General features: G+C 37.9%; 1 protein-coding gene across 1 annotated transcript; it reads left to right on the top strand.

Moving 5' to 3' along the window:
- The first annotated feature begins 12,310 nt into the window (after positions 1 to 12,310).
- On the top strand, positions 12,311 to 65,815 carry LOC5576991 (serine/threonine-protein kinase SIK3 homolog). Its single transcript, XM_001663043.2, has 6 exons — positions 12,311 to 13,564; positions 46,952 to 48,332; positions 48,391 to 48,604; positions 62,674 to 62,858; positions 63,055 to 63,444; positions 63,688 to 65,815. The coding sequence occupies exons 1-6, from the start codon at positions 13,415 to 13,417 to the stop codon at positions 65,541 to 65,543; spliced, it is 4,176 nt and encodes a 1,391-aa protein (XP_001663093.2). The 5' UTR covers positions 12,311 to 13,414; the 3' UTR covers positions 65,544 to 65,815.
- The last annotated feature ends 6,274 nt before the right edge of the window (positions 65,816 to 72,089 follow it).

Here is a 72,089-nt window from a genome sequence, read left to right as displayed (position 1 = left end):
AGGACAGCCTTCCATTCCGATGTATCTGGAGATCATCACAGCAGACAGAACTACAAATCAATCACGTTCTGATTGATGGACAGTACTTCTCCGACATTACCGACGTCTATCGTGGCGCTAACATCGACTCTGATCATTATCTGGTGATGGTTAAACTGTGCCCAAAACTCTCCGTCGTTAACAACGTATGACCAACAGCGGCTTAAGCAATCGGATGTCGCAGCTGCATTACCGGAAGAGGGTGAGCTGGATGAAGCCCATCTTGAGGATTACTGGAGAACAGTAAAAGCAGCCATCATCGATGCAACAGATTGTAACTTCGGGTACGTCGCTTACCTAATGGTGACTTTACTGCTTCCGATGAAGAAGTTTTAGAATGTTTATTCAATACACACTTCTCCGGATGTGTGGACATAGCATCTACGGATGAACCAAATGTCTTTTCATGTAGTTACGAGTCTCTGGCCTCGGCTCGCAGTATCGTAACTACTGAATCGATTCAATGGGCACTTAATAGTAATGCTGTTGGTAAGGATGGTATCGGAGCTGAACTCATCAAGAACGACCCGGAGAGGCTAGCCATATATCTGCATAGGCTGGTACGCACAATCTGGGAAACAAAATAGCTACCGGAGGAGTGGAAGAAAAGGGTAATATGCACCATCTACATGAAGGTCGATAAGTTATATTGTGAAAACTACCGAGCGATCATCATTCTAAATGCGGCCTACAAAATGTTCTCCCCAATCATCTTCCGTCATCTGTCAGCTGTAGTAAACGAGTTTGTGGGAAGTTATCAAGCCTTCGTTGACGGCTGATCGACAACGGACCAGATCTTTACTGTACGGCAAATCTTCCATAAAATGTCGTGAATACTCATCATTCATCATTCATCGATTTTAAGGTGAAGGTAAGTCGAAGCCAAAGTTCAAATTTTCAAGAGCACGGATCTGGAGAACCAAACATCTGTTTGAGCTGAAAACCTAATCGATTGGTCACCATCAGCTAGTGACCAATCGATTAAGTGGCGACGAGGATCATGGAAACGTGTGTTGGCGATTATCGTTTTTCAAAGAAGTGGCGAGTTTGCCAATTTTATTTTTTTGAGTATGGTGAAATTGCCATTTTTATTTATTTGAGTTTGGTGAAATTGCCGTTTTTATTAATTTGAGTATGGTGAATTTGCCAATTTGAGTAGAACTAAATTGTTCTTTAGAGCTGACGAAATTGTCGTACATTGTGAACATAGTTGTTCTGTTGTGAAGCGAGATATTATATTGAGGTGAACGAAATTGTTCTTTAGTGTTGACGAAGTTGTCATATGTAATGTTGAGCAACATGAATCCAATGATTTGAATGTTTTGTTGTAGTATTAGTACAATTGTGGATTTTTTTAGGTATATTTTCGATTGTTCGTTGTATCAGTTGTTATAACGTGAAAATGGCCTTTCTAAAGGGGAAAGGACTGTCATGTCTACCTATCTCAAGTGATATTAATTATTCTGCCTTTTGGCTTGGTACCTTTTATCTGTTCGTACCTACGGTATTTCTGAGCTATAAGTACTGGCTGCAGTTGGCGATTATCGTTTTTCAAAGAAGTGGCGAGTTTGCCAATTTTATTTTTTTGAGTATGGTGAAATTGCCATTTTTATTTATTTGAGTTTGGTGAAATTGCCGTTTTTATTAATTTGAGTATGGTGAATTTGCCAATTTGAGTAGAACTAAATTGTTCTTTAGAGCTGAAAATCGTCTCTAAAATAAAAAATCAAGGAATTCCATTTCGGGGTGAAATTGATCACCTGTCAAAACAATTATTGTTAGTTTTGAAAACAACTTTACTTATTTAATTTGGGCCTCCTTAATCCAAATATGCTTGCCAAATTCTTAACAATGCAAAATTTATGGAAATAATAAACTATTAATTTTCAACAATACCTCAGAAAACGCCTAAATGTAGGAATTTTCCGAAGGAATCTTCTGATAATCTATAAAAAAAAATCAATTATTACAACAAAATGAACAAACTGGTACGAATTTTGATGATAAAATACGTTTTGGGAATATATTTCAAGCATCCTTACATATTTTATTACATACCGGCTGATTATGTTGCGCTATTAGGTAGGGAACCCGTGTGACAGGTCGAGCAGTGAAACGCTTGGAGAATACTGCTGGTTCCTATGTTGATCACCAGTGGCGCGGCCGTCTCTAGTAATGCGGTAGTAGACGATGTTCCAAACGCTTCCACTCAGAATTTCCCCGGATGGGAGTGGGGTGGCTTGTCAGGAGGGAAAGCGATTAGGGTGGTCCTTCTGGATTGCTTATCGGATGTTTAACGTGTATCCGAACAACTTTCCGGTCCCAGACTGGCACCCACGTTGAGCAGTGGGGATTATACCTGTTCAACGTGTCAATTTATGAATTTAATTCCTACCAACGCCATAGCACTAAACTGCCCATAACTGCATAATTGTAACATTCGACAAAAGTAGGCATTGAGTAAATGGGATACCAAGTTTGCATTTAATGGCAGTATGGGAGGAAACTGAAATTTCAAAAAATCATTAATAATTTAAAAGTGCTTATTTGAGGCTGAAATGTTGTACAGCTCATATCGCATATTGGGTGAATAGTAAGAAAATAATTCTTATAGAAATTTCGTTGCTACTACATTATGAGGCTCATGTATAATCTCAATGTGATTGTTATGCGGTTACAAATGCCAATGTGACAAAACAACTTGGTATTTTTTTCGAATTTTCTAGAACAATCTCACAGATTTTAGTAAGTTGATCGAAAGTATTTTTCATTTGATGACTCTCCATGGTATTAATTCCAATTTATCAAAAATGTCGAATGTGACTGTTATGCAGTTATGGGCAAAAATCTTACCAGCGAATATGGTTTTAGCGAGCTCGTCCTGTCTTTCCAGAACAGCTAAATCCCGATAGAGATCTTTTGGGCCTACATTTGAAATTCAATCTGGTCACCAATTTTGAATTCAAGAAACCAAACTTATTCTTACCGGTGAGCTGGGGTTTTTCCAGCATGTGTTATTCTAATAGCAACACTATTTAAAAGAATCTGCCAACTACTTGGTTCTGTCGTACCTAGATTGATTTAATTATTAATACTCAAAAACTGTTTAACTAACACTACTTGCTACCTTGTTCCGATACTACACTTGGTTTTTATTTTAACTTTCGAGACTAATTTGCTAACTGATGTGCACTTGTTCACGTTCTCCACTCGATTCAATTAAAAAAACCCATGCTAATAAAATTCTGCCATCAAACAGTGACCTTGAACACTGGACGCTATTGAAATTCCCGTCTTTTCATAAAAATTCTACCTAAATTGAGGCTGTCTCATTCGGTTTCGTATGCATGATGGACTTATACATTTTTTTAGTCCGTTTTCCACTGGTTTGTTTTTGAGTTCCAGCTTATCTTTTCTAAAAATTTTGGATGGTTTGTTGCAACGTTGTGAGATCGCAACGGTACTCACGCCGCAGCCAAAAAGCTTTTGAATTGTTTGTCTCTTTCACAGAGAGGTGGCGCTACGCTTCCGCGCCAAATGTACCATGTTTATAACGCTCATAAGGCTAGTAGTTCTCTACGAGCATGAAACGTGAACGATGCTCGAGGAGGACCTGCAAGCATTTGGAGTCTTCGAACCTCAGTTAGAAAATTAAGAACTAAAACACTGGTGTGTTACTAGGGTGGTGCTAACTCCTCGGGTGCTTAGAACGATCTTTGGAGGTGTGCAGGAAAACGGTGTGTGGCGGTGAAGTATGAACCACGAGCTCTACGGCGAGCCCAGTGTTCAGAAGGTGGCCAAAGCTGGAACGATATGATGGACAGGGCATGTTGCAAGAATGCCGGATAGCAACCCTGAAAAGATGGTGTTCGCTTCGGATCCGGTTGGTACAAGAAGGTGTGGTGCACAGTGAGCTAGGTGGGCGGATCAAGTGGGCAGCGATTTGGCGAGCGTGGGGCAGAACCGAGGATGGAGAGATGCGGTCACGATCCGTGTATTTATTGTGGCGTGAAATTGTTGATTCAGTGTTATCTGTTTAGATGTTAACAAAATAAATGAGAAAAATTAATAACAGGGTGTCCTAGAAAGTACTGCCATTTCATGACTAGTGCAAATAAATATTTGATTTTCACACATTTTATTCTTGCAGTTATTAAGAGTAGGTTTTGAATTTCGATTTTTTTTCGCTACCTGTTGGGCAATGATGTTACATTTCTGGAAGCCCCTCTTATCAGTTTTGCACAAATCGCGTTATGTGCTACATCATAAAGAACGTACAATAAAAATCTGAAAATAAATTTAGCATTGCCGATACGATAAATGATCAAACTATCACTTATTTTATTGAAAACTATAAACTGAAGTACCGTAATCCGGGGTTACTACAAAACGTCACATCGATAATCGATTCTGCACCATTTCTGCGGATGGTACTCACTGTACCCACATCTACACTTAATGCGGTCAGGAATTGCAACAATAGTTGTAAGGGGACGGACCTGGTGTAGTGGTTAGAACACACGCCTCTCACGCCGAGGACCTGGGATCGAATCCCATCCCCGACATAGTCACTGAAAATTTCAGTGACGACTTTCTTCGGAAGGGAAGTAAAGCCGTTGGTCCCGAGATGAACTAGCCCAGGGCTAAAAATCTTGTTAATAAAGATAGAAAAAAAAACAATAGTTGTCCTCTTTGGTTGGTGCAGCGGCTACCCCACTGTACTGCCCATGCATTAAAGTCACCAGTTCTTACTACTGGCTGCGATTAGCTAGTTCGACTATCGTTCTATTGACAATGTTTGAAAATTCCTCAATCGACCACCTTGAGGGCGCGTAATAACTGCAATTGAATACATACCGCGTTGATTTATACTATCGCAAAACCGTCAGTTGAGATAGAGACTACTTCTTGGATCGGGTATCGTCCTGTCGTCCCTATAGCTGCTAGCTGTTGAGTCCAACGCCACCCAGTTCCCATTGTTGGCTGGTATGCGGTATGACTGACTGCCAAAGCAGTTGCTGGGCTGCATTACAGTTGTTTAATTTAACTGTGTTACTTCCGTTTTGGCTGCTTTGATACTCCGCTTGTGCCCGGACAATTGGGTCCTAAAGCCCTGTCCCAATTTTAGTGCCAAACGCTTAAGTTTAGGCCAAAAACACATGTTTACTCCATTTTCTAATGTTTTCCGTTGGTTTAAGCCCAAAAAATTTTTTATTAGATTTTGTCACATCCTTTGGCTTAAACTCAAATTTTGGGTGTATTTTGTTTTCCGTGTCCCTTACGAAATGTCAGATAGGAACAACCCCAGTGGTCGAACTAAAACCCCTGTGGTGTTTTTGTCGACTAAGCGAACGTCAAACATGATCAAAAGTGTCAAGGTTCATTTATGGACCAAATTTTTAAATTAAAGTTTAAACATGATATAGCCATTATTTGAGCGGGAAAAATTGCTCAAGTAATTACAGTAACATGCTTTTTCGTGTTATTAAATAAAAACAAGATTTCATTACAAATTTTAGGACCCAATTGGGTCCGCTCGTTAAGTGTCCCTTGTCTGCTCTTTCGACACATATTAGGCACTTAGCGATTTTCTTACAATCGCTTGTCCTAAGACCTTCAATACCGCATTTTCTGCACATCTTACTTCTGTCGGGACTATTGCAATTATATGACTTATGGCCTTTCCCGAAACACTTGAAGAATCTTCAGGAGGCTGTTGTATGCTCAGCCGGCAAACCGACTAGCCTACCTTGAGTATGCCCAAGTTCCTCGCTTTGTTGGCCTCTGCATCCGGCAGCCTGATCACCGCCACCTGGGTGCCCTTTCTAAGGTGGATGGCCTTACTGGCTACGTCGATGTTACACTGCTCTTTGATGGCAGCCGAGACCTCCGTTGCATCGGTGACCTCATCCAGATTTTTACACTGGAGAGTCGCTTCTGTAGTATGGGTTCTAACATCAACCTCGTCGCCAAGTACTTCTTGTGACAGTTTCTTATAGACTGTGCCCTTTTGCTTGGCGTCCTTCTTTAATACTAGGATTATTTCACCAATCCTAGTCCGCTTTATGCTTACTTAAGTGTATGCTCACATCTGCGCCAAATGGCGATAACTTCTCCGTACTTCGCATCAGTAATGGAAAAGTTCGCATCACGAAGTACCTCACGAGTGTATACCACCGCATAACAAACATCACAGACTCACAAACTGGCTAGGCGTGAGAAAGTCTGCACCCGTCTGCTCGGGGGAACCTGTCAAAAGAAGTATGAACAAGCTCGGGAACGTTTACACGCGAGTCACCGAGCAATGTGTGATTTATTATTGTTTTGTCAGATTTTTTTTTGTCAAAAATAATTGTATAACCATTAAATCGACAGTAAACTACTAGGGTTTCAATGCTAGTAATGGACCCCTTAGTAGCTGAAATTCATTTTCGACGCTTTTCTACAATGCTATCTAAGATGGATATATGTTTTTTTGCAGTCTAACACCAAGTTGCATGTCTTTACTGCATAGTACGCCTTTAAAACATACAATATCATTCGTACAAAGTAAACCAGCGCTCTGACGCTCGGGAGCGTTTGGCTTTGTTTGTGTTCCAGTTTAGCAGAAATGTTCGCCACTTTCCATCATTGCTTCGCATCGCCTTCAGAACCTCGGCGTATTTCGCTTCCACCGTTTTGATAACGAGGGCCTCGTATCCACGGGTTTCTGTTGCCTTGCGCCCGCTGTTCCTGTGGGTGCACTGCCTGGTTCCTATCCCGTGGTTCTTTTTTCTTGGCTTTCTTAGCCTTAGGCTTAGTGTTGGTCACTCCACTCCATGTCCTCTTCATCCTGGAGCTTGGCTCTGGAGGACGGCTGCGTAGGTCGCTTTTCTCTTAGCAACCATACGTCGGAAGGCCCCTCCCCCTTTCGCATCGCGTATCGATAATATCAACCAATTCATTTCGCGTGTGAGGAGCTCGGACTTAATATAGGATTTAGTTTCAATTCATGTAGACAAAAGTCAGATGGATTATATACAAATATACAAATATATACAAATATAGTATCACATATATTCGCGTTGCCTGTGAAGAAAAACACTTTATTCTGACACTACTTAGTGTCTCTTTCGCCTTCTACCTTGCCAAGTTGTGACTTGGCTTTCTCGTAGTCCTGCTTTGCAGCTAGGACTGATTGTCGCAATTTCAGACTTTTTTTTCAAGTCTTTGCTCAACTCAATGATGACATCGAGTTGCTCAGCAACTGTCTGCATTTTCGGGAGATACTCCCTATTACGATCCATGGCCTCGATTAGTCCCGGGCCATCAATCACCTCACATGCTACACTGGAGTGGCCAGTGCCTGCCGTCTAGGCTCTTGCCCACACTGTTCTCACTTAAGTTGATGTTGGTCGCCTCCTTTCTTTAAAAAAGCCTCTCCTTCACATTCCGCTAGTTGATGGCGCTATGGTATCAAGTAGTGTTTTTGACATTCTGGGTTCAATTGAACGCGATCAATAATTCTCCTAAACCAAACAGTAGATAATGTGCTGTTTCTCACGCATATTTGAGCTGGAAATCCCATATTAACTTCAATTCAAATGCGCCAGCTCATGTAACGACCAAATGAGCTGAAATTTTTAGATGGTCTTCTAACCCTAAGAAATAAATCTGGGGGGTCTAATATAACATCCTGAGCTGAGCCAGTCTAATATAGCATCTCGTGTAATATATGAGCTATACTAAAATTTTAAAATAACATGTTATGCAAGAACATTAAATAGAAAAAAAAAATCTAACTGTCTAGATATTATTATAGCTTCATGAATGTTCGTATAACTTTATTAGGATTAAAACCACATATGTTCACGTTTTTATGATGTAAGCTGTGTATTTTTAAGTGTATTTTAAAATGTATGAAATCTATTTCTTATATTAATAAGCTGGTAAAAAAAAAGATTTTTGTAAAAGTTGAAGTTTGTTCATGCGTAAATTTATTAACTTTTTGAAACAAAGATTTCCTTGATTATGAATGGTACAACCACAGATTTATGTCTCACATGAGTTCTACAAACGATCTAAGCAAGGGAATTGCGGTTTTTACTTAACATGGCCTCACCGAAAACAGACCTATTGTAACAATTTTTGTAAGTATTTTCAAATTATTAAAATGGACGGATTATTAAGGTGAAAATGCATCGAATCCAAACTTCGAATGTTCAAGAGCACAAATCTAGAGAACCAGACAATCGATTGATCACCCCCAGATTTAGACCTGTGCGCCGAAATATTTTTGATCGGTGGCGGGGTGAGGGCATTTTCGTACCAGCGGCAGTGGCGTCACGCCGTTAACAATGTATTTGAAAATTGTCTTTTTTTTCCCGGCGTTACGCTCCTACTGGGACAGAGCCTATTTCTCAGCTAAGTTTTCTATAAGCACTTCCACAGTTATTAACTGAGAGCTTTCTTTGCCAAAGTTACTATTTTCGAATTCATGTCACGTATGGCTGGTATGATAATATTTTATGGCAAAGGAAGGCATGGAAATTTCCTATTATACGAAAATATCATGAACAGGCCAGAAATAAGACACCTTCAACATGGCCTTTTTTTAGCTGCGGACATTACCATTAGGCTAAGGAAGCCTTCCAAGATATTCTATGTCCTGAAAAGTCGAGATAATTACGAATAAAAACCGTCGAGTCGTAGGATTCGAACTCACAAGCCAACACCCAAGATCATGCTGAATATTTTCGCGTTGAGCGCTAGGGAAATTTGGGCTCAAAATAAAAACTTCAATTAAAACGATGAAACAGTTAATGCACCATCACAATAATTCAAATAATGAAGCGAATGAAATTGTTGTCCCATATTCGCTTATCTGGAATAATCTTTGAAGGATCTTCAAAAGCTTGAAAAATCTCTAAAGAAATATTTGCAGCCATTTCTGAAACAAAAACTTGGAGAAACTATGGTGAAATCCTTGCAAAAAAAAGTTATGGAAATATTCTTGATAGTAAATTTCGGAAGCATCCCTTGATACCTTGGAAAATTTAATCATTATTTTTAAAACTCTTGATAAAATCTACAAGAATCACCAATGTTTTTGAAGTATCCCTAACGATGTTTTGAGCAGTTGTTAAAATGGCTCTTAAGCGAATATCTGGTTAAGTTATAAAAAACACAAGATTTTAAAATAAATTTCCCGTTGAAAACAAATTGAAGGAAACGTGGAAAAAATTTAAAAAAAATACATAAGGGAACTATAATGAACATAAATATCCATACGAACAAGAACGCATATGAATATTAATTACAGTATACATACTATGGAAGACATCTAAAACTCGAACTGTATGAATGACTGAAACAGTTATTGACTTAGTTATCATATTATTTAATATATTTCAAATGATTGTTATTACTTTCTGTTAACACAATTCCTAATTCAATGACAGAAATTAAGTCAATAACAAGTTTAGAAATCTATCATCCGCTCGGAAAGACCGATAAAAATATGCATAAAGTCATTTTTAGGTATAAAATGTGATATTTGTTACTAGTGAAACCACTAAAAATTGTTACAGTTTTATGATGGAAAAACCCAGACAACCACAATGTGCGTGAAACGAAATCACCTTTTGCGTTATGCGATGCTTATATGTGCAACGTTTTCGTATAAGATGTCGTCAATAGGCCTTATGCGTACAAAAGTGGAGGCAATATATGTGCATATCAGAATTGTTAACGTTAATCAACGATTAACGCCGTTATTAACAATGAACGCTAACTTTTCTCAACATCAACGTTAACGGCGTTTCGTTGATTTTCATGTTTGTTAACGTTAGCGTCAACGGGTTGCGTTGAATCAACGTCAACGAATATCGTTAATCTTGTCGTTGATTACTGGGTGACCTGTATAGATGCAATGAAAATTTTCACTACGGTTATAAACAAGTTGTCGCCATGCAAATACCATATCCAAGGAAATTGAAGAAAAAATAAAAATAATAAGGCTGCAAGCAGCAAGGGCCAAGATCAATTTTTAACGAGTGGAAGAGAAATCCGGACGTGTTGCAAAATCTGCCAATGACGATGAAAGGAGGAAATGAAGATCTACCGATTCATGTCGACAAGTGGCCCTTCCGTCGAGGAAGGTCCAGTGGAGGATCTTTTCGTTTTGAAAATTTTCTCGATTTCTTGGACATAGAGTATTTTTACCTTGCCAAACGATATACACAAGCAAAAATGATAATTTAGTAAAGAAAACTCTCAATTAAAAACTATGGAAATGCTCATAAGAACACTAATCTGAGAAGCAGATGTTTTCCCAGTAGAGACGTAACGTTACAAAAAAGAAAAAGAATTCTTGCAGGTTTTCTTTGAAGAAATCCCTGGATTATAATTTATAACACGATTGTTTTCAAATGAAGCTGCAGAGAGAATCTCTAAAGTAATTTTTGAGAGAATATAATAAAGAATTTTTATGGATTCTCGGAAAAATTTAAAAATGTCAAAGAAGGTATGGAAAAATGAAATCTCAAATGTGTTCCTCTATAAACGCCAGAGGAATCTTAGAAATATTTATGAAATCATTCATGAAGAAATCACTGAAGGATACATTAATAGAAACATATAAGAGAAATACATGTTTTAATTAATTATGATTCGTGGTTTACGGCTAACTACCGAAAAACTAAACATTACATATACTTTGCAATTGGATTAAATGAGCAAATTGATGTAAAGTTTGCGAAAAAGTTACACGTCTTCTCGGTGAGAATCGAACTCACGACTCCCTGTTCTCTAGATTGGGCGCGTTATCTCTACGCCACGAGAGGACTCATGGACGCAGAAGTTTACCTGAATTCGGTTTCAGCTCAATAATCACGTATATATAGGAGAAAACTTTGAAAAACTTCTTTGGCAATAATGCCTGGGCATACACTTACCACAATTATTTGAGGATATGATGGAACTCCTATAAAGATTGCTTGATAGCGTCTTGGAGGAACTTCTGGAGAAATTTAAATTGATTTTTATCGAGTAATCATTTGAGATGTGTAGAGTGGTTACTGATGGAACCTCTTTAAATATTCTTAGAGTAATTGTTGGTATTATAAACATTTTGAAGTAATATATGAAGGAATTCGTACAGGAAACATTGAAGGTATTCAAGGAGAAATCCGTGTAGGTATTCCGGGATAAATCCCTAAAGAATCTCTGGAAGGTTTTTGGGCTTCGTGGCCGTGTGGTTAGTGTTACCAAGCATTTATCCGCATCGTGTCAAGGAGTGTGGGTTCGATTCCCACTTAAGTCCGGAAAACTTTTCGTCAGGAACGTATTTCGACTGTACCACTGAGCGTTGCATGCTAGTCCGTTGTCTAGTGTGGTGCTTACTTCAAAGGGAAAATCGTCCACTGGAACCATTAACGTGTCGGTGTCTATTAAACAAAAAGGTTTCAAGATGCAGTTGGTAGAGGAATTCTTGAAGTTGCTAAAGAAATATATAAAGGAATTCTTAGATAAATTACTTAATGAATTTGTGTAAGAATCCCTATTGGGATTAAGTAACATTGAATTATATTGTATATTGCTTTCTTTAATAAAAGTATAAAGTTTTACGAGCGAAATTATTCATCGGCATGAAAATACAAAATCGGCGGTGTACTGCTGATCGGCGTATGGCGCGCCGCCAATACCACATTCGGCGTCGGCGTGACGTAAAATGGATCGGCGGCGGCGGCGTGGCGCGGCGGCGTACAGGTCTACAGTGTAGACTCTAAATCAGATCAAATTTTCAGCGCAAATGTTTGTCCGGCTCTCTTCAAAATTCGAGGTTTGGCTTCGATGCATCTCCATCTTAAGAAGAATGGATAATTAGGAAATGGCATACCTTTAGGCGTATTTCGCAGTTTATTGTGTTATGCATTTTAAAATAACTTAAAAATGGACTGCCTTGTAAGAGTTCAGCCTTCATACTTGGCTTTAGGGGCCATGATTTTAGTATTATTCAATATGAAAATTCAATAAAGCTTGCAAACATTTGCATTATCAAATAAAATTTTTAATTAATACCGAATGAACTGATGTTACCCCGGATTATGGTATCACGAATAAAATCACGATAAAATCAAGCGTGAATTCGGCGAGTAGTGACTTAAATGAGTGATGATAAAACCGAAAAGCCTCTGTAATGCACGGTAAACTCTCAGCGTTTGGGAACGTCTAACCTGCATGAGTTGATTCGCGAGAGCGACTACAGTGGTTGTGATAGGCACCTCGTCATATTACCAATCATTGCAATGAGAGACCGCGACCAGTGAACTGCCCATAGACATTGTTGCTCGTTCAACGTTATCTAAGTTATCAGTCAGTTCGGGTGCGGACCGCGGAATAGGTTTATCGCTTTCTCCAGAATTTTGGCGTGCGTAGGTACAAAATATGTGTCTAAAAGAAGTGTACATAGAAGAAATCAACCATTCTTAGAAATCTTATCAGGCATCGACATTTCTGCGGAAAGGCAGCAATGGTTTTCGTTTTGTCAAATTTCGATCTTTGTTTGGTAATCTTCCGCGGCGACATCAAATGGTGATGGATATCTGATCGTGAAAAGTGATAAAGGAAGCAGTTTTTTTTGGCAGTAAAGGTCACAGAGAAAAGGAAAATCATTATGTTACTACAAGACATTCGTATTTTTTTTTCTTACTTGAGTCAATTGCAGTATGAATGATCACCTCCGTGTGCGTGCCATGAAAGTACGTCATTGAAGAGTATGCGTATAAATGTGTAGAAACGCAGATTGAAATATATGAATTAAAAATTCTTGAATCAATGACATTGTTATATCACGATAGTGTGTACAAGTGAGGTGAAGCAAGAGAAGAGATGCAGTCAAAACGATGTATTTAATCTACGAAGACTGCAGTATTGAAATGGCAAAATGGGAAAAGCATATTTGTTTGTAGACGAGTGTACCTGCTGAAGAAATGAATGTTTGTGCCAAAAGTGCGTCATAAGAATGTGCAAATTACGGTCAATTGTATGCTACCAGGGTGCAGCCAAAACACATGATTTCAATTCTGAATGGGTCTGTTTGAGTAGTTAAGTGTCGCCATCTTGCATGTATTCGCGCAAATCTCTACTCTTCCAATAGGAATCAATCGTCAGTCTGCTCTTCTTGCATATTGATGTCGTCACAAATATTTTCTCGTACTTGTGAATTCTGTGTAGTGTGAGAAGAGGAGTGAGGAGTTGGAAAAATTTAGCTCCGTGTTTTTGCGTTCGAAAGTTAATGTTCTGCAAGTGCAAATTGGTGGAAACGATGGCGTAACGGAAAGCCTAATCGATATACTAATCGAGGAATAGCAGGAAATGTAAAAAAGTTCACAAAATGAATGAAAACTTCGCGGCTGCAGCTGCCGCAAAACAAATGCCAATCGAAAAGCTAGTGCGTGTTGGATATTACGATCTTGACAAAACCATCGGAAAAGGAAACTTTGCTGTCGTAAAACTGGCATCACATGTGATAACAAACTCAAAGGTAATGAAATAATCAAAAATATGTTGTGCCTGAGGGCATAAACGGTGTTTTTTTTATCATTTTCTATTTGCATCGAGTTGGATTTTGACAAGCAGCCATTATTGTGCGAAACATTAATTTCGAATCTCGATAGTGAGTATCGTGCTCACAAACACAATTACAACGCATTCTCGGTTTCGAACATTTAATGTCAAACTTGTGTTTTGATACTTCGTGTTAGGAATTAACACCTCTATCCATAAGCACAGGTGGACTGACTATGAAATATGTAAACATTTACATATTTCCTACGTCTGCATTTTACTTCGAAAACGTTTCATCTTCAACAGAGAAGCGATTCAAGATTTTCTACGCGCTGAAAATTTAATTTAAAGAATTTCGTTTGAATGAGATTTTTTTGTATATCAACAGTAGGTATATTATAGCGTAGTACTGTGTTAGTTGCACTTAAAAAATAAAAAATAATGCTATCACTAGTCGGTTTGGTCAATTTCCAAACGTATTATTTTTGTCAAATATTGACCGATTTTAGTTCTTAACGGTTCTTTTTAGAATCGTGCATTGGCAGAATCAAAAAGACAATTTTCTTCCGAATGGACTACAAATCCAGAATAAAATAACAACGTACCCACGTTTCTCCCTTTTGCCTTCTACGATAAATGGACTTTCTTGTGTTTCGTGATTTGTTAATCTGTCGAAAGAAAATTGTTTTAGAAATTTTGACGAATGCTCCATTCTTACTAGAGCCTTAAGAATTACTGGAGAATTACTTAAGAAAATGAACTATGACCACCGGATACCGATGATAATTCGGATTTTCGGAAGCACATCTTATGCAGCAAAGGTATGACGAGAACAGTCAAAATTTCAAAATATTAATGCATATTAAGAAAAAAGAGGGATTTCTGAAGCGAATGGTGTGCCAAGTGTCAAGCTCAGTCCATGGACAACCAATCCCAAGTAACATGATCTTATCCACTGGTGTACTAAACTAACTCGGTTGAAGAATTTTGTCACTAGAGCGGGTCCAGATCACGTGGGGATCATACGGGAGCGTGCCCCGCTCAAGTATCACAAATCTCAGACCGAGTGAATTTAGTACACCAGTGGATCAGACCATAGGTAGCTGAATGGTAGAAATGTTTCCAACGATTTTTTTATTTTTTTATTAGCATCATTCCGAACATTACATTCATTTCTTATATCTGGGTGTTCTATGTTATTAGAAAACATTATCATCCTAATTTGGTAAAACAAATTCGAGATTTTATTAACATTTTACATTTCATTTGCCGTAGTTGAGTTGAGAGTTGATTTAACCTGCTTATATATAAGAGAAAAAAACACGTTTTCAATTTACTTAACCTAATTTAAACTAAATATATAACGCATGATTGGTGGCAATAGAAGATTGTAACGATTTTGCCTGAAATTAATAATTATTTTATTTCACATTTGTTCCAATGTTTCAACATTGGATATTCTATGTAACTCATTGGTACTATACCAGGGAGGAAGCTTCAGAATGATTTTCAAAATATTATTTTAAATTCTCTGCAGAGTTTTCTTCCTGGTATTACAACAGCTAGTCCATATTGGTACAGCATACAATATGGCTGGCCTGCAAATTTGTTTGAATATCAAAAGCTTGTTCTTAAGACAAAGTTTTGATTTTCTATTAATAAGAGGATAGAGACGTTTTACATATTTGTTACATTTGGCTTGAATGCCCTCAAAGTGATTTTTGAAAGTTGAATTCTTATGTAGCATGAGCCCTAGATACTTAACTTCATCTGATCAATTGATTGGAACCTCTCTCATCGTGACAACATGTCTACTTGAAGGTTTCAAATAAAGAGTTTTTGGTTTATGTGGGAATATTATTAGTTGAGTTTTGGAAGCATTAGGAGAAATCTTCCATTTCTGCTAGTATGAAGAAAAAATATCCAATCTTTTTTGCAATCGACTAAATCATCCGCAAACAAAGATTTTGGACATCCTTCAGGTAACTCAGGTAAGTCAGATGTGAAAATTTTGTATAATATTGGTCCCAAATGCTTCCTTGAGGAACACCAGCTCTTACAGGAGGTCTTTCAGACCTGGAGTTCTGATAATTAACCTGAAGTGTACGATTTGACAGATAACTTTGAATTATTCTAACAATGTATGTTGGAAAATTAAAGTTGTCGAATGTGTTTTTTTATGTCTAGAAGAGCAAGACCAGTAGAATAGCCTTCAGATTTGTTGGAACGAATCAAATTTGTTACACGTAAAAGTTGATGAGTGGTCGCCATGAGTCGAATGTCCATGGCGGAATCCAAATTGTTCATTGGCAAAAATTGAATTTTCGTTGATGTGGGCCATCATTCTGTTCAAAATGACTTATTCAAAAAGATTACTGATGGAGGAAAGCAAAATGATTGGACGATAGCTAGAAGCTTCTGCAGGATTTTTGTCTGGTTTTAAAATTGGAACAACCTTAGCATTTTTCCATTTGTCAGGAAAATATGCTAATTGAAAACATTTGTTAAATATATCAACTAAAAATGATAAGCTACTTTCTGGAATTTCTTGATGAGGATGTAGAAAATTCCATCATCGCCAGGAGCTTTCATATTTTTGAATTTTTTAATAATAGTTCTCACTTCCTCCAAATCAGTCTCCCAGGCATTTTCGAAAACGTTCTCTTGATTGAGAATATTTTCGAACTCCTGAGTAACTTGATTTTCAATTGGACTAGTAAGTCCTAATTGTGCGCGCTTTCAAACTGTATAGCAAGTGTTTGAGCTTTTTCGCAATTAGTAAGTAATAATTTGTTTTCCTCTTTCAATGCCGGTATAGGCTTCTGAGGTTTTTTCAAGATTTTAGATAATTTCCAAAAGGGCTTAGAGCCAGGGTCCAATTGTGAATTTTATTTTCAAAATTATTGTTTCTTAATTGTGAAAAACGTTTCTCTATTTCTTTCTGCAAATCGTGCCTCATAATTTTCATAGCAGGATCACGAGTGCGTTGAAATTGCCTTCTACTCACGTTTTTAAGACGGATCAAGAGTTTAAGATCATCGTCTATAATCACGAATCAAAATTTTACTTCACATTTTGGAATTGCGTAAGGAAAGGCGTGCTGTAATGATGAAAGAATGGAAGCGTAGGGAAACGGTTTATTTCTTGACGTCTCGGGTTCAAGCAAATGTTATGAACTGTGATAGACAGAGGACTGACGCCGCTGTCATCCTGCATACATTTTGGCTCTTCCTCACATCGTTTTTGGTACTGCGCGTTTGGTACCCACTTTCTGGTCGGTTTGCCCTAACTTGATCCTGATTTTTGAGTATACGGCTCAAGTGCTGCTAGTGCTAGTTTCTGGCAATTAATTATATTGCGTTGCATCGTCATATTTGATGTCGCTTTTCCTTTTTTCAACATTTTGTTGAATTTTTATTTAAATTTCTTTATTAGTATCATTCCAAACATTACATTCATTTCTTATATCTAGGTGTTCTGTGTTATTAGACAACACTATCATCCTAATTTGGTAAAACAAATTTAAGATTTTATTAACATTTTGTTAACAACATATCACATTTCATTTGCCGTAGCAGTTCAGATTTTTTACAGGTGAGTTGATTTCACCTGCTTATAAGAGAAAAAAAACGCTTTAAATATACTGAACCTAACTTAACCTAAACATATAACGCATTAATCGTGGCAATAGAAGATTGTAACGATTTTTGCCTGAAATTATTTATTATTTTATTTGACATTTGTTCCAATGTTTCAACATTGGATATTCTATGTAACTCATTGGTACTATACCAGGGAGGAAGCCTCAGAATCATTTTCAAAATTTTATTTTGAATTCTCTGCAGAGCTTTCTTTCTGGTATTACAACAGCTAGTCCATATTGGTACAGCATACAACATGGCTGGCCTGAAAATTTGTTTGAATATCAAAAGCTTGTTCTTAAGACAAAGTTTTGATTTTCTATTAATAAGGGGATAAAGACATTTTACATATTTATTACATTTGGCTTGAATGCCCTCAATGTGATTTTTGAAAGTTAAATTCTTATCAAGCATGAGCCCTAGATACTTAACTTCATCTGACCAATTTATTGGAATCCCTCTCATCGTGACAACATGTCTACTTGAAGGTTTCAAATAAAGAGCTTTTGGTTTATGTGGGAATATTATTAGTTGAGTTTTGGAAGCATTAGGAGAAATCTTCCATTTCTGCAAGTATGAAGAAAAAATATCCAAACTTTTTTGCAATCGACTACAGATGACACGCAGGCTTCGTCCTTTGGCGGAGAGGCCTGTGTCATCCGCAAACAAAGATTTTTGACATCCCTGAGGTAACTCAGGTAAGTCAGATGTGAAAATATTGTATAATATTGGTCCCAAAATGCTGCCTTGGGGAACACCAGCTCTTACAGGAAGTCTTTCAGATCTGGAGTTCTGATAATTAACCTGAAGTGTACGATTTGTCAGATAACTTTGAATTATTCTAACAATGTATGTTGGAAAATTAAAGTTTTTTAATTTTACAATCAAACCTTCATGCCAAACACTGTCGAATGCTTTTTCTATGTCTAGAAGAGCAAGACCAGTAGAATAGCCTTCAGATTTGTTGGAACGGATCAAATTTGTTACACGTAAAAGTTGATGAGTGGTCGAATGTCCATGGCGGAATCCGAACTGTTCATTGGCAAAAATTGAATTTTCGTTGATGTGGGCCATCATTCTGTTCAAAATAACCTTTTCAAAAAGTTTACTGATGGAGGAAAGCAAACTGATTGGACGATAGCTAGAAGCTTCTGCAGGATTTTTGTCTGGTTTTAAAATTGGAACAACCTTAGCATTTTTCCATTTGTCAGGAAAATATGCTAATTGAAAACATTTGTTAAATATATCAACTAGAAATGATAAGCTACTTTCTGGAAGTTTCTTGATGAGGATGTAGAAAATTCCATCATCGCCAGGAGCTTTCATATTTTTGAATTTTTTAATAATAGTTCTCACTTCATCCAAATCAGTCTCCCAGGCATTTTCGAAAACGTTCTCTTGATTGAGAATATTTTCGAACTCCTGAGTAACTTCATTTTCAATTGGACTAGTAAGTCCTAAATTAAAATTGTGCGCACTTTCAAACTGCATAGCAAGTTTTTGAGCTTTTTCGCAATTAGTTAGTAATAATTTGTTTTCCTCTTTCAATGCCGGTATAGGCTTCTGAGGTTTTTTCAAGATTTTAGATAATTTCCAAAAGGGCTTAGAGCCAGGGTCCAATTGAGAAATTTTTTTTTCAAAATTTTTGTTTCTTAATTGAGCAAAACGCTTTTTGATTTCTTTCTGCAAATTCTGCCATATAATTTTCATAGCAGGATCGCGAGTGCGTTGAAATTGCCTTCTCCTCACGTTTTTAAGACGGATCAAGAGTTTAAGATCATCGTCTATAATCACGGATTCAAATTTTACTTCACATTTTGGAATTGCAATGCTTCTGGCTTCAACAATGGAATTTGTTAAAGTTTCAAGAGCATTGTCAATATCAAGTTTAGTTTCTAAAGAAATGTTAACATCAAGATTAGAGTCAACATACGTTTCATATATATTCCAGTCGGCTCGTAAATAATTGAAAGTGGAGCTGATAGGATTAAGAATCGCTTCTTGGGATATTTGAAATGTAACAGGGACATGATCAGAATCAAAATCAGCATGAGTAACTAATTGACTACAAAGATGACTAGAGTCGGTTAAGACCAAATCAATCGTAGATGGATTTCTAGAAGAGGAAAAACATGTAGGGCTATCAGGGTATTGAATTGAGAAATATCCTGAAGAGCACTCATCAAATAAAATTCTGCCGTTGGAATTACTTTGAGAATTATTCCATGACCGATGTTTGGCATTAAAGTCACCAATGACAAAAAATTTTGACTTATTGCGAGTCAATTTACGCAAGTCAGTTTGGAGCAAATTAACTTGCTGTCCAGAGCATTGAAAAGGCAAATAGGCAGCTATGAAAGTATATTTACCAAGTTGTGTTTCAACAGAAACACCTAAAGTTTCAAAAACTTTAGTTTCAAATGATGAAAACAGTTGATGTTTTATACGCCTATGAATGATGATTGCAACTCCCCCACATGCCCCATCAAGTCGATCATTACGATAAACAAAAAAGTTAGGATCTTTTTTGAGTTTAGATCCAGGTTTTAAATACGTTTCGGTAATAACTGCTATATGCACGTTATTAACCGTAAGAAAATTAAACAGCTCGTCCTCTTTACCATTCAGAGAACGAGCATTCCAATTTAAAATATTTAAATTATTATTTGGATCCATTAGAAAAACGTAATCCAATAACAATTTGATTTGTAAATTTTACACCTACTTGGACTGCTTCAGTCATAGTGGTGGCTTTGAACATTGCATCAATCATTAGATTCAATTGTTCAGTTAGAAAATTAAAATCAGAGGCTGACATGTCATGTGATTTCCCATTAGAATTTCCGGTAGACGAAGAAGCGGAATTACCTGTGGCGGTAGGGTATGATTCATGATCAAGCGATCGTTAACTGAAAAATGAGCATTGTTCGATACTCTACCAGGCAAATTCCGGAAACGACCGTTATCGTAACGGATATTATCTTTCATCTGCCTGGCACGAGCCTCAATGACCCTTTTGCGTGAAGGACAATTCCAAAAATTGGACTTATGGTTAGCCCCGCAATTACAACATATGAATTTGGTGGTATCTTCCTTCACTGGACAGACGTCCTTAGCGTGAGAAGAACCTCCGCAAATCATGCATTTAGCATCCATGCGACAATTTTTTGTACCATGACCCCACTTTTGGCACCGACGGCACTGAGTGGGGTTCTGGTAATTTCCTCCAGGTTTCTGGAAATGTTCCCATGTCACACGGACATCGAACATAAGTTTAGCTTTTTCTAAAGCTTTGATATTATTTAGTTCTTTTTTGTTAAAGTGAACTAAATAATATTCTTGAGAAAGCCCTTTCCGCACAATGCCAGATTGGGTTCTCTTTTTCATAATGATTACTTGGACTGGGGAAAATCCAAGTAAATCATTTATTTCATGTTTGATCTCTTCAGGTGACTTATAGTCACTTGAGAGACCTTTCAAGACAACTTTGAACAAACGTTCAGTTTTGTCGTCATAAGTAAAAAATTTGTGCTTCTTCTATTCAAGATGTCTGAGAAGAAGTTCACGATCTTTAAGAGTTTCTGGCAAAACGCGACAGTCTCTTATCTTTGCGATTTGGAAGGAAACCTTGATTCCCCTAATGGAGTTCAAGATCTCCTGCCTAAATCCCGCAAATTCGGAACAACTGACCACGATAGGCGGCACTCTTTGCTTCCTCACTTGAATCAAAGAGCCTGGGCTAGAGGCTGCTTCGATTTGGTGTTCGGAAAATTTGTCTAGAGCATCGAACTGATTGCTCATTTCGATACAATTATTCATATCACCCTTGGAAGAAAGTTCGCATTCCGGGGAAGCGTCCTTTCTTCCATTCTTGCCACGTGTAGTGACAGTTTAAAAACCCACTTTTTTGAAAGGAAGTAGTGAATTCAGAGATTCACCCTTCCTTTTGTTAGTTGTTGATACCATGTTTAGTTAATAAACGAAAGAAGACGTGACCTTCGAGAGGTTTTTTCCCGAGACGGTGTCCAAGAAGGATTACCACCGCTAGCTTTCGCCAACGGGTCCAACGAAAAATCGAAGGCACGGGTCCAAACAAGGATCGTAAAGGGATCAATAGTAGAAAAATAGTACTGAAAAGTACTGTTTTAGTAGCACTGAAAAGTACCGTTTTTAATTTTAGCACTGAAAAGTACTGTTTATGTAGCACTGAAAAGTACTGATTTATTGCTTTAGGTAGTTTTTAAGAAAACTTCCAAGAGCAGAGAGAATTCGTGTACGCACAGCACGAAGGTACGATGCGCACTCGACATTTTGTTGAATGTTTTACGCATCAGTGAGGTATCATTGATGTCTTCTATCCAAAATATCATATGTTTTGTTAGTCCCAAAAGAATCAAAACAAAGACACTGGACGCCATGTTGAATCAATGTTGGGTAGCTAATTATTGGCTCATTTCACCCCCCTGGTGATAGATCAACTGTGATATATTAAGAGCATTGAAAAGGCAAATAGGCAGCTTTGAACGTATATTTACCAAGTTGTGTTTCAACTGAAGAACCATAAGTTTCAAAAACTTTAGTTTCAAAAGACGAAAACAGTTGATGTTTTATACGCCTATGAATGATGATTGCAACTCCTCCACATGCCCCATAAAATCGATCATTACGTTAAACAAAAAAGTTAGGATCTTTTTTTAGTTTGGATCCAGGTTTTAAATAGGTTTCAGTAATAACTGCTATATGCACGTTATTAACTGTAAGGAAATTAAACAGCTCGTCCTCTTTACCATTCAAAGAACGAGCATTCCAATTTAAAATATTTAAATTATTAGTAGATGAAAAAACCGAATTTAGTACTATACCATTTAATTCCACTAGAGTTTGTATCCTTTGACAGATACGCGTATTTCGACCTCAAATGTAAGGCCGTCTTCAGTGTCGTGTACTAGACTCGACTAGTCGAGTCTAGTACACGACACTGAAGACGGCCTTACAGTTGAGGTCGAAATACGCGTATCTGTCAAAGGATACAAACTCTAGTGGAATTAAATGGTATAGTACTAAATTCGGTTTTTTCATCTACTTATAGGTATTCTACTAAACAGCTCGAAGATTTATTATCATTTAAATTATTATTTATTGGATACATTAGAAAAACGTAATCCAATAACGATTCGATTATTAAATTTTACACCGACTTGGACTGCTTCAGTCATAGTGGTGCCTACGAGTCGCCTACGTGAAGGGCAATTCCAAAAAATGGACTTATGATTGCCCACGCAATTTGCGCATATAAACTTATCGGTATCTTCCTCCACTACACGGATAAAAATCTGATCCCCAGGGGACGGACCTGGTGTAGTGGTTAGAACACAAGCCTCTCACCTGGGTTCGAATCCCATCCCCGAGATAGTCATTAAAAATTTCAGTGACGACTTCCTTCGGAAGGGAAGTAAAGCCGTTGGTCCCGAGATGAACTAGCCCAGGGCTAAAAATCTCGTTAATAAAGATAGAAAAAAAAATCTGATCCCCACACCATGATTTACAAATCATGAAATTCATAAATTGGTTAGGTCATAATATCAGGATCACAAATCATGGTTCCTGGAGTCATAATCATGATTCCTCATAAGCGTAACATCCAGCGCGAAAACACTAAGCGGCACACTTTGCTTCAACACATTCGTATCGATCACTCTTAATTCAAGATGACGAAGTGGTTGAGTGGCTTACAATCGAAAGGTTCTTGGCTCGAATCTCAATGCATGCTATATTAAACTTTTTTTTTTTATTTTGTCGATCATAAACGGATGCGTGACTCAGCTTTTTTGACATTTGAATCATGATTCCGAGCAATCAGCTACAACAACCTTACGCGTGTGTTGCGTTACGGCAATCTGACTCATGATATCATGAGTCCAAATCATGGTGTTTTTGGATTCTGATTTCTACCCGTGTAGACAGACGCCCTTAGCGTGAGAAGAACCTCCGCAAATCATGCATTAAGCATCCATGCGGAATTTTTTTTTTTTTTTTTTTTTTTTTTTTTTTTTTTTTTTTTTTTTTTTTTTTTTTTTTAATTTCTTTATTAGTATCATTCCAAATATTACATTCATTTCTTATATCTAGGTGTTCTGTGTTATTAGACAACACTATCATCCTAATTTGGTAAAACAAATTTGAGATTTAATTAACATTTTGTTAACAACATATTACATTTCATTTGCCGTAGCAGTTCAGTTTTTTTACAGGTGAGTTGATTTCACCTGCTTATAAGAGAAAAAAAAAAGTTTTTAATATACTTAACCTAACTTAACCTAAACATATAACGCATTAATCGTGGCAATAGAAGATTGTAACGATTTTTGCCTGAAATTATTTATTATTTTATTTGACATTTGTTCCAATGTTTCAACATTGGATATTCTATGTAACTCATTGGTACTATACCAGGGAGGAAGCCTCAGAATCATTTTCAAAATTTTATTTTGAATTCTCTGCAGAGCTTTCTTCCTGGTATTACAACAGCTAGTCCATATTGGTACAGCATACAACATGGCTGGCCTGAAAATTTGTTTGAATATCAAAAGCTTGTTCTTAAGACAAAGTTTTGATTTTCTATTAATAAGGGGATAGAGACATTTTATATATTTATTACATTTGGCTTGAATGCCCTCAATGTGATTTTTGAAAGTTAAATTCTTATCTAGCATGAGCCCTAGATACTTAACTTCATCTGACCAATTTATTGGAATCCCTCTCATCGTGACAACATGTCTACTTGAAGGTTTCAAATAAAGCGCTTTTGGTTTATGTGGGAATATTATTAGTTGAGTTTTGGAAGCATTAGGAGAAATCTTCCATTTTTGTAAGTATGAAGAAAAAATATCCAAACTTTTTTGCAATCGACTACAGATGACACGCAGGCTTCGTCCTTTGGCGGAGAGGCCTGTGTCATCCGCAAATAAAGATTTTTGACATCCCTGAGGTAACTCAGGTAAGTCAGATGTGAAAATATTGTATAATATTGGTCCCAAAATGCTGCCTTGAGGAACACCAGCTCTTACAGGAAGTCTTTCAGATCTGGAGTTCTGATAATTAACCTGAAGTGTACGATTTGACAGATAACTTTGAATTATTCTAACAATGTATGTTGGAAAATTAAAGTTTTTTAATTTTACAATCAAACCTTCATGCCAAACACTGTCGAATGCTTTTTCTATGTCTAGAAGAGCAAGACCAGTAGAATAGCCTTCAGATTTGTTGGAACGGATCAAATTTGTTACACGTAAAAGTTGATGAGTGGTCGAATGTCCATGGCGGAATCCGAACTGTTCATTGGCAAAAATTGAATTTTCGTTGATGTGGGCCATCATTCTGTTCAAAATAACCTTTTCAAAAAGTTTACTGATAGAGGAAAGCAAACTGATTGGACGATAGCTAGAAGCTTCTGCAGGATTTTTGTCTGGTTTTAAAATTGGAACAACCTTAGCATTTTTCCATTTGTCAGGAAAATATGCTAATTGAAAACATTTGTTAAATATATCAACTAAAAATGATAAGCTACTTTCTGGAAGTTTCTTGATGAGGATGTAGAAAATTCCATCATCGCCAGGAGCTTTCATGTTTTTGAATTTTTTAATAATAGTTCTCACTTCTTCCAAATCAGTCTCCCAGGCATTTTCGAAAACGTTCTCTTGATTGAGAATATTTTCGAACTCCTTAGTAACTTCATTTTCAATTGGACTATTAAGTCCTAAATTAAAATTGTGCGCACTTTCAAACTGCATAGCAAGTTTTTGAGCTTTTTCGCAATTAGTTAGTAATAATTTGTTTTCCTCTTTCAATGCCGGTATTGGCTTCTGAGGTTTTTTCAAGATTTTCGATAATTTCCAAAAGGGCTTAGAGCCAGGGTCCAATTGAGACATTTTATTTTCAAAATTTTTGTTTCTTAATTGAGCAAAACGTTTCTTGATTTCTTTCTGCAAATCCTGCCATATAATTTTCATAACAGGATCGCGAGTGCGTTGAAATTGCCTTCTCCTCACGTTTTTAAGACGGATCAAGAGTTTAAGATCATCGTCTATAATCACGGATTCAAATTTTACTTCACATTTTGGAATTGCAATGCTCCGGGCTTCAACAATGGAATTTGTTAAAGTTTCAAGAGCATTGTCAATATCAAGTTTAGTTTCTAAAGAAATGTTAACATCAAGATTGGAGTCAACATACGTTTTATATATATTCCAGTCGGCTCGTAAATAATTGAAAGTGGAGCTGATAGGATTGAGAATCGCTTCTTGGGATATTTGAAATGTAACAGGGACATGATCAGAATCAAAATCAGCATGAGTAATCATTTGGCTACAAAGATGACTAGAGTCGGTTAAGACCAAATCAATCGTAGATGGATTTCTAGAAGAGGAAAAACATGTGGGGCTATCAGGGTATTGAATTGAGAAATATCCTGAAGAGCACTCATCAAATAAAATTCTGCCGTTGGAATTACTTTGAGAATTATTCCATGACCGATGTTTGGCATTAAAGTCACCAATGACAAAAAATTTTGACTTATTGCGAGTCAATTTACGCAAGTCAGTTTGGAGCAAATTAACTTGCTGTCCAGTGCATTGAAAAGGCAAATAGGCAGCTATGAAAGTATATTTACCAAACTGTGTTTCAACAGAAACACCTAAAGTTTCAAAAACTTTAGTTTCAAATGATGAAAACAGTTGATGTTTTATACGCCTATGAATGATGATTGCAACTCCCCCACATGCCCCATCAAGTCGATCATTACGATAAACAAAAAAGTTAGGATCTCTTTTGAGTTTAGATCCAGGTTTTAAATACGTTTCGGTAATAACTGCTCTATGCACGTTATTAACCGTAAGAAAATTAAACAGCTCGTCCTCTTTACCATTCAGAGAACGAGCATTCCAATTTAAAATATTTAAATTATTATTTGGATCCATTAGAAAAACGTAATCCAATAACAATTTGATTTGTAAATTTTACACCTACTTGGACTGCTTCAGTCATAGTGGTGGCTTTGAACATTGCATCAATCATTAGATTCAATTGTTCAGTTAGAAAATTAAAATCAGAGGCAGACATGTCATGTGATTTCCCATTGGAATTTCCGGTAGACGAAGAAGCGGAGTTACCTGTGGCGGTAGGGTTTTTTCCATTTGATTTGAAACAAGTAGAATGGGTACCCATGGATCGAACAGGGGAGGAGTTCGAATTTCCTGCTACGATATCGGCAAAGGATTTACCGTGGGTAGATACATTCGAAATAGAAAGATTCGAACGGCTACCCGACGGAATAAAATTAGTTTGTGAATGAGCATGATTATGATCTTCCTGATGGGTATGATTCATGATCAAGCGATCGTTAACTGAAAAATGAGCATTGTTCGATACTCTACCAGGCAAATTCCGGAAACGACCGTTATCGTAACGGATATTATCTTTCATCTGCCTGGCACGAGCCTCAATGACCTTTTTGCGTGAAGGACAATTCCAAAAATTGGACTTATGGTTAGCCCCGCAATTACAACATATGAATTTGGTGGTATCTTCCTTCACTGGACAGACGTCTTTGGCGTGAGAAGAACCTCCGCAAATCATGCATTTAGCATCCATGCGACAATTTTTTGTACCATGACCCCACTTTTGGCACCGACGGCACTGAGTGGGGTTCTGGTAATTTCCTCCAGGTTTCTGGAAATGTTCCCATGTCACACGGACATCAAACAAAAGTTTTGCTTTTTCTAAAGCTTTAATATTATTTAGTTCTTTTTTGTTAAAGTGAACTAAATAAAATTCTTGAGAAAGCCCTTTCCGAACAATGCCAGATTGGGTTCTCTTTTTCATAATGATTACTTGGACTGGGGAAAATCCAAGTAAATCATTTATTCCATTTTTGATCTCTTCAGGTGATTTATAGTCACTTGAGAGACCTTTCAAGACAACTTTGAACAAACGTTCAGTTTTGTCGTCATAAGTAAAAAATTTGTGCTTCTTCTCTTCAAGATGTTTGAGAAGAAGCTCACGATCTTTAAGAGTTTCCGGCAAAACGCGACAGTCTCCTTTCTTTGCGATTTGGAAGGAAACCTTGATTCCCCTAATGGAGTTCAAGATCTCCTGCCTAAATCCCCCAAATTCGGAACAACTGACCACGATAGGCGGCACTCTTTGCTTCCTCACTTGAATCAAAGAGCCTGGGCTAGAGGCTGCTTCGATTTGGTGTTCGGAAAATTTGTCTAGAGCATCGAACTGATTGCTCATTTCGATGCAATTATTCATTTCACCCTTGGAAGAAAGTTCGCATTCCGGGGAAACGTTCTTTCTTCCATTCTTGCCACGTGTAGTGACAGTTTTAAAACCCACTTTTTTGGAAGGAAGTAGTGAATTCAGAGATTCACCCTTCCTTTTGTTAGTTGTTGATACCATGTTTAATTAATAAACGAAAGAAGACGTGACCTTCGAAAGGTTTTTTCCCAAGACGGTGTCCAAGAAGGATTACCACCGCTAGCCTTCGCCAACGGGTCCAACGAAAAATCGAAGGCACGGGTCCAAACAAGGATCGTAAAGGGATCAATAGTAGAAAAAATAGTACTGAAAAGTACTGTTTTAGTAGCACTGAAAAGTACCGTTTTTAATTTTAGCACTGAAAAGTACTGTTTTTGTAGCACTGAAAAGTACTGTTTTATTGCTTTAGGTAGTTTTTAAGAAAACTTCCAAGAGCAGAGAGAATTCGTGTACGCACAGCACGAAGGTACGATGCGCACTGATCCATGCGGAAATGTTTTGTACCATGACCCCACTTTTAGCACCGACGGCACTGAAAGTTTCCTCCAGGTTTCTGAAAATGTTCCCATGTCACTCGGACATCAAACATAAGTCTAGCTTTTTCTGAAGCTTTAATATTATTTAGATCTTTTTTGTTAAAGTGAACTGAATAATATTCTTGAGAAAGCCCTTTCCGAACAATGCCAGATTGGCTTCTCTTTTTCATAATGATTACTTGGACTAGGGACTAGGGACGACGTTGAACAAAGGTTCAGTTTTGTCGTTATAAGTAAAAAAAAATGTGCTTCTTCTCTTCAAGATATTTGAGAAGAAGTTCGCGACCTTTAAGAGTTACTGTCTTTAAGAGCAAAACGCGACAGTCTCTTTTCTTTGCGATTTGGAAAAAGAACCTTGATTCCCCTAATGGAGTTCAAGATCTCCTGCCTAAATCCCCGAAATTCGGAACAACTGACCACGATGGGCGGCACTTTTTGCTTCCTCACTTGAATCAAAGAGCCTGGGCTAGAGGCTACTTCGATTTGGTGTTCGGAAAATTTGTCTAGGGCATCGTACTGATTGCTCATTGGAAGAAAGTTCGCATTCCGGAGAATCGTCCTTTCTTCCATTCTTGCCACGTTTAGTGACAGTTTTAAATCCCACTTTTTTGGAAGGAAGTTGTGAATTCAAAGATTCACCCTTCCTTTTGTTTGTAGTTGCAACCATGTTTAGTGAATAAACGAAAGAAGACGAGTCCTCCTAAGAGGTGTTTTTCCAAGACGGTGTGCATGTAGGATTACCACCGCTAGTTTTCGCCAACGGATCCAACGAAAAATCGAAGGCACGGGTCCAAACAAGGATTGTATAGGGATCAATAGTAGAAAAAATAGTACTGAAAAGTACCGTTTTTAATTTTAGCACTGAAAAGTACTGTTTTATTGCTTTAGGTAGTTTTTAAAACACTTCCAAGAGCAGAAAGAATTCGTGTACGCATAGCACGAAGGTACGATGGGTACTGAAAAAAAATCTAAACACTAATTCACCTGAAAATGGTGACATCTTCATACTCATGGTGCCTCCTGAGTGGTGTTAATGAATGGTGATTGATGACATATGCTACATGTGACTTAATCCCTTGTTTGAGTGAGCCTACGAAGTCCGTGTGACGTGAGTAATCTGATGTGCTAAAGAATAAGTTACTTCGGCGGCGAATACATAATCTTCCTGCCAAATCTGAACCAACGTGACGTGGGAGACTTTTAAACTGTCGCCCGAATTGCCATTGGACATCTCCTAGCGACTTGTACATGGATCTGTATGAATAAAATTTGATTTGGTTGATTGATAAGTGAGTGTGAAGCAGTTTGGTGACGTACGGCCTCAGCAACTTCTGTTTTTATAGGCGGGAATCAATTTTCCCATACTTTTTCTGCTATTAAATATCACTTGAATTTGTCTGCATTATTGACAATTTATTAAAGTGCACGGGAAGCCACATAGAAAGGTTCGGATCATGACATTACAAGACTAAGGGGTTTATTTAAATGGACAACATAATAAAACATAAAAATATTAATCATGCCTGAGAAAATAACCCAAAATACTAATACTATGTTGAAAAATCTAGTTGAAGAAGGAAACTTATCAAATAAATTCTAACACCAATTCATCAATCAGTGTATGAATTCACTCTAAATCCAAAGCTATGCTATATCCTTGATTTCACGGACACACTGCACCCAGTGTAGCCCAGTTTCAAGGAAAGTAGGAGAATATGTGACCGATGCAATAAAATCGCAACCAAAAATAACCTCTGAAAGAAAATAGTACATTCTGAAATGTAGCGGAGAGTAGTCCCCAATAAGATACCAGAAGCACTGGTGTAATGGTACACTGATTGTTCTGCTGAATACTCCCCAGTTTTTACTTGAGAGCTTTGTTTGTCAATTGACCATTTTGTACATGTGTATTTCGAGTGGTATGCTCAATGCTACCGCAGTGACTATTTTGACCCGTTTTATTTCATATTCATATTATGTAAAAGAATGTTTAATCGAACTGTACGATTTTCTAATTTGAAAACTCACAAAAATACCAAATGATACAAAAACAAATTTTCAACATTATCGATTTTTTTGTTCATGATGAGACCAAACTTTGGTAAAATTGAACATAATCAGTGTATTTAACACTAGGCTAAACATATATGTCAGTATTGTGAAGGAAATTTCTACGTGTCTCACTACTGAATAGAGGGATGAAATGAGGTGCACATATTTGCTATTTCCACTAGTGCAATCGTAAAACGGACGGTCCTTTTACTATATTTATTGATCCGGTAACATGGTTGGAGTTGTGGGTCAAGCAATCGAAAAGAAAATTCACTAGTAAGTGAACCATAAATAATTCCCTACAACCCGTATATGTACTCAAATAGCAATGACTTCAGCTATTGTGATGACCCTTTGCCATGTTTTTCTTTTGACTAATTATGCATGCAAATAGACTACTTCTTTTTTGATAGAATTCTTACCATGCGAGTTTCATGACTCGTTCACAACAATAGTTGAGAGTCATTTATATTTATCATATAGGTACCTAGTTTATAGTTTTTTTAATTTCTTTTATCAATTTCACTTAATCTCAATTATTATATCTAGATGTTTTGTGTTGAGCAATATTCGCATCCTAATTAGGTAAAAGTAAATTGACCTTTGTATTTTGTAAGCAACATAGAACAATTTTTTTGCCGTTACAGTTCTGAATTGGTTCAGTTGCATTCAATTCATGATTAATAACATATTTTACTAAGCCAAATTTAATTTCACCTAAATGTATGAAGCTTTAATCGTGGATTTCAATGATTTTTACCTAGAATTATTTCGACATTGGCTCAAATATTTCAAAATAAGATATTCTGCGTGAATCATTAGTACTATACTAGGGAGCCAGCTTTAGAATCAGGATCCAAAGTTTTATTTTGCATTCTTTGTCTTCCTGGTATTACAACACCTTACAACCGGCTTAAACATTTTGTTGAGATTGAAAGCTGTGGCTTGAATGCCCTAAAAGTGATTTTGTAAATCAATTTTTATCAAGCATAAGTCATATATTAAAACATATGATTTTTAGGGATAATTAATGTACATTTCAAAAAGTATAAAATATGGATTTATCCATCAGTGTACTAAATTCACTAGGCCTAAGAATTTTGGCACTAGAGCGAGACCAAAACACGTGGGGAACATACGGAAGCGTGCCCCACTCAAGTGTCACAAGTCAGTCAGTGTCAGATCTACGGTGGTAAGTCCGTCGCGTTCGTTGCAAACGTCCCATTAGTTATTCTTCTTCTTGGCATTACGTTCTCACTGGGACAGAGCCGGCTTCTCAGCTTAGTGTTCTAATAAGCACTTCCACAGTTGTTAACTGAGCTTTTTTTTTGCCAAAGTTGCCATTTTCTCCTTCGTATATCGTGTGGCAGGTACGATAATACTCTATGCCTACGGAACTCAAGGAAATTGCCATTACGAAAAGATCCTGGACCGACCGTGAATTACCCAAACACCTTCAGCATGCATTTGCTTTGTAGCCGCGGAGTCTAATCTCTTGACAAAGGAAGGCCCCATTAGTACTCCGAGTGATTCGTCCACAATATTATAAGATGACTGACAATCATCTCGCCAGTGATAGTTGGATATTTGCACGAACGATTAGGGCATGTGGCAGGTTCGTCTATGCATTTGTTTACATTGGTGGAGGACCGGTGCAAACACGTGGCTGTCATTTCCATAGAAGATCTGTCAAAGGGTTCATTCAAATATTACGTAACGCAAAATTTGTCAATCTTATACCCCCTCCCACCCCCACGTAACAGCTTTTGTATGGAAAATTTTAAATTTTTGTATGGACCGTAACACTATGTAAGACCCCCTCCCTCCCCCTGTTGCGTTACGTAATATTTGAACGGCCCCAAAGTGCTTCAAGATCAGCTGATTTGAAACGTCTGGTGAAAAGGCCTATAGGATTCGATCGCAAGTTGGATCCGCCGTAATCAAGAATAAGGATGATTTAAAAATCGTTCCTTCCACAAAGCTCTTTCAATTTTTTGCAAATTTGTAGAAAACACCATATGTTCGGTGTTGAGTCGTACCGAACCAAGTCTCTTTTAATGATTTCAAGAGAACCTACTCCAAGTATTTAGGATAACGAATTAATGCCATTTTTGGCTGCTCAAATGAAATGTATCTATTTTATGAAACATTTCCATCGAAATTATGACTGAAAAATCAATGTTGACAGAATTCTTTGTTCATATCAGCAAGGCCAAAATATTTGATATTTGAGAAGACTTCAACATGACTTAGTGCAGTCTTAAGGGTTTTGTCGATGGCTTTGTAAGATAAGCAAGATAAGGTTTGAAACCTTATTAAGGTTTTAAAATACACTACACAGTTCCTTCAAAATAAAAATCATTATCGAAAAACTTGGCTGGCAAATAGGATATAGCATTTTGAAGTGTTTTTCCTTTACTGGCAAGACCGTTTAGATCCATTCAGTGCTTTATTAATCTAAGGTTCCACGAGGGCTGTTTTGGGGACAATCTGCTTTTTTTGTAAAACAAACATGTCAATAAAAGAAGAATCAACTTATTAACATCTAATGCGGCCACTTCCTAGCTCCGCCAGGGCCTTCTTGGGGCTATTTCTGTTTTATATCTTAAACAAGCCGTGTGACGTGTCAATCTTCGTGAATTCGATAGAACATGTCAATTAATGAAGAATGAACTAGGTATCAACTAATTAGGGCACTCCTAAGCACCTGGTACTGGTTCCACCAAGGCCTCTCAAGGGACATTTCAGTTTCATGTCCAAAACCTATTGTGCAACGTCTCAAACTTCATGAATTCGACAGAACATGTAAATAAATGAGGAATAGACCCTGTGTTGCCACTCTTGAGCATCACGCACTGGTTTCAGGAAGACCTATTTTAGGACATTTAGGACCGTTATTTGAAAGAAAAAATATGTTAATAAATGAAGAATGACCTCGCCACCAACAGATCTGGTCACAAGGAACAGGTTCCGCCGAAAACTATTTTGAAACTTTTCCGTTATATGCACAAAACATGTGTCACGGGTAAAGCGTAAAGAAAATTCTGTAAAGTATTCAAATAAATCTAGTGTAAAATGCATACAAACTGATGTGGCTTCTTTTCACTGATGTAGTCTTGGTCAGGATCTTTCTGATGTTTTCCACGATTTTTGGAAAATTTGTCATGCAGATCTTCATGAATACGCCAGCAATGCACTGTGAAACTAATCAAAACTAAGCAGAAAGTTGAGAAGAAAACTAACAATGTATCCACCTGAACTTTGTTCGAATATCATGAGAAATCCAACAAGAATCCTAAAAAGAATATGTTGTAAACTTATAAGAATTTTTCAATTTCATCAAAACATGTATAGGGTCATTTTTTTATTTATTATGACTCAGGGTTCTCAATAAATTTGCTTACTGACCTTTGGTAAATTTACTGCCAATAATTGTTTTAACAGTATAAAAAAGAGAACAACCCCTATTGCCCAAGAGTAAATTCGACCAAACGTCAATTCCGTCAATTGTACCGTTTTTCACGAATGGAGGAATAAAAATTTAGCTTAGGATATGTTTCAGGATTTCATCAATAATTAAATAATAATTAGGAATCCATTCGCAATTTCATCGATTATCCGCAAGGGGTTTTCCTACAGATTAGTGTTCGGTCAATGGATTGTATCTCTTGCCCCTACGGGGGAGAGCGATGCAATAATGATCAGACGTGTCCGGTTCGCGCAGTGCGAAGAAAAAGTGGTGTAAGTGGTGTAACGCTTATGCTCATTATCCGCAAGGGTTTTACTTACAAATTCATGCGTGTATTCCCTTTTTGAAGCTTGAAACGTAATTAGCCAGTTCATTTGCCTTAATTAAAATTGTATTGATTCTCCGTTTATTGACAAGTTCCCTCGGATTCATGAAAATTGAGACGTCGCACGGTATGTTTCCGTAAAAAAAAACAGTAATGTCCTCAAAGAGGCCTTGGCGGAACTCTGTCAGGTGCTCTAGAGTGGTCAAATCTATTGATATTTAGTTTATTCTTCTTTCATTGACATGTTCTTTTGAATTCAAGTAGATTGAGACGTCGCACGGTATGTTTTGGACATACAACGGAAATGTTCCCAAAGAGGCCTTCGTGGAACCTGTGCTAGGAGATCTGGAGTGGCCACATCTGTTTGTACCGAGGTTTTTCTTCTTTTATTGACATGTTCTCCCGAAATCATGAAGATTGAGACGTCGCACGGAATGTTCTGGACATGAAACGGAAATGTCCTCAAACTGGCCCTGGCGAAATCGGCAACGATGTTCCAGAACGGTCCACTTATTGAAATTATGTGGAAATTATGACAATCACCATTACCTTACCTTTTGCATAAAAACTTCAGTGTTGTAACTGAATTAAATAAAATATAATCACATTTCCCGAATTTGGCACCCTCGTGGACCCAGTACAACCCGGAATATCTCTGGCATGGTTCCGAATTCAGCGTTGCCATTTCTGACAAATAACTGAAACCTTTTTAAAGTAAACTGAGAGTGGTTTCAAAAAAATCAAATAGAAATTGACGAAATGGCAGCTGTTTGAAAATGCCTTGTCGGAGGTCGGTAACGTAAAGGTTAAATCTGTTATGATTGAATGCACCTCTAACAAAACCCCAATAAACAATATTTATGATCGGGAAGCATTAAAATTGTTACTTAGGCAAATCTAATACTCCTCAAAGCATCCCTGTAATAGACCCAGAAATGCCTTTACAGAAACAATTGAATAACATTTCATCTTCATTTTGTTGCATGCAGTGAAATTTCGAACGGAAAATACATTTTGTTTTCGTCTACAAACAACAAATAACAAAGCATAGCATTAGAGTAAAGTGGGGCAAAAGTTCGAGTGGGGCAAGAGTTTCTTTTTAAGATTTCTAGCTCAAATAAAATCAAAACTTATAAATGTCATGGTGGTTCGAATGCTATTCAAGTAAGAGACTTTCACTCCAAATATCATAAAAATCGATTGAGATTTGGAAAAGTTACGGCTATTTGTTGTTTTACGACGTAAATATTGTAATATTTGGTCAAACTTTCGATGCATGGAACCAAATGAAGAGAAAATATTTTTCAATATTTTATGTATGGGCGTTTCTAGGCCTATCATAAGGATGCTTTGACGTGTATTAGTTTTTCCATAAATAGTTGGAATCAATTTTTAGCCCATAGCGGGGCAAAAGTTCGAATCTGCGGGGCAAAAGTTCGACCCATGTATAAACCCACGGAAAATTTTTCAAATTTCCTGAAATCTACATATTATCTTCAAATTTAGCGAAATTTGCCTGATCGTGCGAAAAATGTCACAAAAATTTTACATTTTCACTTAGTTTTGCGAAAAACTGCTATTTTTGGGTGTATTACAACTAACCCTGTTTTGGGCATTTTTTTTATGAAAATTTAGTGTGTATTTTTCGGCAAACATAAGTTTACGGCTGGTATAAAGTATGTATGGCATAAAAGTATTGATATTTTGTGTTTTAGCCAACGAACTTTTGCCCCACACTAGATTCGAACTTTTGCCCCACCGGTGGGGCAAAAGTTCGTTTAAGACAATCAATTTTGAAACTGTTATAACTAAAAAATGGGTAAATATTTTGACACAAGTTTGTTCTGCAAAGTTATAGCCAACATGTTGAAGGTTCGCTGTATGGTATTTGTTTTGTTTCATCTGCTTTAATTTTCCTGGAAACTTTGATTATACCACTAAGGTCGAACTTTTGCCCCACCTTACTCTAACGACTTACAAATCGTGGGTGGCTGTACAATGCTCAGCTCTATTGGTTTGGCAAAATCTATATGCAGTGTCGCAAAAAAAAAAGTTTTCTACATAACAGAAATAAACAAAATAATCATCACATTGTACACCTGGCCAGGTCCCTCATTGACGCAGATTGCTGTTTTCGACAGCCAAACCCTCTAGTACTCTGGGTAACTGATTTTTTATAAGAGAGATACGCGGAAGCTGACATTTCTGTCAAAGTGTGAGCCAATCGAGCAGCGAGAGCTGTCAAAACGTGAAGTTTTTTCTTGTGGAGTAATGTAACCCACTTGAAATTTTTAGGTAATATTTGTTTTGTACAGAGCAAATATATGAAATATTTCCCTTTTTTGAATTTTTGTCAATGCGATATTTAGGGAAAGTGTACCAGTTATGGCCATAGTGGTTCCATATTTGGCCATATGCAAAATTTGGATAACTTTTACATTTTTAATCTTTTTGAATGTTTTAACATCAAGATTTATCCTTAATTTTACTGCTAAAACACAAAAGATTTTTCAAAATGTAAAAGCATGCAAGATATCACGTATGGCGAAATAGGGAACCACTATGGCCATAACTGGTACACCTACCCTAGTTGTTGATTTTTTCTTCTGTTCATTAGTTTGGAAATGTAGCTCAAAGATCTATAACGAAACAAAATACACTTTTTAATAATGAGGAATTCATGTCCGAGTTACAATATTATACTCAACGCCGAGCAAACTCAGCACTGCTGGTCTGTTGCCAAATCATTCCATTTTATTTCCGCTTATCTCTCATATAAAGGATTACCACTCTGGATATGCATCCCAGAAGTTTGGTGTCTTTGACAAAGTATTTTGGAAGATTTTTTACTATATTTTGACTCCTCTAGACTAGATAAATTAAAAATGATCTAGATCAGTTTTATATTTTGATAGGAAGCAAAAAAATCTGCAAAGTTGTTCATTGAGGCATTTGTGACATTTCTCTGAAGACACTTTTACTCTATCACTGACGTGGATAGCGCTGTATGACACTTCGGTTTTGACCATTTTATCGAACAAAAAAAAATATTTACTAGCAAATTTTCGGAATGTAATAATACTTTTAGTAAATACAGTGTTTTACAAAATCCTGGATAACTCATGAAATGGCAGATGGCAGCATCTATTTTTTTTTGTATACTACTAGTCAAAAACATAAGTTTCATCGCCGCGAAGAAAAAAAAGTGGGGGCTTTTTTGCTGAAACAATCCAAGGATTGTGATTGTGATTGAAAATGGAAGCTTTATCGTTTAATTTACTTTACGATTTATGGAATAATCATAGTAGAAAAAAACTACATGAACTTCTAAAAATTCAAACGTATTTCATTCATCGTATTATACACTACCCTGCATAAGTTTGGGTTCACCCCCCCCAAAAAACATACAATAGTGTTCAATCCATATCTTTGTGATTACACGTCTAATTGAAACTTTCTAAGCCTTATTCGAAAGGTAAAGAGTTATTCTTTATTTGTATGTATTTTTCCAAAGAAAATTGAATTTTGTATACTAAATGTTTACTCAAAGTTGTGACAATTTAAAAAAAAAACACACTGAAAAACATAGCTAATTTCCTCAGCATTGGATCGACCAAAATTTTAAAACTAGATGTCATTAGATCTTATATTCTTTGAAGAGCACTCTCGATTTTTTTGCGGAAAAATCTGAAAACTATTCAAAATAAATGAAACAGTCAATCAAGTCATCGTGCAAAAGTTTGAGTTCACCCCTCAGTATGGTGTATTGTGCAAAAGTTTGGATTCATTTGAACTTACTTAATGGGAAGTATGCACTTCAACAGAAAAGTAATCGCCTATCTCGATGTATGAGAAATTTCTTGCAAGAAATGCTCAAGAAAAGCATTTTTCTTTGATCACAGAACGCAACTGAAAAAAATGTCAATTCAAATGGAGCTCACTGTACAAAATGTCTTGACCATTTCATGTGTAGAAATTTTTTTCCTGAGCTGAAAACTATAAACTATTAAAATCGTTTAAAAAATGGCAGAGATATTGGCAAAAATGATTTGCTTTCCACATTGACTACCTTGCTCACCGACTTTTGGTGCAAATGGAGCACAAAATTTGCAGTATGCCTCATCTTGAGAGGAAGAGTACGTGAGCCAGTTCCATTCTCCTAGCCATCGTAGATTGAGTTTCAGATTTCGTGGACCTGATGGAGGGAACTTGCAACCAATATCTGGTTTCTACGAATTTGTCAACAGTTTGAATTTTTGCGAATCACTGATCTGTAAGATGATCCCAAATGTAGTTAAATTGAAAAAAAGATTAAGTTAAAAAAAATTACCTGCTTTCCCACGAATAAGCCAAAATCAATGCTGAAACTTAACGTGGAACACGATGTGGACGGTTCGGTGATACTACTACTTTCCGAATAGCGGACCTTCTTAAAGGGACTTTCCGCAGGTTTCTCATCGCCTGTCGCTGTGACCAAAAATTCGTCGCTTTTCTTTTTATCTAGAGTGCGTGAAAACGTTAAATAATGTACCTACCCTATGAGACAACATTTTGTGTGCTCATCTGACTCTGACGCTTTCACAGCAAAGAAACTTCGGATGTCCATCGTAGAACCCAAAATTGCTTTCCGGAGAGACTGAGTAAACCACGACTAAGAAATAACTGTTTAAAACAACTGAAATTCACACCGTTTGTTTAAGGACATATAGGAATGAATCCCTGTCATGGCAGTGGATATGGCCTCCTTACACATACAAACACAATTGCCACAGATTTTGATTTTTTCTTAATTTATTTAACTTACCTGCCATTAATTATTGCCAAATCACTAACCCAATTTCGGAACATATTTATTTAACTATTACTAGTATTCAATAAATCATTTCCACTCCTAATCTCCCAATCCGTGGTCATATCTAACTTGCAGGGTAAGATTTCACACAGTTGTTTACACTTTGACGCACAGCAACTAGGAACAATCACTAAAATACTTGTATATTCACTCACCATAGCTCTTCTAGTACAATTTACTTGCAATCATCATATTCGTAGCAACTCGCACAAGATGGTTTCCTCGAAAAAATACATAAAACTAGGCAGATTAGTGCCAAAAACCATCACCTAGTCACAAAATTTGTCTTTTTGTATTTTTCTATTTTTCTGGTGCGCGGTGATTCTTTTTTCGTTATAAGTGCTGCCAGCGCTGTTTGTTTTTCTCTACGAAATATTTGAAGTCAAAGTGAGAATAACGTTATTTACTAAAACACTAGGTTGCAAGAGTAGTTATTTTATGCAAACTGGCTTTAACAAATGAGAACAGTCATATAGATATTTAAGCGTAGGCGATCGAAAAGTCTTGAAATACACCTGTTCGTTTGAAGGAGTGTGGAGTGCATTACATTTATTTGGCTTTTTATTAAAATTTTTATTCATTAACCATGTTTTCTTATATTGTTTACGGGAGTAATGAACGATTTATTGTGCAAAGATATAACATTTTCTTTTTCAAGAAATTTTTACTAATATTCGTTGATATTTCCGTATATAAAACATATTGGCAACCATGCTCGAATGCTCTATACTTCTACAAGACCTGTATTATACTCGTATATATGTGTTGATACACTTTGTATGTATTGGAATTTGTGGACTTGAAGGAGTTTCACCTTAAATGACACTAATCTGCATCAAGTAAATGCGCCAACGAACTTGAATGGAAGACGGCTTGTCATACAGACACTGTCCGTCGAGAAATTCATTGCACGATACACTCACACAACGAATCATCGAACGTCTCTTCATTCATATTCTCACGATGCATGCGCTGCTTCATGAGTTATCGAGGATTTCGGAAAACACTGTTTTTGGATTGTTTTAACTAAAACTACTTATCATTAATTCAAAAAAAAAAATGATGAAAATTTACTTTTTTATTGTTTTTTGATCGAAAAAATGATTAAAATCAATTTTTTGGCTGTTTTTACTAAAGAGTCATACAACGCCATTCACGTCAGTGACAGAGTGTAAGTGTCTTCGGAAGAAATGTCACAAATGCTTCAATGAACAATTTTGCAGAAGAATGTTTTTGCTGGAATGCTCCTATCAAAAGATAAAACTAATCTACAGTATGGCCCATAAAAAATGCGAAAATCGTCATATAAAGCCTGTCCACGATAAATTTCGGACACGGATGGCGGGTGTACCACAGAAAGTTCGAGAATTTTACAGAAAGAAGGATTAACATCCTTGTCAACTGTTTATTTTGTAGATATAACTCTTTTATTCTGAAATAAACAATTGTTTTTGTTGAATTATGAGTAACTTTTTTTTGCTGCCATTATTTGGGTGTCCGAAATTTAACGTGGACAGGCTTTAGTAGTTATAGTAGTTTTCACATAGAAAATGTGAATGAAACATAAATATTATTCATTACTTATATTGTTTTATCTATTTAGACTCAGTTTTTTACTTTGGACATGATTTTCATCTGTTACTTCACCTTACCAGAGAGGAATTGGAAGCATACCTTCAAATTTCATCATACGGACGTTGAGTTCAATATCTGTGTGACGAAAGCTTTCAAAACATCAACAATGGCGTGAGATTCTTCACAGGCCTTGTCTCCAGCATACGCCCATATCAAATGATAGAATTGGTTCATACCTGGGTAATTCGAGACATATTTTCGATAAAACGGCTCATTTTGGAGAGCTTTGATTGAAGCTTCATATAAGTGTGATAAGCGGCTCCGTTTTGCTCAAAACCTATGAGCTAGTATTGATATGAGTTGTCTCTAACCGAAGGAACAAATTTTATCCTCAAAAATCTGTTATAGGCTTTCGTATTTGTTATTTATTCAACCTTAACAAAAAATAAAGGCATATAGAATCTATAAGACGCAACTGCCCTCAAAACTATGACCTTAGCAAAATATTTTATTGAGATCATGAAAAACACGTTCTCTAAGAACTCTTCCATCCCTTGCTACCAAACAAATTAAATTTTTCAACAATAAAGTGTGATTTTTGAAGGTAGAAAGTTTATCACCAGAGTATACGACAATCAGACGCTGTTTCTAGCTTTGGGCGGAAAAAACCTTTGAATTTATTTGCTTTATTACATTATTTAGGACAGTAAGAAAAATGTGACAAAAATTGTCCTGGATAGCGAAGTTGCGTCAGAATATACAACAATAATCAGAAATTACATTCACTATCAAAAACAATGAAAATATCGCTTGTGGATGCTATATTCACGTTCAAACAATTTTCGCATTTTTTATGGGCCATACTGTAGATCAGTTTTAACTTATCTAGATCAAATCTGAAGGAGTCAAAATGCAGTAAAAATTATTCCAAAATACCATTCAAAGCATGCATATCCAGAGCCGTCGAAAACAGTGATCTGCTCCAGTGTGCTCCTTCTTACTCGCTGGGGGAAGGGAAGAAATGTTTGTTAAACGTCTACAGGGAACCAAAATTATCTCCATAAACGTTATGTAATAGGGAGACTGTATAAGTAGGGTACGATGTATAAGAGGATGAGCTCAGTTCGACAATTTGAAGCATTATTGATAACATATAATAATAAGAACATACACAGATAAAAATATTTGAATTTCTATGTAGCGTTAACAGAAGAGTATGGTAAAAGTAAATCAAATTCATCTACTGTTACAGCATCACGTTTAATTTTCAACTAAAGATGCTTGGGTGTTACATGATCGTGTAAACTTAAAGTGCATTCGATTGAAAAATAAGAGATTTGTCGTTGACATTTCAGTTTATTTTGATGCTCCAAATATGTGCATGAAAATAAACGGAAATTTACAACATACTTTTAGCTGTGTATGTATTAATTTTGAGTTTAACTGATATATCCGAATGTAATGTACATTGAAAAAAGTTTCAATTAGTAAAACATAAATGAATACACGTTTTCACTGCGATACGTGAACGACGCGACTAACACGATTAGTCTTGATCGTATCACCCGCCGCCGCAGGAGCAAGTGACGCGATCAAAGGCCTTAACACTACTCGAATCGCGGAACTTTTTCGCTGGCCTCATTGACCGAAACGTAAAACCGTACAACACGCTCGCGGAGTGATTGCTGTTTAGACGCCATCTTGGATTGAACTGATAGCACCCGAGCGAAAAGAATCATGTCAACCAGTTTTAGGAAGTTCATAGAGCAATTCTCTTGGAAAGAAAAAATAAACGCTTTTTACTTTAATTTTAGAAAGGTATTGGAATCATTCTCATTTTTTGCTGATTACCCGTTACATTGAAATTAAAAAAATGTTAGTAAAATGTTAACTGAATCTGTTACTCAGCAAGATATTCAAAGAATTCGCCAATCGTGGTAACGAAAGGAATGAGCATGAGAAATAAAAAATTGAAGCGAACATTTGGATACAATTATATAAGAAGGGTATTATGCGCCCCTTAGGAAAATCTCAATTTCACCTGTGAATTCCGTCGAAAATGATGTTCTCATTTACAGGGAAATCGCATGAAACTACTGAAAATGCTAATTTGATCAATGTAATCATATCTCAGAAATTAGATAAAAAAATAAAACCATAAAAAATGACTTTTAAAACCACGGGGTGTAACACGCCAACCAGGTCCAAATGCATTTTTTGAGGCTTAATCAAGCTATTTTACAAATACCGTCGTTCGGGTGAGAATGGGTCAAAAAAAGATATGTACGAATTGTTTATTGAATGACTTTCGCAATTTAACTTCAATAAACTTCCGATTCGGTGTGTATGGACTTTGATGGTACATGAACAACTGTCCAAAAAATTGAAGAAAAATATTCATTCGCTGCGGCATTACAAGTGAATGAAAAATGACCCAATTTCATTCCCTAGAGGGGGGACATTGGGTCACTGTAATTGAAATAACTTGTTTTTGAAAATATGATTGCAAAACCATTCATAGCTGAAAATATTAATGAAATACGATGCAAACGAGATGAAAAGACAGCTAAGATATTTCACAACCCACTTAAAAGAACGATTAGGGGAACTGGGTGTAAAATGCGCCGTTGGGGTGCTTTGGAACGCTGTTTTTCACCCGAGATAATAGAAAATGTATTAAAATGTTTCTCTGTATGTATATTTTCAAGTGCTTTCCTGGAAAAAATCGTGAAAAACTGGAAAAAAACGTTTTTCGCTGTTTTAGTTGTATTTTTGTGTTATTTTCTAGGTCATTTTCAGGACAATAAACAACAAAACTTTTGAAACTATCACCGAGAATCGACTTGTGCGCTCTCATAGTTTGTATTCCATGCAAAAAAAGTGTTGAATTTATCCTTAAAAAGCGTATTGAAGAACTTGAACTTTAATCAACTCGTGGGGCAAAACGGCCACTCCTGTTTCAAAACACCAAAACAGGCGTTTGAATTCAAATTCCAACAAACGTGATTGAGCTCTCGCCCAGCGGTGTCACCAACACATGAGCAAATTTGCTGGTTGAAAAAACTACCGTTTGATTTTGCTGGGAACAGCTGATCTTTGGTAGTATTTTCAAACAGCACTCTTTAAGTAGTGTTGGTGACTTGTAACGTGTATGTACACGAGCGCAGAAACCACTATGCCAAGTTGCACATTTTTCGAATCAGCATGTATACTATAACTAAACAATAACATCTGATCAAACTTCAAACGTGTATGAAACGTATATATTATATTATGTATCCGGTAGAAATCAACACCAACATTTATTTATAATTATTGTTTTCTCGGACCCCGTTCGTCGCAGCTAATATGTGAATAGTGCGCTGTGTTCATAAAAATCGTAAGAATGCAGCGCCACACTAAAAAACTGATTTCAAAATGTGGTGAGTTGAGGTGCGTCGCGAGTCTCACTGGCGCGATCCGGTTTGGTGGAGGTGCGACAATACAAGCTTGATTGCGCATGCGCACGCGCTTCCGGCTAATGTAGCCCACAGACGCTCAGACGGTTTAACGATCAACGCTCCGTCATCGTAATCATCGTCATCATCGGAACTTGAAAAGCAGTTTTTCTGTTCAAAACTAAAAATTATTCGATGAAAATGTGTTCACTGTGTTTCGGTAGGGGAACAGAATACAGTGAACCTATTTTCCTGTAAATTTTCTTGATTTTGAACGAAAAAACTGCTATTAAAAATTCCGAAATTAATGACGGATCCTGCCCCCTTAACCGCAGACAGACGTTTGAGCAGGAACAAATTTAATCAAAATTCCTGTGTAAATTCTCTCGTGCTGTCACTTAGGAGCAAATAGGGTAACGACTGTTTATTTCGTTCTTAAACGCTAACAGTTGGCGCCAGCGGCAAAAAGTACAGGCAACAACCTTTCGAACATTCAGTTTCTTCCACTGGCCGCCGTGCGACGACACTGTTGTTTGTATCCCTCTCACTGATCGCGCTACGCTGGATTCTCAAGTTTCTCAAACTTTCAACACAAGCGCATGGAAGAATGGTAGTCGGAGAGCTGTCAAAACGTATGGAAAATAATGAAAAACGTAAATTACTTGCAATTTGGAAACTGGATCAAAAAAGTAGTGATTACAAATCAAGTGCAAAGTGAATACATAACTTTTTGTGTTTAGTTCATTTTCCGTGGTGCTTTCTTTGCTTCAGGATTTCGTGTTTACTACCACTGAAAAAGAGCCATCTATTGCCTTTTCAGTTTTGAATATCGCCCTATTGCTACAGTACAGTGACAGTTCGTAAAAGCACGTGGCTTCATCTTCTCGCTAACACTGTACCACGAAAGTACCCTTTAAAGGGTAAAAAATCACCCACTTCGAAATAAACTAGTTTAACTCATAAAAAAGAGTAAAGGGCCTGTACTCTTTAAAGAGTAAACGGCTTGTACGTCAGTTTAAGGAGTAAATTTTACCCATTATTCGAATTTGATTTAACTAGGATAATAGGTAAAATTTACCCCTTTTAATATTGATTTAATCTTCCAATGCGAGATATTAGTTAATTGAGAAGGAAGGATGCTGAGAAATGTAAAAGAACTTTAATAACACCAGTTAACTATATTTATTATGAAAAAAACATCTTCCGGTGTATTTCCTGCGTTCAAACCAAAATATATTATTTTATGAACCCATCCATGATATTTAAAATATATTTCGCTTAATTTACCTGCATTTCTTTGCACTTTTCAGCCAATTGGTCCTATATTAATCACATATAAACCTAAACAAATGAAACTTTTAATCCTAATGTTGAGAAACATTTGCTCTTCACGAGCTGAAGACAATTTTCACCCATTAAAGAGTATACCTTTGGAACAAGAAAATGGGCAAAAAATACTCTCCATATATCAGAAAAAAGTGGGCATTTTTTATACATTAATGGGTACTGCCGAGTTTACAGTGTACAACTCAATCCACCACCCACTGAACAAAAATATCAAAACAGTCACTTTAAAAATGATTCACACAATTGTGATATTTTCACGCCAATTTATTTTACATGAGTTACGATCATTCAAGGGTGTTATACTAGCATGAATCTGTGAGTAAATTAAATGCCAACTTGTAGTAAAAATTACAATGGATTTAATAGGGCGATATTCAAAACTGAAAAGGCAATAGATGGCTCTTTTTCAATGGTAGTAAAAACGAAATCCTGAAGCAAAGAAAGCACCACGGAAGATGAACTAAACACAAAAAGATATATATTCACTTCACACTTGATTTCTAATCACTACTTTTTTGATCAAGTTTGCTAATTGCAAGCAATTTATATTTTTTATTATTTTCCATACGTTTTGACAGTTTTCCGACTACCATTCTTCCATGCGCTTGTGTTGAAAGTTTGAGAAATTTGAGAATCCAGCGTAGGGCGATCAGTAAGTGGAATTCAAACATCAGTGTCGCCGCTCGGCGGTCGGTAAGAGAAACTGACTGTTCGAAAGGTTGTTGTCTGTAATTTTTGCCGCTGGCGCCAACTGTTAGCGTTTGAGAACAAAATAAACAGTCGTTACCCCATTAACTTTTACATGAGAAATAAGATCCAAAAGGGAACATCACTCACCCAGCGCGAAAAAGAGGTGCATAGTTTTAGCGTTGAGCACGTCGACTGCGGGAGCGAATGTGTGTCCTGCTGTCAACGAAATGCGATCGGGGTGGTGGCGGGACGCATACGCCACTAACGCCATCTGTTAGATTATTGCCAGTTGGCGATTTGTAACGGCCATGTTTTTACACAATAGGGTAATGACTGTTTATTTCGTTCTTAATCGCTAACAGTTGGCGCCAGCGGCAAAAAGTATAGGCAACAACCTTTCGAACATTCAGTTTCTTTCACCGGCCGCCGAGCGACGACACTGTTGTTTGTATTCCTCCCACTGATCACGCTACGCTGGATTCTCAAATTTCTCAAACTTTCAACACAAGCGCATGGAAGAATGGTAGTCGGAGAACTGTCAAAACGTATGGAAAATAATGAAAAACGTTAATTACTTGCAATTTGGAAACTGGATCAAAAAAGTAGTGATTAGAAATCAAGTGTAAAGTGAATACATAACTTTTTGTGTTTAGTTCATCTTCCGTAGAACTTTCTTTGCTTCAGGATTTCGTTTTTACTACCACTGAAAAAGAGCCATCTATTGCCTTTTCAGTTTTGAATATCGCCCTATTGGCTGAGTCGGTACTAATGTATGCAGCAGATACTATGCTGTCCTATGTCTCGTTTGAGTTTGGGTTTTTTACGACATAATTTTCATCAACGTTATTTAATCTCAAGGTTGCCAAAATCGTTCTTGATTGTTTTTATGAGGAGATTGAAAAATGTTGTATTTTAAGAGGCGTTAAAATTGATAAAGATATCACATGAAATGACCGACTCGACTAAAATACCTTTTATCTTGGAGATATTGCGGTGACGCGATTTAACTCGACGGCGCATGTATCACCTAGTTCCCCTACACAACGCTTTATTTTTGCAAAAGCATTGAACCATTCTAAAAAATATTATTTATATTTTCCCATATCTCATTCTTCATTTACAGGTTGCAATTAAAATAATCGATAAAACATGTCTCGACGACGAGAACCTGGCGAAAACATTTCGTGAAATATCGATACTGAAGGTGTTGCACCATCCGCACATTACACGCTTATACGAGGTTATAGAGTCACGTAATAAAATCTATCTGGTAACGGAGCACGCGGCGAGGGGCGAAATATTTGACCACTTGGTCGCGAATGGTCGCATGAAGGAGGAAGAAGCGTCCCGCATCTTTTCCCAAATAATCTCCGCCGTCGACTATTGTCACAGTAAGGGAATCGTCCATCGTGATTTAAAGGCAGAGAACGTCTTGCTGGACAATGAGATGAACGTAAAGCTGGCAGATTTCGGTTTTAGTAATACCTTTTCTGAAGGAATCAACCTGAGGACGTGGTGCGGCTCACCACCATATGCAGCTCCTGAAGTATTTCAAGGAGTGGAATACGATGGCCCAAAGTCAGATATTTGGAGCCTAGGAGTGGTACTTTATGTGCTAGTTTGCGGTGCACTTCCTTTCGATGGTGCAACATTACATGATTTACGAAGTGTGGTCATCGCAGGAAAGTTTCGCATACCATTTTTCATGTCACAGGAATGCGAACACCTGATTCGGCATATGCTTGTAGTGGAGCCTGAAAAGCGATACACGTTAAAGCAGATAGCGAATCATAAATGGCTGGAAATGTACAATGCTATTCCGATGCTTGAGAAAGCATCCTACCAAACGACAGAAGGCACAAATCTAGACACAATTGTAATGACTCATATGTTGCAGCTCTCTGGCCTTACCGCTGATATGATCGCACAGTCCGTACATGAAAATCGCTTCGACCACATTTACGCAATCTATTATCTGCTAGTGGACAAACTAAAGCAAAAGCGAAAAGAGAAAAGTAGGTTACAACATCACGCCAGCTTAGCTTATTCACGTTCCCGAAAGACTAGTATTACAACAGGCGTAGTGGACAGAACAGAAGTATTCAAAAATGATTCACTGGAAAGGTTAAGCCCACTTACAAACATGGGCTCGCCGATACTGAATATGTCCGCTGGCCTAAGCACAACAGAAGAGTTAGAAAAATATGACACTGAAACTGCAAACATGCCCAAAACTCCGGAATCTACGGATCATCTGTTTCCACCATCGTGCGCAAATACATCGGCCAATACAAGACGTCATACTGTAGGGCCTGGCGATGTGGCTCATGAACAGGCATTGGTAAATCCAAATGCACCCATCAATTTTAAAGTTGGCTCAGCAGAACAGCAACCTCACACGCAGAATGTTCCCATCAATATTCCGATGCTGCAGAATCAACCAATTCATAATCTCACAATCAAGGATCAGCATTTGTTGAAACCACCCACCGTCATGGGTGCAAGTATGTATTGATGCGTTTCTCTATGAATTTATGGTACTAAAATATATTTTAATCACAGCTGGTGCTTTTGGAAGAAGAGCATCCGACGGAGGTGCTAATCTACACATATACTATCCAACTTCAACCAACATCAGTGAGCAACCGGTTGGGGAAGTTGTATATGGCAGTCAAGCTACACATGTAATAAACCCTGTTCCGTTGATCAATGACCATCCGATGCCGGCGCCTGTTGGTCCTGAAATTACTGATGATAGTAGCGATGAAATACAAAGGTAAGATTTTGCTCGTTTTCCCCACCTTTAGGGTAAGCAAAAACATGGGAGTCGTTTTTTATTTTATTTTTTCTATATTTTTTCCCGAAGTTTTGCGCAAAAATCAATGTCAGAATACCGCTTACCTATAATTGGTCCATCTATGATTCTTATGATTCAAAGAACCTCAAATATACTATTTTTACGGTACTACGGTACCTTATATAAGAAAGATCTCACCAAATTGTTGATCCATCTTTGAATATTCCATTGAATGTCCGGATTCACAATTACTTTAACTGCACTACTTACTAAGCACAAATTGCCGGGTGGCATAGCACTATCAGCTGATTCCATTTCTCATCAGCCGAATTGAAAAACAACGCGGCACCAATCAATGCGCATCGTATCCTCGTGCTGTGCGTACATAAATCCATTCTGCTCTCGGAAGTATTTAAAAACTACCTAGTACTGTTTTATTACTTTGTAGTGCTGAAAAATGGTACTTTTCAGTGATACAAGAACAGTACTTTTAATACTATTTTTCTACTATTGATATCTTGCCGATCCTTGTTTGGACCCGTACCTTTGATTTTTCGTTTGACCTTTTAGCGAAAGCTAGCGGCAATAATCCTTCTTGGACACTGTCTTGGAAAAAAAATCTTAGAAGGACACGTCATCTTTCGTTTATCAGAGTGTATACTCGTTTACCGAAACGAAATTCCCTGATATTTCCAGGTTTTTCCAGGTTTTACAAAATAATTACAGGTTCACGAAATACTCTAATTTTATATGGCTAAAACAAAAAAAATCCAAATTTTTGATTTAATAGCAATTTATACACTCCTAGACATTTCTTCAACGCATGCTAATGCTTTTCCAATATCCAATATTCAAATATGAAAGTGCTAACAATATCAAAGATTAAGTTTTTTTTTCAAATTATTTTTTTTTTGCCAATGATGGAGTATTTTATTGGAATATTTTATTAGGTGCCCAGATAGCCGTAGCGGTAAACGCGCAACTATTCAGCAAGACCAAGCTGAGGGTCGTGGGTTCGAATCCCACCGGTCGAGGAACTTTTCGGGTTGGAAATTTTCTCGACTTCCCAGGGCATAGAGTATCTTCGTACTTGCCACACGATTTACGCATGCAAAATGGTCATTGGCACAGTAAACTCTCATTTAATAACTGTGGAAGTGCTCATAAGAACACTAAGCTGAGAAGCAGGATCTGTCCCAGTGGGGACGTAAATGTCAAGAAGAAGAAGAAATGTTATACAGGTCAGACGCGATTAACCGTGGGCTTGATAATCGTATAACATTTAATGTGTTTATTAAGACAAATGATGAATTGTTACATTTCATTCGAAAATGTTCAAGAGTTCGGAATTAACCCTCTCTTTCCCATGGTAGCTCCAGAGCGCCAATGATTTTCGATGAGCATAAGACAAACTGAATCTTATAAATACAATGCAATAGTTACATAGATATGATTCTATAAACATCAGATTAACCTAACACTCAATTAACTTTTTCAAAAGTAAAACTATCCACAGACAATCCCTTCATGTATATATATTATTTTTGATATTTTTCATGAAAGCCCTTGATCCTCCAGAATTTCATTCGGTGATTCTTCCATCGGTTTTTCTATAACACCCTCCAAGACTCCCGTTTAAAACGTGTTTGAATATTCAACCAGAAACTACTGCAGATGTCTCCAAGGATTTCTCAGGATTTTCTACAAAATTGTCTTTCAGAGTTTCTTTCAAATGTTAACTAGAAATTAATCTGTGAATACCTTCAGAAATTACCCCAACGATTGCTACTAAGGTTTCTTGGTGAAGTAATTCAATTATTCTAATAGATTTCTCAAGGAAGTTTTCAAAAAAAATCAAGCATACTTTTATATCCTGCAAATAAAAAATAAAATAATATGTTAATCAGTCCACAGTCCAGGAAGTCTCTCTTCTGCGCCTACTGTATCCAGTATGTATAGCTCAGAAATCCCGTAGGTACGAACAAGTAAAAGGTACCAGAGTCATATGGAATATCACTTGAGATAGGTAGACATGACAGTCCTTACCCCTTTAGAAACTTTCTAGTAACTGTTTAAAAAGTACTTATTTAGTGACTACAACAAAACATTCATTGGATTCATACTGCTCAACATTACATTTGACAACTTCGTCAACACTAATGAACAATTTCGCTCTCAATATAGCAATCGCTTCACAAAAGAACAACTATGTTCACAATATACGACAATTTTGTCAGCTCTGAAGAACAATTTAGTTCAACTCAAATTGGTAATTTCACCATACACAAATAAATAAAATTGGCAAACTCGCCACCTCAAAGAAAAACCGATAATCGCCAAAACACGTTTCCATGATCCTCGTCGCCACTTTTATATCCTGCAAATAAAGAATAAAATAATATGTTAATCAGTCCACAGTCCAGGAAGTCTCTCTTCTGCGCCTACGGTATCCAGTATCTATAGCTCAGAAATCCCGTAGGTACGAACAAGTAAAAGGTACCAGAGTCATATGGAATATCACTTGAGATAAGTAGACATGACACATACTTCCAGGAGTTTTCCATGTATTCCTCCAAAGAAATGCGAATGAAATTTTCCAGAAAGCTGAGAAGTTGGTGAAAAAAATCGTAACGTATTCCTAAAACAATTTTCAGAGTAACTTATGTTAAAACTTATGTAAATTTTTTAGTCACCCTTGATGAATTTGGATTTCTAGAAGAAATCATTCTTTAGTCAAGATTCAAGATTTTCTAGATTATTGCTAAGATAATTGAAAAAAAATGAACCTCTGGATAATATCCCGTAGGATTTTGTTTTTTGTTTTGAAAAATATAGGATGAAATCAATGAATAAAGTGATCAGAGGATTTCTTAAAAAAAATTGTTGTAGTGTTAACTGGTGTAGAATCTTTGAACTTTTCAATATTCCATGGAGTTTTTTAGAGTAAATCATTGAAAAATGTATGGAAGAGCTCCAGTAATCCTTGGATAAAGTGATGGAGAAATTCTTTGAAAAAAATATAGGGAAACTTAATCATGAAACACAGGTCGAATTTAAGGAATTATGTGAAATGTTCTTAATAGATTCACTCGAACAACGGTTAAGGAATTTTTGGAGCAATTCTTTGGAATACTCATAGATTCCTAAAAAAACCTTGAACGAATTTTACCAAAAACTTAGGAATTAACATTTGCGGGTTTTCTTGCTTTTACTTTGGCAGATCTCTTAGAGTAACGACTGGAGAATTCAGTTGAAAAATTAGTTAAAAAAATATCTGGAAAAACCCTGGCATAGTTTTTAAAAATTTGCTCAAAGTAATTACTGAATGTAGTAACGTTGAAGTGCGCAAGGGTTTCCAAAGCAAATTCGGAAAAAAAATCTTCCGACCATCCTTTAAAAAATTGCTGCAAGAATTGGTAGAGGAATTTCTTGAAGATTTTTTGGAGGAAACCCTGTATTAGTTTCTGATAGTATCTTATATCCCTGGAGAAACCATTAGGATTATTCCTGAAGCTGTTCTTGAGAAATTTTGCATAATAATAATCTGTAAGTAAGATAAGAAAAAAGAGACTTTAGAGACCATTTTGCTTAACATAGAGACTTCAGAGATCTTTCATAAAAAAGATACTTTTAAGAGACTTACTTTAAATTAATTTCCATTTATTTAGTTAACATCTAAACAGATAACACTGAATCAACAATTTCACGCAACAGTACTCAGTTCCTTCCAGCTTTGGCCACCTTCTGAATACTGGGTTCGCTGTAGGGCGAGCTCGTGGTTCATCCTTCGCCGCCACAAACCGCCAAAGATCGTCCTAAGCACCCGACGTTTGAAGACTCCAAGTGCTTGCAAGTCCTCCTCGAGCATCGTCCATGTTTCATGCTCGTAGAGGACTACCGGCCTTATGAGCGTTTTGTACAAGGTACTTCTTGTGCGGGTGTGAATCTTTTTTGACCGCAGCTTCTTGTGGAGGCCATAGTAGGCCCGACTTCCACTAATGATGCGCCTTCGTATTTCACGGCTAACGTTATTGTCAGCTATTTTATTTTGTTTTATGGCTATAGCGGTCATGCGGCTCAAAGCTAAAGGGAGTCTATAGAAGCAAATGATGGAAACGAATAGGTGCATAGGCGTCGCAAGGGAGCGACAAGATTGAAAATTTTTAATTAGGTGGTGAAAATTTAGCAAGCCATTTTAAAGTCAGTAAGCATCGAAGCGTCCTGTATTTTGCCTAGCTTCTCTACTGGAAAACGATTGGCTCAAAGCTTTGAGCTTTGCTACCAACACAGGCAAAATACAGGAGGCTTCAATGTGCTCTTATACTGACGGCAATCAACCGAACGGTTCTATCGATCGATGACGATCGATGTTATTGTCAGCCGTCAGCAAGGATCCAAGGTAGACGAACTCGTCGACCACCTCGAACGTACCCCGTACATCTTAACACTGCTACCTAGGCGAGCCCTGTCGCGCTCGGCCCCACCAGCTAGCATGTACCTACTTTGTCTTCACCACCAGTCCAACTTTTGCTGCCTCGCGTTTCAGGCGGGTGTACAGCTCTGCCATCTTTTCAAATGTTCGGCCGAAAATGTCCATATCATCCGCGAAGCAAACAATTTTATTGGATCTCGTTAAAATCGTACCTCGGCTGTTGAGCCCGGCTCTACGCATAACACTTTCTAGCGCAGTATTGAACAACAGGCTCGAAAGTCCATCACCTTGTCGTAGTCCACGGCGGGATCCAAACGAACTGGAATGTTTGCCTGAAAACTTCACACAATTTTGCGCAACCTTCCATAGTCGCTCTTATCAGTCTTGTGAGCTTCCCGCGAAAACTGTTCTCGTTCATGATTTTCCATAGCAGACTTACTTCAAAATAAAGACCAATTCTCTAAAAAGAAACCTGCTACCGGCTCTAGATATGTTGATCCTTTACGGATTAAATTTGGAAATATTGAAAACGTCAATCATGTTTTGGTGAGTGTATCGATAAATTTTAAACTCGAAAGCATCCTTACTCAGCAGCTCAAATAGCGTTTTGATGGAGGCGCAGCCGAATTTTTTCGATTGAAAAGAGTTTTCTTGCAAATAATGATTGCTCTGGGTTTTGACGCAAAAATCCCTTGTCGTGGACATATTCTACCATAAATTACTGCCTCAAAATAATTTCCCTGAGAATTCCAGTTTTTTTCAGGTTGAATAAAATTCCCTGATAATTCCATGTTCTCCGGTTTTTTTTTCAGGTAGTAGACACCCTGTTTTTCACTAAACACGGCTGCAATCACATACAAAAGGAGAATCATATGAATTCACAACCTCCTTTCAAAAAAGTGGTTTTTAAAATTGTCACTTTACGTGGCGAGAATGGAAGAAAGGAAATTTCTCCGAAATGCGAACTTTCTTTCAAGGGTGAAATGGATAATGTTGATAATTGCATCAAAATGAGCAATCAGTTCGATACTCTAGACAAATTTTCCGAACACCAAATCGAAGCAGCCTCTAGCCCAGGTTCTTTGATTCAAGTGTGGAAGCAAAAAGTGCCGCCTATCGTGGTCAGTTGTTCCAAATTTGGTGGATTTAGGCAGGAGATCTTGAACTCCATTAGTGGAATCAAGGTTTCCTTCCAAATTGCAAAAAGGAGACTGTCTCGTTTGGCCGGAAACTCTTAAAGATCGCGAACTTCTTCTCAAACATTTTGAAGAGAAGAAGCACATTTTTTTAACTTATGACGACAAAACTGAACGTTTGTTCAAAGTCGTCTTGATAGGTCTCTCAAGTGATAATAACTTGAAGAGATCAAAAATGGAATAAATGATTTACTTGGATTTTCCCCAGTCCAAGCAATCATTATGAAAAAGAGAACCCAATTTGGCATTGTTCGGAAAGGGCTTTTTCAAGAATATTATTTAGTTCACTTTAACTAAAAAGATCTGAATAATATTAAATTCATGATTTGCAGAGGTTCTTCTCACGCTAAGGACGTCTGTCCAGTGAAGGAAGATACCGAAAAGTTTATATGCGCCAATTGCAGGGGCAATCATAAATCCAATTTTTGGGCTTGCCCTTCGCGTAGGCGAGTAGTCGAGGCTCGTGCCAGGTGGATGAAAAATAATGTCCGTTACGATAACAATCGTTTCCGAAATTTCCCGTCCGTCAGATAACAATCGCTTGATCAAGAGTCATACCCATCAGGAAGATAATAAACATGTTCATTCACAAACTAATTCCAATCCGTCAGATAGCCGTTCGAATCTTTTAACTCCGAATGTATCTACCCAAGGAAAATCCTTTGCCGATATCGTAGCAAGTAATTTGAACTTCTCCCCTATTCGTACTATGAGCAGGGTTGGGAAAAAATCTGAAATTCATTTTTTGCAATTTCTCATCGTAATAGGCTGTTTTTCATCACGCCAATTTATCATGAAACGGCCTATTTTCCTGCACTGAAGTAGCAGTGCGGGAATAGTCATTACCTAACTGAAACCAGTGCTGTAATGATTCATTACGCAACGCTTTCTCATTACGTAACTAAATCTAAGATATTTCAACGGATTTTTGTTGGTCGTGATTATCAGAAGAAATATACTATTAAAATTTGGTTCAAATTTGGTGTTTTTAGTTATTTGTAACTTCTAGATGGTGTTTTAAATGAGAAGATCAACAAAATATGGAGTTACGTCCCTTTGGAGGTGTAACCATTAAAGACACTAGTTCCAGGCATTATAATAACGTCAGGCACGTTCAAATGTTTTCAATGACACATTGCTCTTACATGCCCCTAAAGTCCCTCACAATTAACTGATTTTTCATAGGCTCAAGTGCTAAAAGCTAGTGCACAATTGGGCACTATTCGGCAAGCCTCGTAGGATAATTTTACGACTCGTGCTGTAAAAATCATCATTCTGCAACTTGTTCCATAAACTACTATTACAGTAGCCAAACAAAGCCAATCGCAGTCAGCGAAGCCAGGGAAACTCACGACTATCACTGCTGTAGGCAGAGCTTTGAAAATTGCAAAACACCCGTTGCTAAGGGCAACCCAAAATTACTGTAGAAAAATTTTCTATTTCCCGCTGCATTTCCCGCATTTAGAGCCTTCAATGACACTAACGATTTAGAAAATTCATGCACCCAACATAGGCTACTTGATGAGATTTACGTTTGTGAACTACTGAGCTGGGAAAGCCACGTGATTTTCACGAAATTCAAGCCTACTACTATTACCATTCCCAGCAAAGACTATGAGTACCCCACGGTGCTCCCCTGACCGTTATTATCAGAAAAAAATCTCCATCAAATCTGTGCTCACCAGTCGTTTTCTATAGCTATGCTGCATGCCTGGGCAAAATTTTAAAAAAATAGTAGGGCCCGTTTTGAAGTTACGCCCTTTTGATTGTATAAGTCAACAAATTTAATAGAAATCTAAGATATTTCAACGGATTTTTGTTGGTCGTGATTATCAGAAGAAATATACTATTAAAATTTGGTTCAAATTTGGTGTTTTTAGTTATTTGTAACTTCTAGATGGTGTTTTGAATGAGAAGATCAACAAAATATGGAGTTACGTCCCTTTGGAGGTGTAACCATTAAAGACACTAGTTCCAGGCATTATAATAACGTCAGGCACGTTCAAATGTTTTCAATGACACATTGCTCTTACATGCCCCTAAAGTCCCTCACAATTAACTGATTTTTCATAGGCTCAAGTGCTAAAAGCTAGTGCACAATTGGGCACTATTCGGCTGTGCGATGAAAATAATAGAAGTGTTACGTCTGTTTGTCTGTGACTTAAGTATTGACAGTGGTTTTGAGTGCCATAGTTTGGCCAATACTGCATTATTCAGTAATTAAGGTTTAATTTCTGGGGCAGTACAAAGTTAGCCAGAATAGCCGGAGGCAGAATATAACAATATTTTATGACTATTGATAACAATACAAAATTGGCTCCGTAATGCCTTAATCGCTTGAGCCTTAGGAAAATCGATCAATTGAGAAACACTTTGACGGCATATAATTGCAATGTGTCAATGAAAACATTTGAACATGCTTACCGGTATTAGAATACCGTAAAACGGGGTAACTTTGATAATGCGAGACTCTCAACATACTAATCGAAATAACAAAGTTCCTGTTAATCTGTTAAGCAAAACGAATGCAAAAATAAAGAGTATTAGTATGACACTTCATGTTAAAGCTATTTCCGTTGGAATCAAGTACATTTGAGGATTTATATGCAAATTTGGAAAATTTATAAGATTTTAGCAATTTTGAAATGCTCTCAAACAGTCTGTTCTACGATCACTATTTGATGAAGTCATAATGAATTCGTCACTTATACTTGATAGCCTAGTTATAGTAGAACTCGAATTCGGTCTCAAAACTCTTAGCGAATACTATTTTTACAAACTGGGACCATTTTTGTAATCTAAGTCAGAAATTTCCATATAGCGTTAAACGCCTCAAGATATGCAACGCCCTACAAATGTTCTGTAATTCATTCAATTTTGTTCGAGTGATGCTCCATTATCAAAGTTACCCCAAAACAGAAAACCGACTTTCGATTATATGAAAAATTATATATCCATTAAGAATAAATCTTTTGGAAATCTATCAACTGGAATCGATAGTTAGGATACCAGTACTTGTTTTAAAAATATGAACTAAAATTATTTGAAACAGCATGCATAAATATTCAAGTTTTCTTCGAAAAAACTATCAAAGTTACCCCGTTTTACGGTACCTAATTATTCTAATTAAAATTAGTCATTTAATAGTTACTCTTAAAAAATGGCGTAACTCAAAATTTCGAAAATATTCTTATTCAAAACTCCGCCCAGAGGTTACAAAACTTATTTAAAACCTGGATCCAAACTAAAAAAGATCCTAACTTTTTTGATTATCGTAATGATCGACTTGATGGGACATGTGGGGGAGTTGCAATCATCATTCGTAGGCGTATAAAACATCAACTGTTTTCGTCTTTTGAAACTAAAGTTTTTGAAAATTTAGGCGTTTATGTTGAAACACAGCTTGGTAAATATACTTAATATACAAACATCGGTCACGGAATAATTCTCAAAGTAATTCCAACGGCAGAATTTTATTTGATGAGTGCTCTTCAGGATATTCCTCAATTCAATACCTATATATCCAGCCATTCCATGAAAAACCGATCTAGTGGGTCACCGAATTCCGTGAAAATTTTCTATTTTGTTCCTTATCCGAAATAAGGATACACGTATTTTTGGATTTTTTGATTAGGGTGACCATTTCCGAAATAGGGTGACCAGAAAAATAGCGATTTTGCAAAATTTTTATTTTTAAAATAATTATAACTTTTGAACCGTTCGACTGATTTTCAATCTTTTTGGACGAAATGAAGGCTAGAGATTTTGACTTTTCAGGAAAAATATAAAATTTCACAAAATTGTGTTTTTTACATGGAAAAAATCAATAGTTTCCGTTTTTTCGTGTTTTTGGCCTCGGGACCAAAGGGGCTATTGCTGTTCTAATTTTTTCTTGAAAGTTCAGGAAATTGTACGTTTACTGTCAAATTTTCAGTGATGTATGTTTCTTAGTTTTTGAGATATATTTTTTTGAAAATAAAAAATCAGTCATTTTTCATCGGCACACACTGTAGATCTCAGCGCATTAAATTTTTGATGTTTTAAAAAAAAATCATAACTTTTGAACAGCTCAACGGATTTAAAATCCTTTTTTATGGAATGAAAGCTGGAAAATTCACGTTTAAACATATTTTTATCAGATTTTTCAATTTTGTCCATATATATATATATATATATATATATATATATATATATATATATATATATATATATATATATATAATATTGGTTGGTAAATGGCTGGGCATGGCGTACCATTGGTACCTCGCGTACCTGAAGGAATAAAATAGACCCCTCTGTGCGGTCCTTAGCCTCTTGCCCAGCAACTCCTATCCCTACCTCTTCGCGGTACTGGCCGGGGTACGAGTAACCTTAGGGAAGATCGGGTAACCAACCCCCGGTGGGAACTTTGGTCGTATGCTGACAGGGAAGGGGGGGTTTGCTTCTGCAAACCTTGAGCGTCTGTACTCCATGTTAGGAGCGGCTCACAACAGCGTCTGTTCCCCATGTCAGGGGCGGCTGATCATCGTCCGAGTGCCAGAGAAGGACTCTAAGCTAAACTGCGCACTATGGCCCTCCGAACATTTAGGGGGAATGGTCCTCCGGAAATCTAGGGGGTTGGTGTCAGGCCCTGCAAGCCAGCCGTAAAAACACATCAGCACAGGAACGTCAACGAGAGAATACGGACCGGAACAATCGGCAAAGACCACAGCGACGGAAATGGACTAGCGATTGGAAACTCGGTACGTGGAACTGCAAATCTCTCAACTTCATCGGAAGCACACGCATACTCTCCGATGTACTGAAGATCCGCGGTTTCGACATCGTAGCGCTGCAGGAGGTGTGCTGGACAGGTTCGATGGTGCGAACGTTTAGAGGTAATCATACCATCTACCAGAGCTGCGGCAACACACGTGAGCTGGGAACAGCTTTTATAGTGATGGGTGATATGCAGAGGCGCGTGATCGGGTGGTGGCCGATCAACGAAAGAATGTGCAAGTTGAGGCTCAAAGGCCGGTTCTTCAACTTCAGCATCATAAACGTGCATAGCCCTCACTCCGGAAGCACTGATGATGACAAGGACGCATTTTACGCGCAGCTCGAACGCGAGTACGACCGCTGCCCAAGCCACGACGTCAAGATCATCATAGGTGATTTGAACGCTCAGGTTGGCCAGGAGGAGGAGTTCAGACCGACGATTGGAAGGTTCAGCGCCCACCGGCTGACGAACGAGAACGGCCTACGACTGATAGATTTTGCCGCCTCCAAGAACATGGCCATTCGCAGCACCTACTTCCAGCACAGCCTCCCGTATCGATACACCTGGAGATCACCACTGCAGACGGAATCACAAATCGACCACGTTTTGATCGATGGACGGCACTTCTCCGATATTACCGACGTCAGAACCTATCGTGGCGCTAACATCGACTCTGATCACTATCTAGTGATGGTGAAACTGCGCCAAAAACTATCCGTCATCAACAATGTACGGTATCGACGCCCGCCTCGGTATAACCTAGCGCGACTGGCCCAACCGAACGTCGCTGCCGCATACGCGCAGCATCTCGAGGTAGCGTTGCCGGAAGAGAGCGAGCTTGACGAAGCCCCTCTTGAGGACTGCTGGAGCAACATAAAAGCAGCCATCAACAACGCAGCCGAGAGCATCGTCGGGTACGTGGAAAGGAGGACATGTAACGATTGGTTCGACGAAGAGTGCAGGCAGGTTTTGGAGGAGAAGGATGCAGCGCGGGCTGCAATGCTGCAGCAAGGAACGCGACAAAACGTGGAGCGATATAAAAGAAAACGGAAGCAGCAAACCCGCCTATTCCGGGACAAAAAGCGCCGCCTGGAAGAAGCGGAATGTGAAGAAATGGAACAGCTGCATCGTTCTCAAAAAACGCGAAAGTTCTACGAGAAGCTCAACGCATCCCGAAAAGGCTTCGTGCCGCGAGCCGAAATGTGTAGGGATAAGGACGGAAGCATCTTGACGGACGAACGTGAGGTGATTGAAAGGTGGAAGCAGCACTACGATGAACACCTGAATGGCACGGAGAACACAGGCGACGAGGGTCACGACAGCGGAGGAAATGACTATGTCAGCACGGCGGATGAAGGAAACCAACCTGCCCCCACATTGAGGGAAGTTAAGGATGCCATCAGCCAGCTCAAGAATAATAAGGCCGCTGGTAAAGATGGTATTGGAGCTGAACTCATCAAAATGGGCCTGGAGAGGTTGGCCGCCTGTCTGCACCGGCTGATTGTCAGAATCTGGGAAACCGAACAGCTGCCGGAGGAGTGGAAGCAAGGGGTCATATGCCCCATCTACAAGAAGGGCGACAAACTGGAATGTGAAAACTATCGTGCGATCACTATCCTGAATGCCGCCTACAAAGTGCTATCCCAGATTATCTTCCGTCGTCTATCACCAATAACAAATGAGTTTGTGGGAAGTTATCAAGCTGGTTTCATCAACGGCCGCTCGACAACGGACCAAATCTTCACTGTACGGCAAATCCTCCAGAAATGCCGTGAATACCAAGTCCCAACGCATCACTTGTTCATCGATTTCAAAGCGGCTTATGATAGCATCGACCGCGAAGAGCTATGGAAAATCATGGACGAGTACAGCTTTCCCGGGAAGCTCACAAGACTAATAAGAGCAACGATGGACGGTGTGCAGAATAGCGTGAAGATTTCGGGCGAACATTCCAGTTCGTTCGAATCCCGCCGGGGACTTCGACAGGGTGATGGCCTTTCGTGCCTGCTGTTCAACATCGCGCTAGAAGGTGTCATGCGGAGAGCCGGTTTCAATAACCGAGGTACGATTTTCACAAGATCCAGCCAATTTGTTTGCTTCGCGGATGATATGGATGTTGTCGGCAGAACATTTGGAACGGTGACAGACCTCTACACCCGCCTGAAACGTGAAGCAACAAAAGTCGGCCTGGTGGTGAATGCGTCAAAAACAAAGTACATGCTGATGGGCGGAACCGAGCGCGACAGAGCCCGCCTGGGAAGCAGTGTTACGATAGACGGGGATACTTTTGAGGTGGTTGATGAGTTCGTCTACCTCGGATCCTTGTTAACGGCTGATAACAACGTTAGTCGTGAAATACGGAGACGCATCATCAGTGGAAGTCGCGCCTACTATGGGCTCCAGAAGAAGCTGCGGTCGAGAAAGATTCACCCCCGCACCAAATGTACCATGTACAAAACGCTTATAAGACCGGTGGTCCTCTATGGACATGAAGCATGGACCATGCTGGAAGAGGACCTGCACGCACTTGGAGTGTTCGAACGAAGGGTGCTTAGGACGATCTTTGGCGGAGTGCAGGAGAACGGTGTGTGGCGGCGGAGAATGAACCACGAGCTCGCTAGGCTCTACGGCGAACCAAGTATCCAGAAGGTTGCGAAAGCCGGAAGGGTGCGCTGGGCAGGGCATGTTGCAAGACTACCGGACAACAATCCTGCAAAGATGGTGTTCGCGTCGAATCCGGTTGGCACAAGAAGGCGAGGAGCACAGCGAGCGAGGTGGCTTGATCAGGTGCAACAAGATCTGGAGAACGTGGGCCAAAATCGAGGTTGGAGAGACACAGCCTTGGACCGAGTAAATTGGCGTAACATCGTTAACGAGGTTTTATCAAATTAATTGATGTAATACCAACTAAATAAATAATAATAATATATATATATATATATATATATATATATATATATATATATATATATATATATATATATATATATATATATATATATATATATATATATATATATATATATATATATATATATATATATATATATATATATATATATATATATATATATATATATATATATATATATATATATAATATATATATATATGCACACGCTCGCCTATGGTTTGTTTTCATACGGAAACCGTTTCCGTATGAAAACAACAAACAAAAAACCCCGTTTGATCTTGTTGCTGGAAAGAGAAGAGTGCGATAGCCTTATACGGTTGTATTAGTGGAAGCGTCAAGCATGATCGTGAAGTGAGCTGAGTGGAAGCAAGGTGTGTGCATTTTACTCTGTATCTCTGAGTGGAAGGATGAAAGAGAATAAATGAATTATGTATGCGTGCGAGACGAAGAGAGATGCATAGTGCGCATTGAAGGTGCTTGATGAAAATTAGAGCGTCAGTTGGCCAACAGATTTTGCAGTGAATGCGCACCATTCACATATGTGGAGTTTTGTGTCAGGAGATTCGGCAGACAAATTTCGGTTACCACATAAGGTACTCTCATCTCCTTTTTTTTTCAACATGTTACATTAATGATTTACCGTTGGGTAGATTTTATCCAACGTCAAAATATGCCTCATACAAAAGATTTTCATCGACAGATTTCACACGTGACGAATCTTCTATAATGTTTTCTTCTTTGACTTAGATATATGCACGGTCGGGGATGCACAAAACGGCACACGGTGGGATGCACCGATGATCTATCTGATAATAACACAACGCCAATGGAGCCTCCACAAGCGCACTCGCCGGCTCCGTCTACTGCAGGAATAAGTGGAGGGGGGCGTACACGAAGGACTGGTTTGCTAACCGTTATGGAACGGCCTCCAGGTACGCATTAAAGTTAGTTTCGTAAATAGTTGGTTTGCCGATTTCTCTTTATCCAAAAATTCCGTTTTTTATTTGCATGCTTTGTACACGGCTGCAATTTGTTTTAATTTGATTACCAAGCTATTTTATTTTCTTTTCGTTTGATTTTGGTTTTTCGATGTTGTAATCCATTTGCGATCCAAATTATGTCGTGTAGTGATTAGTCCTGAACTTGTACGAGAAGTAGAGGCCCGAATGAACCGCAACTATCTACCTCCCTCGCTAATGAGTACATCGATGATGCCAGCGCCTTTACCTCTACTACCAGCGCATATGTCCAGTATTGGTGCAGGTGGATCCGGATCGATCCTTCCGATGAGTGGTTTGTCCGGGCTTCAACCTGCCAGATTGAGTGCTCCAGTTCCAGTGTTCGGAGGAATTGGAATATCAAACGGAGTAGAACAAAGCCCTCCACCTCCTCCTTCTTCCACCGGTTCCTCCTTACAAGCTACTTCGACACATCCCAATATCCCTAGCACTGCACTGCCGAATGTTTGTAGTAGACGCTTCCCTAGAACATTTAAATTGCCTACCGTTCAGGAGATTGGTAAGTCAACCGAAGTACGATACCTCTGATATGTTCGCTAATTAACCAAGACCATAACATCGCCGCCCCCATCGTATGGGCTCATCTACTAATCACTACGCTCGGTTTTGTTGATTTCAATCAGTGTAGCTTTTGTCAATGCTCATTTCATTTTTCCGCCTCGCTCTTTTTCTGTACAGAATTATAAACATAACATATACTAAAAAGTAAATGAACAAATTTATTATTTTCCACTCTTCTCAGGTCGCTACAGTCCGGTTCGCCGAGCTTCCGAAGGTTCCAAAATAAACACACATTTCCAAGGACCATTCCAAGAGTGCCAGCAGCTTCAAAGAGGCCTCAACGCAAATGGCGGCCAGCAACGTAACCTGCTTATTACACCAAGTCCTCCATTGGCGGATAATTCGGTAAGCTTACCAGGTTCGCCAATGCACTGCAAACCTTTTGATGACAGATCTCAGCAAGACATTACACTGCCCCAGGATATGATATTATCACTGGCTCCTGGGCTAGAAAAGCTAGTGTTAGAAAAGCGGATACAGATAGAAACAGCAAAGAGCATCATGAATACGCGAACAGTGCCATTCGAAGTGCGGCAGCAGCTAGGGTTATTTGCCCCCGCTGTAACTCCGGATATAGGTTACACATTGCAGCAACAGCTGCAGCACAGTCAAAGCGTTTCACCACTTACAGCAAGACCGGGCACTCTTCAGCACAACTTTGCGGGTAGTAGTATAGGTTCTGCAAATTATGGTTATTTCGGGGGTCTACCACCACCAGGCACCATACCTGGACTGAACTTTCCATGCAGTAATAGTAATAGTGGATGTGCATCTCCTGTGCATTATAATGAATGTCCCTCGCCTATCGGAGGTGGTGCCTCGCCTATGCATCAAATAACACGTGGTATTAGTAGTATGAATACTGGTGGAAGTGCAACTTCAGCAGCTGGAGGTTCGATAACTAGAGGAACTTCTGCTGCTTTTTCGTTGTCTTGCAATGAACCGTTAGATCTTAGTATGGATGTAGTCAATAGCGAAGAACTTGATTATTCAAGAAATAACTATTTAATGAATCCGTCGACCGCTAGTGGTTCAACCCTGAATTATCTAGATATGAAAAATTTTAGCCTTATGCCGCCACAGCAAATGCGTCTAACTGCAACACCCCCAACATCGCCTAATCTATGTATAATACAAGAAGAAAGTTCAAATTCTGTCGTAATGCAAGACAGCGTTACGTACAGAAGCCAATCTGCTGGTGCTTCTCCGGAAGATTTGAGTTTCCAACATACTCATCCTCAGATATACTTGACGGATGTGCAAGGGAGTGAAATCACCCTAGTTGCATCGTCTGACTCTAGTCATGATAGTGACGATTCGCTCAATTGCAAGAGTTCAGGACTAGGATTTCAGGGTTTGCTGATTTCGGAACCCTCAAGTGATATGCCTTCTATAACCCGTGGTGTCGGAAGGAAAGCTAGTCTCGAAACAGAAAACATTTCAACGTCAACCTCGGCAAAGTTGGATACGGACACTAGTGAGTCTTATGCTCGCCGAGGCAGTGATAAGTCACTCGGTTTTAGTGACGATAGTTTAAGCAATGATTCAAACCATTCGAATCTTTCACCTAGTCAAGAACCGTCCGCAAGTTCCGGTTTCAAAAGTTGCGATTCTCATTCCGAGCAAGATGCCCGGCTTAGTCCGGATTCTTTGTGTGAGAATAAGATGGATGAGTGTTATGAGCTACCCTTGCCGCAAGAATGTTCCGCACTTGATTCGTCTCGAATATTAGAGCTAGTGAAGCGAAGAATTGATTCTAAAGTGCCACCGATGGGTTGCGTTTTCCATACACCGAAAACAGATCTGGACGGTGGCCATCATAGTCGCAGTGAAATGAATAGTTCCTTGGCGATGGGGGAAAGCTCCAATCTCAGTCTAGAATACTCGGGTGGGCTGCAGATTGAGTTGCAAGTTTTCGAAGGGCGCATGAAGGACAGCCATAATAGTGGAAAAGGCATTAAGCTGCGGCGGATATCCGGAGATCATAACGAATACGGAAAGCTCTGTCAGCAATTGATAACTTCGCTCACTGTTTGAAAGTACGATAGCCGTTTGACAGTCAAGTGCCGCCGGCGTATTTGAGTTTTTGTTTTTTATTTTATCGCAAGCAATACTCTTATTTATTTATTCGCATACAAAAAAAGATTGTGTTCGTTGTGTTCTTGCATAATGATCACAATTGTGCTAAAGCTCTTTTTATAACTTTATTAGAGTGATTTTCAATCGATCGCTCCATCTCGCATGTATATACTTCCTTTTATATACGAACGATTTTTGTGAACAAGCATAAAATATACTCTTCAATGAAAGCCTTTCATCTGTCCAACCACCAAGATGTACATAATACAGCAAGACATTGGTTGAAAAATTTTACTGACTGCAAGCACATTCTCCTCCATGCTTCCATAAAGTGTGGGCAGGCATACTCAACACCTTTCGCGGCTCAACCAAGATACTGCGCAAGTCATTTTTAGCTACTTGTTTGATTGCGCATTTATATCTTGAAGTATTTTCATATTCATATATTATTTCGACTGAGGTATCAATTGTTTCGAATATTTGTTGCAACATTTTATTAATATTCTTTTTGTATTTGGAGGTAGCACCCTAAGGTGAACGCTCCTGTGTAGTTTTGATAATTTTGATAGTTCGAAAGCATCACGGTATCTCAATGCCTCGTACACGTGGAGTTGATCAAGCTCCAGTGTTAAGCTTTGATTGTTCCTTTTTGGCCATTGCTCGGGTTGTGACGTACATCTGTTTCAGCGACTCAGTATTGATTTGTACTCTTGAAAGAGCGCCGGATATAGCGTTGGCCTTTCCCTTTATGTGTACGGTACGGTTCTACCCGTTTTTATTTTTTTTTTCTAAAGTTATCACAGCGGACTGAATTGCCGAGCGGACTAGTCTTGTGATATCTGAGAATAATTATCCGACCACAAGTTTCTTCTTTTGGTCACAGTTTATTGATTTTTTTCTTTTTCGGGATAGTAATTATTACAGTTGTCGTTTTTCTTGTATGTTAAAAAGGTAGTGATTAAATATTTATAAATCTGACTGATATTGGTTTGCATAGCACACCACTTTCTGGACACGAAGCTTTGGATCCAGCTTTTTATAATCATTTGGGTAACGCACTGTTTCAGTGCGTGTTATGAGTGTTGTTTCATTTTAACATAGGTCTTTGGATATCCGTCAGATCCAAAGTCGTAATTGTCATCTTGCGTCTTTGTCTAGCGGATTATTAGCCAACACGCTAACTCAACCTTCAAAAAATATTCCATCCATCTCTATTTGTCATTCCATCCATTTAACCACATCTCCAAGTTTAATTCATTTAGATCATTCATATGAAACCTAGAAAATTTTAGGTACCAATAAAATTGGTGAATTGTAAGTCGATACAGAATGTTCAATAATTTTGTTGTCTAGCATATTTTTAACTTGAGATTCAATTTCTTCATTGTGCGCATGAATACTCCTGTAATTTGGAATGTAAACAGGCACACTGTCACTTAATTCGATATTTTGCGTATAGAAATTGTTGGTAGTCAAATTATCTTCTCCTATGCAAAAACATCATTATATTCTTCGATAAGGGTTTCAAAAGGTTTCATGGCAGTTAGAGATAAATTTGAAACACTTATTTTCTGCTTAGTTTTTTCAACTCGTGTAGGAACGTTATTTTTATCAATTTTTGCTACGATGAAATTTTTTAAAGATGTCATCATAGGTGTGAATGGTCTGATTAATGCGGGCTTATCAGTTGTATTTATAAATTTTACATATTGTGCTGAAGGTGATGCAACACATTTAAACGAAATCGCCGAGAACCCAACAGCTGATATCTCGGTAATGGTTTGACAATTTTCGGTAAAACTTTTTCTGAGGTCGGTAAAATAATTTAAGTGTGTAATGTGTTTCCACAGAAGATTCCTGGTTGAATCTCTTGAGAACATACCAACATGTCTTCAGTTATATTCAAGTAATTTAAACTTCTTATAACTTCACTTCGTTCGGGGAGTATGATTCCTTCATTTAAATTGTCTTCAATTGCGATATTTACTTCTTCAATGTTGTGTTTAAAATTTAATGTCCATGATTCATAATCTATGGTACATCGAAATTTTGCCAAAAAGTCTCGACCTAGTATGCCATCAGTGAATATTGGAAATTGTTCATCTACTAATTGAAATTCATGTTCTAATGTAAATGAATTCTGAAATGTAAGCTGAGTTGTTGTTGAATTCCAGATATACCTGAGATCATGCATTTTTTTATCTTGGTGTAATAGTTGATTATTTCGAACTTTGTTCAGTTTAAATATGGAAATGTCAGCTCCAGAATCAACCATAAAGGTGCATGTTGAATTAGACAATCTAACATGTGCCTTAATGAAGTTTGAAGGTGATGTATTTATTGTGTATATCTTTGAAGTTGTCCTAAAAAATTAGGTTGTTGTTGTGTGTTTGGTTGTATATTTGGTTGTTGGTATCAGGTATCAGAAAGCCGGCTCCAGAGGTCCGTTCCCCGCCATTTGGGAGATTTGTGCCATCGCCATATTTGAGCCTATTTCATCATCTACCCGATAGGAGAGGACAAGGAAGGGAAAGATGGGAGGAAATAGGAGTGGAGTCCCTTGAAGAGGGAAGATCGCATAAGCGAAATAAGAGCATGTAGCTCCATACCACAATGGGTTCGAACAGAGCCCTAAAAAGGGCACTGCAAAACGCATGAGCGTAAAGAGAGCCTATAGCTCATTACCACAGCGGGTTAAGAATAACAGAATGTCCTGAAGATTCAGGTTTCTGAAATCAGTTTCACTTACCAAGTAATTGGAATCGCAATTACGCGAAAATTGGATAGTTACATATCAGGTGATAAGAAGTTCCATAATCGGAATCACAACTATCACACACAACAGTATCAAGACACTGAATATTTGCCATGTGATAGTTGAGTCGGCAGTGGCCAATCAAGGTTGTAACCAAGAGACTGCAATTTTGCTTTGACAGATTTGTTAAATACTTAGCCACCTTTGGGATGGCTCAGTAATGTATAATTTTGTATGACGACATGACTCAAAATTATTCCAATATTGCTGTTGCTGAGTTGCCGCCCAAAATTTCTGAAGCTTCAACCAGCACTTCGAAATTAGAATAGCTGCCTGATAGCCAATGAAGTCATAGGATGCTCCATTGCGAGCTAATTCATAAGCCAATTCATTTCCAGCAATGAAAGAATAGCAAGGACCCATATAAGGTTTACAGAGTTCACTGAATTCAGTTCCTCAAATTGAGTTCGACGTGCGATTACAAGCTTAGACCCTGAGTTGGCCGAAGCAAGAGCTTTAAAAGCAGCCTGACTATCTGATATATTCTTTTACAAATAGCCAGACGTCCACTCGTCCCGCGAAGGGAGTTGTGAGAACATTTAGCAAAGTGACAAGCAATTGTGGGATAACTCGAAGCAAGGACAATTGTGTCCCAATTCACCGGAAGTGGAAACATCCAAATCACTACGATTTCCAATGGACGGAGAGAATCCATGGATTTTGGTCAAAACCAATTTCCAGTTTGTGGAGTATAACAAAAGCAAAGTCTGCGAATTTACATTCATATGTTCATATAGAGATGTGATGATGATCAGATAATGATTCATCATCTGATACATGCCAATCCGTCAACTCGTGACTGATTCTGTTCGAGCAGAGCATGTAAATACGTTGGAGGTTCGTTGTTGAATATATCTTCATTTTGTCAAATCTTACGAGCTAAGTTACATGTATTGATTATGCATATCGATAGAGACAGAATATATCAAAGAGTGATGGATATAGTTGCGCTGTGCCTGTGAGTTACGGGTGAGTGACGATCGTTAGCGAAATCCAGATGTAGGACAGTTAAGTGCAATGCCTTGCAATGCGTGGCGATGCATTGCAATGCATTGCCGGGTGTTCTATTACAGTTCGTTTACTTTATGTTTTGGTTTTAACTTCCCACGCCACATGTTGGCGAGGTGTGGAATGATTTGGGTTCGAAAGGTTTGTCAACTCAAGTGGGTTTCGAAATGTTATCGAGTGGAATGTGGGAAACGGGAATGGTTCTTCGTAGGCAATAATATAATGTATGTAATATATATATATATATATATATATATGTTCTACTATCGAAGGAACTCAAACCTGGAGTTTATTGTGCTAACGCAATAGTAAGCTCCCAAAGTCATGTTGTGAAATTAATCAACACGAATGATGAAACCATATGCGTTGATAAAAATTTCGAAAGAACTTATATACCGCTTAAACATTACCACATTCTCAGTTATGACAAATCCAATGTTAAAGAACGAAACCAGAAACTTTTTGATGAGCTGCAACTAAAAAATACACCAGAAAACTTCTAAATCTTTGCTCTTGAAGGAGATACACTGTCGAGTAATAATTTTTATAAACAAAACATAAATTTGTCTGATAACGTACCGGTATGTTTTAAAAATTATCGGTCACCAGAAATTCATCGACAAGAAATTGATACACAAGTCGATAAACTTTTAAATGATTATATTAGATTATATTATACAAGCTTCAGTATCGCCATACAACTCCCCCATACTACCAAAAAAGTACACAACAGACACCAAGAAATGGCGCTTGGTCGTAGATTTTCGGCAACTAAATAAAAAGATAGTAGCCGATAAATTCCCTTTACCTAGAATAGACGGCATTCTCGATCGACTAGGTAGAGCCAAATATTTCAGCACTTTAGACTTGATGTCCGGTTTTCATCAAGTTGAACTCGATGATAATTCTGAACGTTATACAGCCTTCTCCACGACTTCTGGTCATTTTGAATTCAACCGTCTACCATTCGGTTTGAACATTTCACCAAATAGTTTTCAGAGAATGATGTCCATTGCTCTGAGCGGATTGCCTCCTGAGAGTGCATTCCTTTACATAGACGACATTATTGTAGTCGGATGCTCAGTTGACCATCATTTAGCTAACCTTGAAAAAGTTTTCGAAAAATCGCGGAAATTTAATCTGAAATTGAACCCTTCCAAATGTATTTTTTTCTGCGCTGATGTTACCTATTTAGGACATCACATTTCTGAACAAGGTATCCAACCCGATAAAAGCAAATACTCTTCTATTCTGAACTATCCCGAGCCAAAAACCGCAGACGAAGTAAAAAGATTTGTCGCGTTCTGTAATTACAACAGGCGTTTTATTCCTTACTTCGCGGATATAGCCGCTCCATTGAATGCTTTATCGCGTAAAAATGCAAAATTTGTCTGGGACGAACACTGTAAACAAGCTTTCATTTCACTCAAAAATAAACTTTTATCCCCTCAAATATTGAAGTTCCTTTATTTTAACAAAACATTTATTCTCAGCACAGACGCATCCAAACTAGCATGCGGTGATGTATTGTCACAAAATCATGGTGATATTGACCTACCAGTGGCATACGCCAGCAGATCATTCACGAAAGGCGAGAGCAACAAGTCCACCATAGAACAAGAACTAACAGCAATCCACTGGGCTATTTTATATTTTAGACCATATCTTTATGGTAGAAAATTCGTGGTCAGAACTGACCACCGCCCGCAAGTATACTTGTTCTCCATGACAAATCCCTCATCGAAACTTACTCGAATGAGAGTAGATTTAGAGGAGTTCGTTTTCGACGTTGAATACGTGAAAGGAAAGGAAAACGATGGGCCCGACGCACTATCTCGTATCAGCATAGATTCGGAACAACTCAAAAATCTTCAAATACTAAGAGTTCAAACAAGATCCATGACTCGAACACCTCAACAAAGAGCTTGAGCTTGAGCTTGATTGGCCGCCCGTGGATGCACTCCAGTATCGCCAGATCAGCTGCACTTACACAAGGAACCAACCGAATGACTGCTTGGGACTAACAGGCATCCTCAGTGTATAAGTGCTGGTGATCTTCTATTTTTAGGCAACAATGGCACCTGCCACGTCAGAATGCAGACCAATGAGGGGAAGGGGGAGGAATTGATGATGCATTGAACTGACTCCCACGTAGACCGTATATTCCACTGCATCCACGTCAGTTCATGCGGGAGTGTATGGATTGAGGGAAAGGCATGGCAGAGAGGTTTGCTTTTGTGGTTAGCAGACTGCCTATGTATCAGGCGTAAGAAAGGCGTGCGCGTGGAAGAATGGAAGCGTTAGGGAAACGGTTTCTTGTCCGTCTCTGGTTCTAACGTTTGCTATGAACGAATAGTTTGAGTGTGATATATTTAGAATGGAAGATAGAAGCAAGTGAGAGATATACAACTACAAAGTACGAGGAAAGGGACGGGCCTGGGATTGAACCCATGACCTTCTGCATATGAAGCAGAAGCGGTAGCCATCGGACCACCAACCCCGTCTATTGACTCGAACACCTCAACAAAGTCCAAGAATTCAGACTGCTAATGAGACTGATCACCTTATGGCATATGATTCTATAAATATTATTGATGCATTTAATATACTCAAACTGAAATTTTCAAGTGAAAATAACCACCTATATGCGACAATTTATTCAAAAAATGTGAAAGGGGTTA

Source organism: Aedes aegypti, chromosome 2, assembly GCF_002204515.2.
Source record: "Aedes aegypti strain LVP_AGWG chromosome 2, AaegL5.0 Primary Assembly, whole genome shotgun sequence".
Lineage (NCBI taxonomy): Eukaryota > Metazoa > Arthropoda > Insecta > Diptera > Culicidae > Aedes > Aedes aegypti.
Note: the sequence above shows the minus strand (reverse complement) of the source record. Positions and strands in the feature narration are given on the sequence as shown.

Bases quoted from the DNA above. Each gene is read 5' to 3' on its own strand.
- LOC5576991 (XM_001663043.2), top strand. From the start codon at position 13,415: ATGAATGAAAACTTCGCGGCTGCAGCTGCCGCAAAACAAATGCCAATC. The intron at 48,605-62,673 runs GTAAGATTTTGC...TCTTTGACTTAG, and splicing joins AGTAGCGATGAAATACAAAG to ATATATGCACGGTCGGGGAT. The intron at 62,859-63,054 runs GTACGCATTAAA...TATGTCGTGTAG, and splicing joins CGTTATGGAACGGCCTCCAG to TGATTAGTCCTGAACTTGTA.